This window comes from Pan troglodytes, chromosome 3 (genome assembly GCF_028858775.2).
Source record: "Pan troglodytes isolate AG18354 chromosome 3, NHGRI_mPanTro3-v2.0_pri, whole genome shotgun sequence".
Lineage (NCBI taxonomy): Eukaryota > Metazoa > Chordata > Mammalia > Primates > Hominidae > Pan > Pan troglodytes.
Genome location: NC_072401.2, coordinates 63,731,218 through 63,803,306, shown reverse-complemented (window position 1 = coordinate 63,803,306; position 72,089 = coordinate 63,731,218).

Genomic DNA, 72,089 nt, shown 5'->3' with positions numbered 1-72,089 from the left:
GCACTCTAACACATGGCATGGGAATATCTGGATGCATAATGCATACCACTCAAGATTTCAGCTCCTCACACTCTTTTATATACCAAAGGATTTACAGAGTTGATCCACCGTTCCCTAATAAGAATTATAACTATTCTTGAGTAAAAAGGCAATGAAGAGGCCTCTCTCCCACAACATAATATGATCTGCCCCCTGAAGAGTTTTTCCAACTTCTTGGCTGATGCTAATTTTAGCTTAATCTATCCAGGCATATGCAGGAAACTGTCAATGCTCAAAAGGGGCTGCAAAAGTTAGTCAGCATATTTTATCAAGAAATATGAAAGTGTCAGTATGACTGGGTTATGAGAATGCTTGATCAAGATGCCTGACATGCAAGACTATACAAGACTGTAAAGTAGAGTTAATTGATTTGGAGATATTATTGATAAACATTATATAATACTATAATATCTTTGTAAGAAACCCAGGAAAAGGTGCTGACTAGCTGTTTTGATGATTTCTATAAACTTGAAAAAATGAAAGCGCAGTTGAGTGATGTTAAAATATTTGAATTACTGTGGTAGGTGGTCATGGCAGAAGGGATTAAAATGCCCAGGGAACTGGGCATGGTGCAGTGGAGAACAAAAGAGCCACATTATTCAACAAGGTCATTGAGGTCACTAACTGATGCCTGGTCACAGAGGCATCAGTTTCACTAAGAGGTTCAGTGGTAGGTGACTCTTTTTTTTTATAGCTAGAACTAATGGAAGGAAAGAATATAACACAGGTTGGTTTTCGGTATGAAGGGCCTCAAAGACCTAGAGATAAAATGATCATGCTAAAATCCCAGAAATCAGGCAGTCATAGTTATCATAAAACCAGCAAGGTCAGAGTGACAGTCAAGGGAGGTGAACCCTCATAGTATTATGCAAATGATACTGGAATACGGCAACCCTAAGGGCAAAATAAATGGATAGCCAATCAGGGCACTGCCTAACATAAAAAAATCAAAAGAAACCAATACAGATGATAGGGTCTGAAAGTGGTTACCTCAATAAAAATTTACAGCCCCAGATTACATGTACAATGATAACTTCAAACCATTGCTGGAATAAATTAAAGAATACATAAGTAAACATATCCATGTTCATAGGTTAAAAAACAATATTGTTAAGATGTCAGCATTACCCAAAGTGATCTACAAATTCAGTGAAATCCCTATAAAAAATCAATGAGTTTTTTTTTGTAGATATAGAAAAACAAATTTTAAAATTCATATAGAATCTCAAGGGTCCCAGAATAGTCAGAACAAATTTGAAATAGAACAAAATGAGGGGACTCATACTTCCCGATTTCAGAACATATTACAAAGCTGCAGTAATCAAAGCAGTTTAGTGCTCTCATAAAAACAGACAGAGACAAATGAAATGGAATAAAAAGCCCAGAAACAAATTTTTACATACATGGTTAAATAATTTTTCACAAGGATACCCATACCATTCAATAGGGGAAAGGAGAGTCTTTTCAAAAAATGGTGCTAGAAAACTTGATATCCACATGCAAATAAATGAAGTTAGACTCTTCTCTGAGCTATATGCAAAAATTAACTCAAAATTGATTAAACATGTAAAACTAACATGTAAAACTTAAATTTATACAACTCTTAGAAGAAAACAGGGCAAAGTCTTCATAACATTAAATTTTGTTTTTAACTTTTACTTTGGATTCAGAGGGTACATGTGTAGGTTTCTTACCTGGATATATTGCTTTATACTGAGGTTTAGGGTACAAATGATCCTGCAATTTGGGTATTGAGCATAGTACCCAACAGGTAGTTTTTTAGCCCATGTCCACCTCCTTCCCTCCATCCTGTGGTAGTCTCCAGTGTCCATTGCTCCCATCTTTATGTCTACATGTACTCAATGTTTAGCTCCCCTTATAAGTGAGAACATGCAGTATTTGGTATTCTGTTTCTGTGTTAATTCACTTAGGATAATGGCCTCCAGTTGCATCCCTGTTACCGCAAAAGACATGATATTGTTCTCGTTTATGGTTGCATAGTATTCCATGGTGTACGATATGGTTTGGCTCTGTGTGCACCCAGCCCCCTCCAAATCTGTTCTGGTAGCTCCCATAATTCCCACGTGTTGTGGGGACCCAGTGGGAGATAATTGAATCATGGGGACGGGTCTTTTCTGTGCTGTTCTCATGATAGTGAATAAGTCTCAGGACATCTGATGGCTTTAAAAATGGGAGTTTGCCTGCATAAGCTCTCTCTTTGCCTGCCATCACCTGTATAAGATGTGATTTGCTCCTCCTTGCCTTCCACCATGATTGTAAGGCTTCCCCAGCAAGTGGAAATGTGAGTCCTCCATTAAACCTCTTTCCTTTATAAATTGCCCAGTCTCAAGTGTCTTTATAAGCAGCATGGTGCTTGTGGCTCAGCTGCCATGACTCAGGAGTCTCAGAAGCCCTCCAAAGCAGTTGCCCTCCCAATTTTGGCTGGAGGTGAGTTTTTCCCTCTATCTGGCCCTGCCACTACTGGCTCCAATTGCATTCCTGATTGCCACAGAGGAACAGGCTTTGAAATTTGACATCTGCATTCAGATAGGTGAATATCCTTTGTCAGCCTGGAGGGCAGGATCTGTTCCTCTCAATTTGGGAAATTTTTAAAGGAATTTCCATTTGCAGGTTGAACAAACCCAACTGATTGAAAGAGGAGAGCATCCTGACAGTTTCACTGTGAACACCCTTGGGGGCTTGTATGTAATTGTGTATTGTGTGTGTGTCTGGGCAAACGAGTTTCTTTTGTGGGTAACAGACAGCAGAATTGGCTCCCCTAAATTTGAGAAATTCCAAAGAAAATTTTGTTTGTGGGTTGATCAAGCCCAACCCATGGGGAGAGGAATTACCCGGACTGTTTCAGTTTGCACAATCTTGGAGCTTGTTTGTTTCTGCAGCACTTGGATTGTGCCTTGATGATTGTGTGTTTGATATAGCCATGGGAAATCAGAATTTGGTAACTGATATTCTTTTACAATACTATTTGGTCCCAATATTCTTTGGAGTCTGAAGTTCGCTGTTGAATGGAAAAGCAAGATGGAATTCTGTGTATTCAGGCTTTTAAGTTGCTGTTTAGGCAGTTTTGGGCCTGCTTTGGCCCAGTCCTCTTTGGAATCTGGAAAAATTTAGATTTTAAAAATCAAACTGCTATGGAAAGTGCTTTACCCAAGATTTTGTTCTATAGCCTTCATCGGATCACCTATCAGAGCTAAGTTCGGCCATGTGAACAAGTTTGTAGATTGCTGAGTTTGTATTGCTATCTCATGACTGGGTTCCGAGGTAAAAGCTATTGGATCTTCATTTGTGTGTGTGTATACATGCTTAGATGTGTTTATGTGCATGTACATTTATTCTTACATGTTGTATCTACCAAATTGGCTCATAATTAAAAGTGCGTTCATAAATTAAGTTAAAAAGTCCAAGCAACTTTCAAATTCACATGAATTAAATAAAACTTTAATAAACAAGTTGGCTTTAAAATTATTGGTAAAATAAAAATGGAAATGCCTTCGGAGTTGTCAGCAACTCTGAGTTTTATATTTTGTCTGGGTTTTATATTTGTCTCTGCTAGATAAAGTATCAGGGTTGGGCACAGAAGGTTATAAAACTATGAAGCCAGCCAAAACAAAATAGTCTTTGTGTGAATTTTTTTAAAAGTAAGACTAATTTAATGTTGCTGGTTTAATGAAAACAACTGAATCTTCTGAGTTATTGGTGAAAATGCCCATGTAGTTAACTTTAAGGTTCTTATTTGGGTGAACATCTGATATTTTCAGGTTATAAAATGAATAACAAGGAAATGATGCATAAATAATCTTTATTAATTGCTAAAATATAAAATTTAAATGGATAAGTGTTATAGGTGAATTTTTTGTATAAATTAAAATCTTAAAATTGTTTTTGATGCTCATTGGATGCCTGTGTCATTTCCAATTAAGGAAGGGTTGTGATATGAGAATATATGTTTCTAAAAATTGTGGAGTTTTTCTCATCTATAAAATGCTAATATCTGCTATTTCAGGATTTCTTGCTTCCTAGAGTTCACACAATATTAAGGTAGTTACTAAGAATAAGAAGTAGAGTTAATATATAATTCTGTATATAACGTGCCAAAGTAGATGAGTTCCTAGGGAGTAAAAGAATAAATTTTTCTAATTAAGAAGTTATCTACATGTTAATTCAAATTATAAACTTAAAAAGGTTATTTATGAAACAAGGTAGAAAGCAACCAGTAAGTATGGGAGAGATGTGTGAAGAAAGTTATGGGTATGAAGTTATATATTTGGTAAGGAAGGTTGTAAAGAAAAGATAATTTTTATATGAGAATGGATCTTGTATGGTGAGTTTTTGTCTTAAAGTAAAATGACTGAGTATTTAAAAAAAGAAAACTTAGAATGAAACACAAGGTTCAACACGTCATACATGGTCTATGTAAGTCACATGTAGTTTTTTCTTGTTTCTGTGTGTCTATCTTCACGCATATACAAAGATAGAAAGTTAAAGAAGTTTAGATCATAAAATATTCTTCAAAACCTCATAGAAAACTACAGAAATTAACATCGTGGATCGTTAAAGCTCTTACTCTTGGTGAAAGTAAAATAAGAAATAGCGTAAAGAAATACATGGGCAGTTAGGCAATTTTTAAATATAGCTAAGCATGAAGCCAGACTTAGCATAGAGCCAAATTTTACATACATGCTTGCATTGCCTCACACTATATTTGCAATTCTGCATAGGTAGTACTAGCATTAAAGTACTTACAGTCATGCACCTAAAGTGAATTTTTTAATTGTACACAATTTATAGTGGTATTGCTGTATTTAATGACATTAACTTACGTGCCAGGAGCAAAATGTCCATCGTGTATTTTTGTTAGGCTCTGGATAACACTGTAGCCTGTCAAGTAAACTAAGAAAAAAAAATTGTTGCCAGGTACAGCAGCTCACACCAGCACTTTGGGAGGCTGAGGTGGACAGATCACAAGGTCAGGAGTTCGAGACCAGCCTGGCCAATATGGTGAAACCCTATCTCTACTAAAAATAAAAAAAATTAGCCAGGCATGGTGGCGGGCTACTCGGGCGGCTGAGGCAGGAGAATGGTTTGAACCCGGGAGGCGGAGGTTGCAATAAGCCGTGATCGCACCACTCCACTCCAGCCTGGGCAACAGAACGAGACTCTATCTGAAAAGAAAAAAATTAAATTTAATTTAAAAAATTGTTTTTGCTTTTAATTTTTATTTATTTTTTGTTTGTTGTCCTCTGGGTTTTACTTATTTGTCCATATGTATAAAACTATTGATTTTTTTTAGATTTTAATGGAAGGCTTTTATTTGATTCTATGAATAGCAATTTTGTTTTCTATGCAGGTCCAACAATTCATTATTTGATCTATTTATCTAAAATTTCTAACTTTGTCAAGTTTCCAAAAATTGATAGAGGACACCAGCCATTTAAAATTCAGTTGGTTTTGCTTACCTCTGATGATCTTGAGAGTATAAGAAAAAAAATTACACAAATGACATATTTTTATAAGTTGGGAACCAAAATAGTACATTATTTATTATTTGAAAAAGTGAGAATAAAAATATTTAAATCGTGTTTATTTTCAAGATAATTCAGTTTAATCAATAATTTGAGTTGGTGTCAGATTTTTTTCATGAGATAATAAAGACAAACTGTGATATAGTGACAATGTTTTAAAGTTCAGGAAAGATTGGCCTCGTCCTTAAGGAGATTACATTGATTGGGATTGCTCTCAAACTACTTTAATTGTGTTTACAATGATTAACATTAAATGACATTGACTTGGATTAGGTAGTAATAATTTTTCTTTAAAATGTAATACTTTCTACTGATTTTTAATGCCAAGGTACTTACTAATAATGGGCCTTCATATGTGTACCTGAAAACAAAATATGTGCAGGTGCTTCACTGATTTGAAGATTTTGGTGGTGAAAGTTACCTAATCAGTTGTCAGTACGTATCTAGAAACCAAACCTGGAAATGTGTAATGATGCTCTGTTTATAGCTGAAGAGAAATTACTGTGTGTTTGTTCTTACTTTGTCCTTGTTTTGCTGTATAGTATTTAAGTGAAAGGAGATTGTTTAACCTCATACCATATTTCCAAAACTGATATTTGCATTTACCATTTTCTTAAATAATGTAGAGAAAGGTTAGTTGTCTAACTTTGATATGTTTGGCAAAGGCCCTATTACATTTGTGATGCTTTTGGTCACAGTTCTGTCACTAGAATACAGCAATTAGACATAGGCAGTGAGTAACCTAACTACTTTAATTCAGTGATTTGAATTAAAGGAGTCCTGCAGTTACTCCTAAATGCCAAATCACAGTATAACATATTAGAGAGAATGATAGCACTTTCTGTGGTATAAACATCCTACTAACAAATCCTTGTGCTATTATTTATAGGGTTTTGACTCTTGGGTCTGAAAAAGGCAGCGATCCCTGCTAAATTCTGAACACTGACATTAGTCGTCAGCCTTGGGAGAAGCAACAATCACAACGATCTGCTTTTTAATGAGGCAAAGGACCAGAAATTAAGACTATTAAAGTCCCCTAGGCCCAGGAACTATCGCAGAAGAGATGGGAACATGAGATTGTGAGGGCTGATTCTGAGGGTTGATTAGTTTAGAGTTTTCTATAAATTAAACATTAAAATCAAAAGCACACCGATGCAAGGCCAGCATCTCGGCCCGTGTGTTGGAATAACAGGGTTTTCTTGGAGCATTGATCTGCTCTTTAATAGAAAGCTGTAAAAGGTTTTAAAAGGTTTATCAAAATCTTACCTTATGTTAAAACTGATTAAAATTGTATTTGTGTATAAGGTTTTATTAAAATTAGCTTTAACATTAATAATACAGCATACAAGGTAAAATTTGGTTCTCTCTTTTGAATAAAATTTTTATGTAAGGAATAATAAGATATTTTTGTTTACCTTTTGAGTCAACTGCAGGGGAAAAAAAAGGGAGTGAGAGGAGACAGATTTAGTTGGCCTCAAGCTGTCATAAGTATCAGGTCTTATTGTTTGGGAAACTGAGTGTCTTCTCTATCAAAAGGTAAACATTTTGTGCTATCATTTTGGCTAAACAAATGACTATTTTATAATAACCATGATCCTATTTTGTGATATATCAAATGTCTTAAACATTTGATAGTTGACAGACTTTCCAACAGCAAAATTTCAGAGTCTAAATTCAGCCTTTTTGACCTCAAACTAACTCTTTGGATATTAGGTTCCCTCAAGTCCAAGAAAGACATATTAGGCTTACTAGGCTTTTGTTATGTTAGAATTATGCAGAAAGCATTGTGAAATCTGAGGTGGTATTTAGCTTCCTTTCGGCTTATTTATATAGATGTGTTGTTAATATGCATTCCAGTATTATATGAGATGCCTAAAATTCTGATATGTCTTAATATATGTTGTCTGTCATAATTACGATTATTATGTTAAATTATTGTATGCCATAGAAATAACCAACCGTCCTGGTCAACTGTGTCTTTATCTATGGCTGACTTAAGCCTTTTGTCATCTACAATCGTTGTTTTGCTTTGATCCTTCTCAAAAAGTGACTTGTAATCACCTATGGTGCAGGGCTTTCTTCTTTGGAGGATTTCATGAAAAGGATTCTTGAATGCAGGTTTCTGATAACTTTGGAGATTGTGCCACTGGAATAGAGAGAAAACTTCCAGTGAACTAAGTGGAAGGCTGATGTGTTCATAGACATAGCTAAACCAATATCAAGCAGAGCAAGAGTTGATTGCATGAACTGAACTAATGGAGGACTAAAATAATATTTATGGCTTTTTTTTTTTGAAATATTGCTGATTCTTTTTGTTTTGTTTTTCAGAATAAGTTTTGAATAATGTTTTTCTTTTGAGCTATTTATAGCCTTTAAATATATTTTTTAGTATAGAGAGTACATTATACTTCTGTAAACACACTTTTGAAGCATATTTCTCTCTCTGTCTAATTTATCCAGAATTCATAAACTACTTGTGAATATTTTTAATTAATGGCAATGTGGTTGCTTGCATACATTTAATAACAACATGTTTTCTTTTATAATGGGCCATAACTGGAGGAACTTGTTATTTTCTCAGGCCTTTGACTAAAATGGCATTGTGAGTGGTTCCAGCAAAGCCAATTTAGGAGAGCGTATATGGACAATGATTCTTGCTGCACATTGTGTGGGTAATCAGGCCGAGTATATGGGACTGACACTTATTTTGCAGTTCGATTGGTCCTGTTGTGATTTGTCTTTGGTGGAAGTGGGGGACTGGAAAAGAAATTTTGTGTTTCCGAAGAAAACTATAGTATTAGATTAATCTTTGATTCCTGAGTGGCCGTGAGGTCACCCATGGATGGGAGCTGCTCATGAAACCCCTCTTCAGCATGAAGCAGCCAGAAAGATCAACAACTGGATTCCCCATGATTGAGGAATTGATAAATAAAAAAGGGGACTGAAACCGACACAATAGTCTCATAGTTGCTGTTGTTGTTGTTGTTCTTGTTAAAAACACTTCTGCTCTTAAAGCTTGAAACTTATATTTGTTTTATCTGAGCTCCTACTCCAGGAATGAACCTTTAGGCCTCTCAAAAATTATTAAAGAACTCACTGGATCACTTCATCCAGACAATGAAATGTTAGACCCTGTGTTAATCATAATTGCTTCCATGCCCCTCCATAGTTTCTGTTTTCTTACACATTGTTACATTTTTTCCTGCTATGTAAACCCCTAGTTTTAGTTGATCAAGGAGGTGGATTTTTAGACCAATCTCCTGTCTCCTTGGCTGCAGCAACTGGCCAATTAAAACCATCCTTTTTGGCAATAATTGTCTCGGTGATTGGTTTTCTTTGTGGTGAGCAGGCAGCAGGAACTAGACTGAACACCTGGTTTCTCAATAACACATGTACCACATTTTTTAAAATCTTGAATAAAAGACACCAAAGGCATAAGAAAACAAACAGGAAATTGACAAATTGGACTTCATGAAAATTTTTAAAAATATTTGCATCAAAAGAGACCAGTAAAAGAGTAAAAAGGAAACTCACATTTTGGGAAAATATATTTTCAAGTCACATATCTGATAAAATATGAATAACCAAAATATATAGAGAACTTCTAACAAGAAATAAATATATGAGCCAATTAAAAAATGGGCAAAGGATTTTAATAGACATTTCTCCAAAGAAGATATACAAAAAAAAAACACATAAAAAGATGTTCAATATCACTAATACTTAGGCAACTGCATATCAAAACTCCAGTGAGATACTACCTCACACCTATTAGAATGGCTACTATCAAAAACAAAATGAATGAAAAATACAATATTAAGTGTTGGCTAAGATGTGGAGTAATTAGAATCCTGTCCACTTTTGAAGGAATGCAAAATGGTACAATTGCTGTGGAACTCGGCAAAAAATTAAAGACGGAATTATCATATAATCCAACAATTCCATTTTTGAATATATATATATATATTATATACATATCAAATACTATATGATTCTTCTTACATGAGGTACTTAGAGAAGTCAAAATTATAGAGGCAGAAAATAGAATGGTGGTTGTCAGAGACTGTGGCAATGGTAGGATAGGTTATTGTTTCATGAGTATAGAGTTTCAGTTTTACAAGGTGACAAGAGTTATGGAAGTAGATGGTGGTAGTGGTGGTATGGCATTATGAATGTATTTAATACCACTGAGCTGCATACTTAAAAATGGTTAAGATAGTAAACTTATTTCATGTATATATTATTACAATTAAAATATTGGGAAAAATGTATGGATTCCCTTCCCAATTTCTGGGATTGAGATACATTTTCAACCTTTTAACTATAGAATAAAATTGTGACTGGTATCCGGGAGAAAGGACTTTACAACTACAGAGTTAGTATATACCTAATGATGCTCCAGTTTGTCCTTAATGGAGCATAAAGTCTTTGCTTATGTGCACTGTATGCTGGGGAATGCAGAATAGCAGACATTTTGATAACTACTGGAAGGAGAGTTTTAGATAACATTGATACCCAGAGACTCAAAGCATCATCATGGTCCCCTGTTAGAATGGTGGTATGTAGGAGCTATGTAAAACGTGAAGGCTGGACTGAAGTCCAGCCTACAGCAGGTCTACAAGGGCCATGGACTCACTTGATGGTCAGTTTCTAATGTATAATTGTAATTGCCATACTTGGAAGTCGGAACAACCTTCATATTAGATTCTTGACCGCTGGGGTAAATGCTTTCATAGTGGAGAAGGCCAAATGGGAGCTTCTGAAACCATAACTCTTTGACCAAGGTAGAAAATTAAAAAATAAAAAGGAATATAACCTTTTTGTTAGTGGGGGTCAGAAGGAGGTGAATGGTGTACTTTAGTGTCACCCTTAGGTATCTCTGAAGAATGTAGGTTGATAATATAACTTCATTTAATTTACCAGTCGAGATGATATGGGAGTGCTGGGAAGGGAAGAGTATAGTCCCTTTAAATGTTAGGGAAGTGAGGAAGGGAAGTGCTGGGTAAAGGAGGGCGTGGTCCCTGGCTAGGGCTCTGCCCCATGGACCTAGGTGAGGACAGGCATGTCCTGCCCAAATGGGGGTTGCATTTCCCAAGATCACCCTGGCCCCCCACACGATACAATACATGATACAATGAAGAACAAACAATAATTTATAATAACAGTATTCAGTTTGCTCTTGATGTGTAAATGTATTTCATCTCCTCCCAGACATTGAGTGTGCTCTCACCTGCTAACCCCAGCACTGATTGTTGACCCCAAATCCGGCAACTCGCTTGTGTCACTTGACTCATGTCATTCATAATGCATGGAACCTTTTAAACATTCTCCTCCTCCTCTTATTTAGCCTGTACTCTTGTTTTTGTTTTCCCTAAGGACAGGAGTGATTATATCACTGACAGTCACTCACAACATTAGTATCATATCAGTGACAAAAGCACTAACAAAATTAACAGAATTTGTGTGGTTCTCTATGTCTAAAGAAGAAAATTTACTGGACCATTAACTCACAGGACACATTTGGAATCTTGGTAGAGTTAGAGATTGCAATCCAAGTGCCATCTCAATGTAAGAATGTTTTGCTTTGGGAATATGATTTATACCCTGAATCATCTTCCTTCTCTTAATATGTCACTGCTCAAAATGAAGCTGATACATATTTAGGAATGTTAACACCAATATTATAACGCGTGTTCCTCAAGGTTAACTACTCATGGGACTAAATAGAGTCACTTTAAAACTCATATTCATGGTTCTTTTCACAGCCTATTTTTTAAAACCTGCCTATTGTTTCAATAATATAATAGTTCTTGCATTTTTTTCCCAGGGATCATTTTAGAAAGTTTCCTAGTGTGTGAATATGAATTATATATACCTTATATCTGCAATTCTTCCTCCTTTTCCCTCTCTCTTCCCAACCCAATTGTCTTAACACACTTCTGGTTCAAGGCTTCCAATGTCTGCTAAACTGTCTAAAGTTTCCTTGATAGGTGTGTCTTTGGAGCCCATAGAAAAGCCACTTCCACTTGGGTCTCATCAAGCTCTGCTCCTCCTGGGCTCTGCTACCACCTATTCTGAGGATAGCACTTCCCAGGCATCATTGTCCCTTTTGCCCATAGGCCACCTTCACTGAGCAGTGCATGATCTGTCAAGCATGACTGCTCCTTCACTAGGTTTTACCATTTCTTTTTGTTTGAGCCAACTTTATGTCCAAGCTATGTTCTTCAGGAGAATTAAATCTGTGTGGCTAACATGCAAAGTAGAGCATGAAGGAGTTTCTTTTTATAAAGGGATGAAAGGTGTCCCCTCTGTCTATATAACACCATGTGCCTTCCAAAGCACACTATGTTTAATATTAGTGCTGAGCATGGTAGCCACTACTTATTAGCAACACAAGTCCCACTTTTCATAACACTTTTAGAGAGATATGATTCACATCTTTACTGAGATATGATTGTTAAGCAAACAACCTGCATATACTTAATGTATACAATTTGATGAGCTTGTACATATGTGATACCATTACCATAACAAATGTAATGAATCCATCCACATAAAACCAAAAGTGTTCTTGAGTCTCTTTTCTTGTTTTTTTCTTGTAGTAAGAACTTGTAGTAATATTCCCTAAGCAATCATGGTGCTTTAAGATCTAATTAAGATCTACTCTGTTAAATGTTCATGCACATATTGAAGCAGTTTAAGGTCAATGAAGCAGTATCATTGTCTGAGGTGTTATCCATAATTCTTATCTCAGGACCAAGAAAAATAAGGAGCATGGACACCAAGAGTGAGGTTTGAGTGAAAGTTTAATAAGCAAAAGAGGAAAGCTCTCTGCAATGGAGAGGGGGCCCAAGAGGGTTGCCACTTTACAGTTGAACACAAAAGCTTTTATAGGAAATTCCCCTTATCTGTGTAGCTGCCTGTGTTAAGTGCCCTTATCTGTGCAGCTGTGAGCATGTCTTAAGCAAGCCTCCTCCCTGTGCAAGACAAGTTCCCATGGAGCCCACAATGTATACATCCATAGAAGGGGAGGAAACGTTTTCCTGGGAGCCCGCTGATTACACAAAGTACAAAGGCATTTCTTTGTTGGGCCTTGCTGACTTATCTGTGCAGCTACAGCTTGATTTTTCATGCTGTTTCTCTGTTTAAAAGAATTCTACTGAGGACCTGCCTTAACTGTCTGCCTGTTTTTTTTTTTTCCTTTTCTCCTCTCTCAATATCTTTAGTATAGGCACTATGTTGCAGAGTATCTCTCTAAAACTTACTCACCTTGTATAAATGTAACATTATACCCATTGAACTACAACTTCCCTATCTTCTGCCAACCTCCACTCTATTTTCTGCTTCTGTAAGTTCTAATGACTGTGTCAGGTTAGATTCTCATAAAGTCTGCTACCAATATAAGATTAGATATACAAAAGACTTGTGGGAGAGATGCCATTAAAGCTAAAATACAAGGGTACTAAATTAGGCAGTGGGAACCTTTAGCTCACAGTGTGTACTGACTCCTGTGAAAGGAAACAGATAAAGAATAAAGGTAGGAACAGTCTTTAACTGCAGTACAGTTCTGAGAAATCGCTGATCAGGCCAATGGAGAGTTCCTGAGCAAAGGTTGCCCATTATAGGAGGGTTGAGTTTGGCCTGAGTGAACCAACTCTGAAACCACTCCACCCTCAAGGTGATTGGTCATTGGTTGAGAGCAGCCAAAAGGAAATGTGGCTTACTGTGACAACCTTAGTAGATCCAAAGGGGTGATTGATAGCTGATGAGTATGAAGCAAGTTGTTTTAAAGGAGAATTGAGCAGCATTCCTCCTTTACCTCAGCAACTGCTAACCTCCAGTACTATAGCTCTACAAGATTCTAAGGCAAAGTAAGGGAGAATGTATATAGCAAATAAAGAATAACTTATCTCCCATTCTCCTCCTGAAGCATCATCCAAATTAAATTTTTTTCTCTTTTCACCTGCTATCTTCTCTCCTGTCTGAAAAATCCAGTTATAATTCTATGGTGACTTAAATTGAGCACAAATATGAGTCTCAGATAACTTGGAATGCAGTTGCTCCCTCTTGATTGCTGATTCAGTTTGTGGGATAATCTTGTTCTGGTCAATCCAATATCACTGAGGATTAATGCTTTCCTCGGCTGCTTTCCAACACTCCATGGGTATAAACTCTCTGATCTGCTGCCCTACACATTAGCCATACAGATTTGGATTTACCTGGCAGAAATAGCTTGGGGATCAATCTGGGTTATTTACTAAACTATTATTTAAGTATTATAGGATAAAAATAAAAGAAATCTCATTCTCCATGGATATTGAAGGCTACCAATCCACTAAATTAAGTTAAATTAAATTTCAGTAGTCCCCACTAAACCATGGTTTTACTTTCTGATATTTTAGTTACTCACAGTCAACCAATGTCCAAAAATATTAAATGGAAAATTCTGGAAATAATTCACAAATTTTAAATTTGGCTCCTTTCTGAGTAGCATGATGAAGACTTGTGTCATCCCTTGAATCATGTTTTTGTCCAGTGTATCCGAGCTCTATACCTGTCTGTTAGGCATCGACATCATCTAATCATGACATCCAATCATTGACATTGTCACAGCTCTATGATTCAGGATCATCTGAATCCAATGATCCTCCTTCTGATATATCATCAGAAGGTCAAGAGTAGCCCATTCACTTCACTTCATCTTGTCATGTAGGCATTTTATTATCTCACATAATCAAAAGAGGAAGGATGGGTACAGTACAATGAGACATACTGAGAGAGAGACCACATTCACATAGCTTTTATTATGTTTTATTATTAGAATATTCTATTTTTTATTAGTTATTGTTGCTAATCGCTTACTGTGCCTAATTTATAAATTAAATTTTATCACAGGCATGTATTTATAGAAAAACATAGTATAAATAGGATTTAGTACTATCCATGGTTTCAGGTGTCTACTGGGGATTTTTCAACATGTCTCCTGTGAATAAAGAGTTGCTACTATATTAGTTCTACTTCAGTATAGGAAATTTGCAAAGCAGCTTACTGGGTTGCTTTGGTCTCTATCCTCATGACTGCTATAACAGATTAACTTACTTTTCAGCGTATATTCATTCTGCTTCCCCACAATTCCATCTTCATGCCCCAACAATGTTGGCCTTGACTATGTGGCTGGCTTTGTTCAAAACTATGTAGGTGGAAGTGAGAGAGAACCAATTCCCAGCCTATACCTTAAGAGGCAATGAGTGTTTTTGGACATCCCTCTGAAATTTTTAATGATCACCATAAAAAAAAGCAAGACCTGGGTGAATATTATGTCTCCAGCTTTGCCCTGGAATGAGATCTGGGTAGTAGAACCAGACTTTAGTACCAGACTCACCAAAAAGCCTCAAGCAGAGCCACACAAACTAACAGTCAAAGTGAGATTGAGAAATAGCTGTCTACTCTTGCTTGCTAATATAGTTTTATTATGCAGCAAAAGCTACTCAAATGAGCATCCTATTGCTCCCAGTGTCATGGATAAGGAAGTCAAATATTTGTGGCTTTCTCCTTTTAGCTATGAGATTTACTACCTCAGTTTCTTTCATGAAGGACAGCCCTTCAGGTTTCCAGTTATAGTTTTTCCCATTTGAGCTGCTTTGCCTTCCATACTCATTTTGGTTATAATTAGAATGGGTTATGGGAAACACACACATTAAATAAACTGAAAACAGTAAAATCAATAAGGAAAGCAGTGTTAGTTTTCCATTTCCAGTAATGGGATTTGGTGTAAAAGAGTAAACCTCCATTATATATGTTTGTGCCAGCAAGGTAGACAGATTTCTTATAGAATGCGTAAGGACGTGAAAGGTAACACACGGCAAATAGCAAACATCTACCTCTGAATGCAACGGTGCTCTCATTTACAGATGAGATTGGAGCTTGATTCCTCTCATCACTGAACATTTTGTAGGGAATTAACAGAATCATAAAAGATTACTAATTTGGAGAACTAACCCAATAAGATTAATGGAACATAGATACACTAATAAAAGTGGATACTGAGCGACTAAGCAGTTTATTTTTAAGTTTCCATTGAAAAAATATACAAACGTTAGCAAATATTGTCAGTTTTGCTGTTGCTACACAGCAAAAAGTAAATTATAGCAAGCTACAGTGAATTTGAAGGTTGCTTAAATCAATACTAGGGAGAGGTCAGCAGCCTTACACAATCCAATGTGTTGATGAACAAACGCTTTGGAGCTTAGATATAACAATTTTCTGAGGCAACTTTAGAGCACCAACTCGCTGTGATCCTAAAGTCAGGTATACATGTATTTATGTGTATATGTATGTATTTCCATTCAGCTGGCAACATGCGTCTACCTTAAACATTCCATTAGTTACAGCATTTTAGAATTTTCTCTTTTACATTATTTCATTTAGTTTTCAAAGTCATTGGATAGGTAATAGGTTAAATTGTGCCTTTTCAGTCATGAGGAACTTTCTGAAATTTTATGTGCATCTTTGTACCTTCATTCTTCTTGTTCTTCACTTTTTCCAGGCATACACCCTTCCTGACTGTCATAAATCTTTTGTTGTATGGGTAACACAACAATAAAGCTCACAAAAGTAGCAAACATTTTAGTTGTCTATTAAACTTGAATTTTAAGAAAATGTAAGAATAGACACAAAAAGAAGGAATTATTATGCTAAACTCCAAAAGTAAGTAAATTCTTTGAATACATACAAATAGATTATTTCACAGATGTGCTGAATGAACATAAATATGTATTTGTTAAAAAAAAACCTATTGCTAATTACATGTTCTGTTTTTCTGTCTTAAAAAAAAACAAATATATCATTTTCAAGCTCAACAGATAGATATGGTCTTTCGCTCAATTAACTTAATCTTATAATACTGGAATTCTTAAGAAGTGCGTAGATACCTGCTTGCAGTCCATATGAGAGAGAAGCTTTGGTTTGGAATTAAATATCAAACGGTGGGAGCAGGAGACACTTAAAATTTCACTCTTAAAAAAACAGTTAAATACAAAACAAAACAGTATAAACAATGCACACTTCTTTTTAGGACATATTATGTTTGCTATTCTGAATTGAAATTAGAGCTGTTGGAAATCACAGTAAGTTTAAAGACACCAGTCCTTTTATCTCAGGAACTAAAAGTGTTACTTAAGCAAAAAACAAAGGTAATTTTTGTTAGTTTTTTTTTTTTAAGAGAAGGACTGCTTTTTAAGACATACTACTATTTTTAGTGTCTTTCAACAAAACTAAAGAATGTACAATTTTTGCACTGTAAAAGTGTAAAAGCACCACTTTTATACAATTATTTCTGTAAAAATATAATCTTATTGATGGAAAACTTACTTTTTAACCTAGAGATAAATTCCTTCTTAAATGCCATTTTAAATAAATGATAAAATTGGCTTCAGAAATATGAATTGGCAAGACAAATACATATTATAATTTATATCTTCCAAAATTAGCAATTTGTACTGTATACAATTATTTAAATAAAATACAGCACAATGTGTTGTGAAAAATACGGTTATAACTATGAAAGACTAAGTCGAGTTGTTATTGTTGTTGTTATTAGTAGTAGTATCATCCAGGATAGGTTCTGTTGCGCCATCGCCTGGTCAACAGTAAAGATTTTCATAGTGTTTGTCAAAGTCAGGCATAGAGATTCCCCCCTTCTTTTCTTGCTCCCTTCTTCCTTTCTTCTCCTTTTTCTTTTCCTATTTCTCCCTGCTCTCCAGCTCCTGTTTCTCTCTTTTTCTCGTTTTCTTTTTCTTTTTTTCATTTTTCCCTTTGAAACAAATTTTTATGGAAATTAAATCAAGACATACTTAAATCACAACATCTCAAGAAGTCAAAGTCATACTAAATCCTGTGACTTAATTCATCTTTATTTCAAAATTTATTTTGAAATAATATGATGAATATATGCTGTAAAGAAAACATAAAAAGTACATAATAATTTAAAAATTAAACTTCATGTCTCCTCCAAACACCTCCACCTCCACTGGCGTTATGTGATACCTATTACCAGTTTGGTATGTACATTTCTCTACTATCTGTATGCATAGACCAGTATATAAATATATTTAATTTGTATGTATGGTTTCATACTATTCATATCCTACATCACCTTTCTTTTATCATGTCAAAATGATCTTATAACTCTGTATAAATCAACATATACAAAATGATTTTTTTCCCAGGAAAAAACTAACTGGCACAGTTTTATACATATGTGTATAGACACATTTTTAGACTGGATTGTTTAAATAAGGTTCATACATATTTGTGAATTGAATAGATATTATTAACCAACTTGCCGGGTGCGATGGCTCTGCTGAGACCAGCTTGGTCAGGAGACCCTAACCCAGCGGCGCTAGAGGAATTAAAGACACACACACAGAAATATAGAGGTGTGAAGTGGGAAATCAGGGGTCTTACAGCCTTCAGAGCTGAGAGCCCTGAACAGAGATTTACTCACATATTTATTAACAGCAAACCAGTCATTAGCATTGTTTCTTTAGATATTAAATTAACTAAAAGTATCCCTTAAGGGAAACGAAGGGATGGGCCGAATTAATTGCAGCAGGAACATGCCCTTAAGACACAGATCGGTCAGGCTAATTGTGGCTTAAGAATGCCTTTAAGCGGTTTTCCGCCTTGGGCGGGCCAAGTGTTCCTTGCCCTCATTCCCGTAAACCCACAACCTTCCAGCTTGGGAGTTAGGGCCATTATGAACCTATCACAGTGCTGCAGAGATTTTGTTTATGGCCAGTCTTGGGGCCAGTTTATGGCAGGATTTGGGGGGGCTTGCTCCCAACAGGCTAGAGCCTGTAATCCCAGCACTTTGGGAGGCCGTGGTCAGGAGTTCAAGACCAGCCTGGCCAACATGGTGAGACCACATCTCTACTAAAAATACAAAAAATTAGCAAGGTATGGTGGCAGGCGCCTACTAAAAATACAAAAATTAGCTGGGTGTGGTGGCAGGTGCCTGTAATCGCAACTACTCGGGAAACTGAGGCAGGAGAATCGCTTGAACCTGGGAAGCAGAGGTTGGAGTGAGCTGAGATCACGCCATTGCCATCAAGCCCGGCTGAAAAGAGTGAAACTCTGTCTCAAAAAAAAAAAAGGTATTACTAAGCAATCTTCTACATTCTTCCATAAAAGATCTCCTTTCTCCATACTACTACTGGTATTAAAATTACAAATTTTAAATTAAGTTATTTAACTGAGGAAGCAACAACAGCCAACCAAACTGTTTTAATTCGTTTTCACGCTTCTGATAAAGACATACCTGAAACTAGGAACAAAAAGAGGTTTAATTGGACTTACAGTTCCACATGGCTGGGGAGGCCTCAGAATCATGGCGGAGGGCAAAAGGCATTTCTTACATGGTGGCGGCAAGAGAGAATAAGGAAGAAACAAAAGTGGAAACCCATGATAAACCCATCAGATCTTGTGAGACTTATTCACTATCACAAGAATAGCACTGGGGGCCAGGCATGGTGGCTCACACGTGTAATCCCAGCACTTTGGGAGGCCGAGACAGGAAGATCACCTGATGTCAGGAGTTCAAGACCAGCCTGACCAACATGGTGAAACCCCGTCTCTGCTAAAATTACAAAAATTAGTTGGGCATGGTGGCAGGTGCCTGTAATCCCAGCTACTCGGAAGGCTGAGGCAGGAGAATCACTTGAACCTGGGAGGTGGAGGTCGCAGTGAGCGGAGATTGTGCCATTGCACTCCAGCCTGGGTGACAGAGCAAGACTCTGTTTAAAAAAAAAAAAAAATAGCACGAGAAAGACTGGCACCCATATTCAGATATCTCCACTGGGTCCCTCCCACATTGCGTGGGAATTCTGGGAAATACAATTCAAGTTGAGATTTGGGTGCAGACACAGACAAACTATATGACCAACCATTATTTCCACTACTTAATCTTGTTAAAGATTTTGTGAATTTTAGGAAATTCAAAAATTGAAATGATCAAATTAAATTATATACTATACCTCTATATTGCTGTTGTACCTGACTTTATACAAGTGATATCACATATTCTGAAGAACTTCAGGAAAATCATTAAATAGAATTCTGAGACAGTAGGTAAGACTGAGCACCAGCACCCAGGCAAAGGCTTCTTATTCTTATCATAAGAAGTAGAAAAGGAGGATGGACCTGAAAGGAAGATAAAAGAGATTTTATTCCATGGCTTCTATTTTGTCTGTGAGTCATTTACCTGCTGAAGACCATGGAAAATATTTGTTTTATTACAAAAAATAGAAATTTTCTTAATGTTATATTCTTTGGAATAATTTAAATATTATTGAGACTATCCAGTTTTAAAGATTAGCTCAATTGTCCTGTGAAACTAACTGGGACTGGTGGTTTGGGGGGCAATTTCTTGACAAATTTCTCATCATTTGAGTAAATTAATGTGTTTCAGTTTACTATTCCTATTGTGGTTAATGTTGGAAAATTTTATTTAACAAATTAAATTTAAATTTTCTTTTTATCTAGGTTTCCATATATGTTTACATAGAATTCTATGTAACAGCTACCCTTAGGATATTTGTTTATTTGTTTCTTATTGTATTTCTGTAAAGAATGGTTTATTTTTTATTCATTTAAAGTATAAAACTTGATGATTTGATACACATATACATTGTGAAATGATTACCACAATCAAGCTAATTAATATATCCTTCAACTCACATAGTTTTCTTTTTAAATTCTTTGTGATGAGAAAAGTTTTAAACAACTATCTTAACAAATTTTAGGTAATGATACAGTATTATTCACAATGGTCACCATGCTGTACATTATATCCCCAGAAATTATTCATCTTTTAATAAAAGTTTGTACCCTTTGAAGAGTGTCTTCTCATTTCTCCCACTCCCAGCCCCTGGCAGGCAGCATTCTACTCTCTGTAAGTTTAACATTTTTAGATTCCACATATAAGTAAGAATTATTCAGTGTTTGCCTTTCTGTATCTAGCTTATTTCACTTCACATAATGTCCTTTGGATTAATCTGTGTTGTTACAAAATGGCAAGATTTCCTTCCTTTTTATGGCTGAATAATACTCCATTTATACATGTACATAAATACTTATACACAAATACATATATATGTGTATGTATATATATGTATACATATGTGTGTATATATGTATGTATACATACATACAAACAATTCATTTATCCATTGACAAACAAGTTATTTCCTTACATTGGCTATTGTGAATAATGCTGTAATAATCATGGGAGTGCAGATATCATTTTGACATGCTAATTTCATTTTCATTGAGTATACATACAGAAGATATATTATTAGGTCATATGGTACTTTTCTTTTTGATCTTTTGAAGAGCCTCTGTACCGTTTCCCATAATCATTATATCGATTTACATTCCCACCAATAACGTGCAAATGTTCCTTTTCATCACACTCTAGCCAATAGTAATTATCTATTTATATATTTTGATAATATCTATGTCTATGTTGATAATAGCCCTACTAAGAGATGTGAGGTTGTATTCCATTTTGAGGTTTTGATTTGCATTTTTCTGATGACTAGTGATGTTAAGCACCTTTTTTATTTTTTTAATTTAATAAATGTTTATTTTTTCAAGTGTACAGTTGGTTGGACCTGTTCATGTATCTTCTCCAGCATCTGGAGCACTTCCTCCATTGGTATTTCTGGTAGAAATTACTTGAGCTCTGTTAAGCACCTTTTCATACAACTTTGGCCATTTGTATGTTTTATTTGGAAATATTTCTATCTGGTTCCTTTATTTATGTTTTAATTGGGTTATCTGTTTTTTTTTTTTTTTTTTTTTTTGCTATTGAGTTGTATGAACTACTCATATATTTTGGATATTAACTCCTTTTCAGATATTTGGCTTGCAAATATTTTATGCTATTATGTAGGTTGCCTTTTTATTGATTTGCTTTTTTATTGTGCAGTTGATACTACCCAAAGCCACATAGAGATTCAATGCAATCTTTATCAAAATTTCAGTGATATTTTTCACAGAAATAGAAAAATTCTAAAAAAAACTTTAGAACTTTTAGAAAAATTACTAAAATGCGTATGGAACCACAAAGAATACCTCAATAGATAAAACAATCAGGAGACAGAAGAATGAATTGAAGTCATTATGCTTCCTGGTTTCAAATTATATTGCAAAGCTGTAATAATCAAAACAGTATGCTCCTGACATGGAAACAGACATATAGACCAATTAGACATAATAGAGAGAGTCCAGAAATAATCCTCAGCACACATGGTAAACTAATCTTGACAAAGATGGCAAAAATATACAATGAAGAAAACCATAATTTCAATAAGTGGTGTTGGTTAAACTATATATACACATGTAAAAGAATAAAATTGGTCTGGGCACAGTGGTTTATGCCTGTAATGCTAGCACTTTTCAAGGTGGGCAGATCACTTGATCTCGGGAACTCCAGAGCAGCCTGGGAAACTTGGCAAAATCCCATCTCTACCCAAAAACAAAACAAAACAACAACAACAAAAAAACATAGAAAATATTTAGCTGGATGTGGTGGTGCATGCCTGTGGTCCCAACTACTCAGAAAGCTGAGGTGGGAGAATCATGATGGAGGCTGAAGTGAATTGTGATCCTGCTGCAGAACTCCAGCCTGGGTGACAGAGCCAGACCCTGTCTCAAAATAAATAAAATTAGACCCTTACCATACATCATACACAAAATTAACTCAAAGTAGATTAAAAACTGAAATGTAAGATATGAAACTGTAAAATTCCTTGGAGAAAACTTTCTTAACTTTGGTCTTGGCAATGACTTCTTGGATATGATCCCAAAAGTATGGCAACAAAAACAAAAAAAAAGTGGGATTACATCAAACTAATAAACTTCTGCAGAGCAAAGAAAACAATCAAATATTTTTCTTCTTTTCTAACAGTTATTTTATCCTTATTATTTCTTATTTTGAATATCTGTGATTTCTACCTTACTAAATGGATTAAGTTAGCTATTGGTTCATTAATCATGTTACTTTTTTCCAAGAGCCTGGATTATGGTTTATTATTACATCTATTCCTTTTTTTCTATATCTCATTAATTTCTTTTTAATGTTTAATTCCCTGTGTTTCTCAGATGAGAACCACTGAAGGCAATATCCATAATAATTTAGATTTATAAGCCTTATTAGCATACATTTTGGACTTTTGTAACCTAAAAAGGCATATCTGGAAAGCAATCAGAAAAACCCATATTGTTAGAAAAACTAAAATAAATCCCCACTGTGCTCCATTGCCTGGATGAATGTGTTTGTTGCCTTTATTATTTGGTTATTCTGTAAAGAGGATCTAAAATGTCATTGGCTATTAAAAACCCTGATCTACTTAAATACTGGAAAATGTCAGGACAAAATATCTGTATACATTTTGAGCATATAAAATACCAAATAAATGTCAGTGAATTAGCCATATTTGATGGAACGTATCTATTGCATATTATACTTCCTGAAAGTACCGTGATGAGAGAAAAAGAAAGCAATGTTTTTGGAATATTGTTCATACCTTTTTTTAAACTTTAAAATGCCATCACATTGCATTGTTCTTCTTGCAAGAATATTCTAAAAGAGAATAGTAATAAAAAAGAGACTAGAGACCCACCCCACAATCAAATCCACAGGGATCTTTACATGGTCTGTATAAAACAGGTTCATTGTAATCAATGTGAGTTCTTCTCATACTGAACAAAAATCAAGCAAAATGAATTCAAAGAAAGCAATAGGCAGGCTTTTTTATTGAACACTAGGATTTTTTTTTCCTGTAGAGTTATAATCTCTGATTCATTGAATTTTTCTCTTTTCAGCAGAATAACATGGATGAAAAAGAAACTTGCTTTAGTGAAATAACTTTTTAGATACGTATATTGCTGCAATAATAGAATTAAATTAGACATTTCCTTATCATTAGATTTTACTCTATAAGATAATGGAGACATCAATAATTTGTTCAATAAGGTTTCCACATTACAACAGATTTTCTCTATCATATTGATAACACATAGGCACAAGTAATCAATATTTGATTAAATCATATTTATTTAAGTGGGTATCATCTGCAAAACAGATAATTTCTAGTAGAAATTATTATTTATTATTATTTCTGGTACTCAATAAATTTTCTTCTTGATCTAGAAGTAGGTTTTGAATCATAAAGGATTTAACAAGGCTATCTGAAATAGGACTTCTAAAACATTGATATTTTGAACAATTACTTAAATTGCCAGAACTTTTCTGAAGAGCTAATCCACCATATGTTAGTTTTGTCCAAGTTGGAGACACAAGTTTAATAAAATAGTTTACGATACACCATAGTTTTATTTGGCTACACAAAAACCTAACTCCTTCTAGAAGGTTTAAAAAAAGCTTTCACTGAGGTGAAGTTTTAACTTGATTCTGAAGGAAGAGTAGGAAATTACAAATGAGTTGTCAGGAATAAAAACAAAGTCACCAAGCAGAATAAACAAAACATATGAAGATAATAAATTAGAAAATAAAAGATAATAACAACAACAAAAGTGAACTCAACACATGATAGTAATGAGAATGTCATTATATCTGCAAAATACAGTTATGATGAATAGGCAAGAAATGGAGATGTCATTATAACTTGAGACAAGATTTTAAAAGTACTTAGTTTTAAGAGAGCCAGTATAAAGTTTTATTCCTAAAACTAATAACATCAACTTTCTCTTTATGATATAAAAAGATATGCTTTTAACAACTTGCCGGCTGCTCTGCCTACAAAGTAGCTATTCTTTTATTCCTTTGCTTTCTTAATGAAAAAGAAAAAAGAAAAAGAAATGAGAAGGAGAAGGAGAAGGGAAAGGGAGAGGGAGAGGAGAGAAGGGAGAACAAGGGAGAAGGTAGAAAAGTATTATTTACCAGAAGAGGAGAAAGCTACTCTCAGGGAAAATGATTCAGTGTCCTTTGCAACAATCCAAACAGGCATGATAAGAGTCTTAACTGAGGCAACATTGTTAGTAAAAGAGAGACGCAGCAATTGGGGAGCATTTCAGAGGTATAATTATCATAGCTGGTTGATTTAATAAAAGTAAAAGTCTAGAAATGTGAATCTAAAGGTTGATGTCAAGATTAGTGCTCTTCCTACTATGTGCATGGTGATGTCACCATGTAAGGCTTAAATGAAAAATGCTATGAAGTGTGGTGGGAAGAAAACAAAGGTTATTCTGCATATGTTAAAATACCTGTAGAAACTCTAGAAAGATGAAAAAAAATACATGATTTGGTGCTTGGGAAGACACAAAGGAGTAATGATAGACACATAGTGGAGAGTAGTAGCTGAATTTATGTGAAAGGGAAAGATAATAAAATAAAAAAGGCTAAAACATACTGATTCTAAGATTTAAGAGATATTTGGAGTTGGGAGTATTATTCTTATATATAAGGACACATTTATCATTACAGTGATGGATATTATATAATCCAATAGAATGTTCATATCCACCCTGAAGCATCTTTTATTGGATAGTTTTTACCAACTAACATAAAATTTTATATTGGCCTGTTAAAGATGTTTTGCATTTATGTATGTGAATAAGTTCATCATCTGCCAATATAAGTATAGTTTGAATAAAATAAAATTGGCAATAAGCAATTTTGACCTAGAAAAAAAATGAAAGGTTTTTTTGTGCAATATAATATCCTTAAAAATATAAGGCCATGACTTAATTTATTGGTCTTAAACAGAGATTACATATGATTAGATCAATTTGTGGTGCATGACTCCATATCTAAAAGTCTTTATCAAAAAGAAAATTTTAAAAAGCTGCAATTCCCTTATATGAAACAAAAGATTGTTCATATATTCTGGTTACTGACAATTCAAATATTTATTAGCTCGTAATTTTTCAAACTGTTAAATTTAGCTATTTTGAACTGAAAGTCTTGGAACAAATTTATATGAGTGTGTGTTTGATGTGTTATTTCCAAAAATGTAAAAAATAATATGCTGAAGAACACACATATAGAATTATGTTTTCATAGACATTTGATTGCCAGTTAGAAAAATTAAGTTACCAGAAATGTCAATAAAAAGGACTCATTTGGAAAAAATGATTACAGATAAATTTCTAAAGGTTTCACTGCACTTTTTATAGGCTGCTGCTAGAGGGAAATTTAGAATGGTTAACTCTAAAGTAAAATAAGGATTAAATACAAATTTAGACTGAGTAGAATGAATTCAATGTCTGTTTTTTCTTTGGGGGATAGTTGAGAACCACCCTGAAACCGATGAAGTTCTTCTTTCCTTGAAGATTTAGTTTGTAAGACTCTACATTTTCTAAAAGATGCTGAAAGAATTGTGAATATAAGTACTCCACTGAGCTCTAACCTAGATAAACCTCTGAAAATATACCTGAATCTCTACAATGTCAACAGCAAAATAATAGGAAAATAGAGAGGAGTGAATTTAATACCCACTCATGGTAGCTTCTCCTCTGAAAAAGGAAAGAAAGAAAACAGACACATTCATAAGACATTTAACTATTTGAAAATAAGGAAAAGCAAGACAAATTGGCAAAAAAAAATAGTAGATCGAGCCATGATTTTATTATGTTGGACTTCTGCAATAGCATTCTACCTGAACTCCCTGCTTCGTGTCTCACCTTCTTCCCAGTATAGATGATTCTTTATGAACTGTAACCAAAATTTGATATTTTAAATATAAATCAAATTGTGAATTTTGTCTGTTTAAAATTTTTTTGAGATTTTCCATCACTCTCAGAATAAAACCTAAACTTTGAACCACAGTTCAAAAGGCTTTTGGTGATAGGAAATTGACTATGACTGCTGGGTGGCTAGCTCACTTCTTATTCCCAGTCTCTTTCTTCTCTGCTTACTCGGAGCTAGTCACACTAGAAAAGATAGTTTCTCGCTTTAAGGAAAGGAACTCTAAGAATGTATCTTAATGTTTGTATATAATAAAAACAAAAATTTCAAATGGTTGGGAGAGAGACATGGAGTAAGAGACAAAACAGACGTAAGGAAGGAGCAGAGAGAGAGTGTGTGGGTTGAATGAGGATAAATAGAACTAAGTGGGAGAGGAAGATTGCTCCCATCCGCTCAAAAGTGTATGCCTGCCAGAACCATTTAGTGGAGCTGCTAAACAGCTTTGTTAAGGTGTTTATCCCCTAGACACAGTTCTGAGCTGTGGGCATTCAGTGGTATAGAAAGGAATTTCAGAGTATGCCAAGCACACAAGAGGAGGTTTTCTAGGCAGACACAGTGTTGTGACTCATCTGCATAATCCCTTCACCCTGTTCAAGGAGGAAGGAGGACACCATGAATTCTGAGGATGTCAGTCCTGACAGCTTTATTACAAAGAAGGAGCCACTCAACTAATATGCATTCTGGCATGGCTACTTCCAGGCATGTTAGATGTACCCAATTCAGAGGATACTCTAGTTTATTACTAATTTATTTCTAAGATACAAAAGGGAGAAAGATGAAAATGATGAAACAGATTTGATTACACTAAATCATAGATTCAATTCCATCAGTTTATTTTGGCTGTCCAGACTATGGGAGATAAGGACATGGAGAGAGAATGGATTTCCTTTTTTCACTCCATACCCATCATTGCTAATTTCAATACAGACATCATTGCTGCCGGTGCAATTGTTCTTCCTCTCCTTTCTCTTTCTCCTCCTGTCCCCATTCTTGTTCATGGAGGAAAAATTAAATCACTTGTCACTTAATAAAAAATATACTTTAGTAATAAATTCATCTGTAATAATGATATATGTAGACATAAATATGTATATGTAGGTGGTTTCACAAAAATGGATACATATATCATTTTCCATATTAAGAAATAAGTATATCGGTATTTTGATTAAAGAGTTTACTTAGGCATTTATTTTTTCTGAGCCAGAAATTGACCTAGCTTGAAGTTAGTGAAATGAGGACATTAAAAACACTCTAATTAATTAGCGTGAATGAAAATGCATGCCTAAAAACTAATAAAGAAGAGTTTTATATTCCCAAATGTATTTTAAAGATTTTATCTCCAGCTTCGATTACTCCCTTCAATGTTAGAACTCTTTCATTTCATGAGCCACAGTTTATCCAGTGCCTACATTCTGGAGTTCTAGATATTGGAGAGGCCATCAAAAACCAAGCATGCAAGCCTCTGTTTTAATGGTGCTCACATTCTAATAAAAAGACAGTGCACTGATAAGTAAATGAAAATAAAATTAATTTAAAATAGTTATAAGGGTTATGAAAAATAAATCACAAAATCAGCTGTAACATTACCGTGAGGGCTATTTTGATAAGGCAACGAGGAAAACCTGTCTAGAAAGGTAATATTTTGAGAAGGATTTAGTCATATGAGTGTTATAGGATGAGATTCCAGTCAGAAAAAAACAGCATGGGCAGGACAGGTGCGGTGGCTCACGCCTGTAATCCCAGAACTTTCGGAGGCCGAGCGGGCAGATCGCGAGGTCAGGAGATCTAGACGGTCCTGGCTAACACAGTGAAACCCCGTCTCTACTAAATATACAAAAAAATTAGCCTGCCGTAGTGGCGGGCGCCTGCAGTCCCAGCTACTTGGGAGGCTGAGGCAGGAGAACGGCGTAAACCCGGGAGGCGGAGCTTGCAGTGAGCGGAAATCGCTCCACTGCATTCCAGCCTGGGCGACAGGGCGAGACTCCATCTCAAAATAAAAGCAAACAAACAAAAGAATAAAAGAAAAAATAGCATGGGCATAGGCTCTTTATCTAGAGAAGAGCAAGCCACAGCCCAGAGGCTAAATCCTTCCCACTACGTATTTTTGGTAAGTAAAGTTTTACTGGAACATAGTCATGCCCATTCATTTATTCATTGTTAATGGCTGCTTTTGTACTACAAAGGCACAGTGGAGTAGTTGTGACCAAAACTACTAGACCTGTAAATTCTAAAATATTTACTCTATGACACTTTTCAGAAAAAAAAATTATTAGTCATTAATGAAAAAGGAAAATGTGATAAGAAACATGAGGAACTATCAGAATTAAAATATTATTAAAAATAGGATGGAAAAGTATTGTAGAATATTAACAGTGGAATGATATACTCTATTATGTGTCTTAAAAATATTCTCCCTTGCCCTGTTATAGAAAACAATAATAGAGGTAGGAGAGTAAGTAAAGTGATTATTGCATTAATTCAGTTTAATAATGAAGGTGGATTAGACAAAAGTGCAATGGTGCCAAGGGACTAAAATGGCCAGATTCTGGATATATTATGGGGTAGAGTGATCAAAACATTCTGATGAATTGATTTGGTACTATGTAGAAAGGAGGGGAAAAAAGTATATTAGTTTTAGATTTGAATGGTTATGTAACTGATATTGCCAATTACTGGGATAGAAAATATTGGCCAGGAACAGATTATAGAGTGATAGATATCAAGAAACATTTTATGAATTTGTTAAGATTTATATACATAGTAGACATTTTGTCCTGCACATTACACAATACTCATTTACATGATCTTCAATGTAGACATTTTACTATAGACATTCAAATGGATGTGTTAAGATGGATAAACAAATGTGAAATTCCAAACTGAAGATAGACTTAAAAATCTGCTGCTTAATGAATGTGTTTAACGGCATGTAACTCTATGGTATAAACAGACAAAAGGAGTAACAAGGAAAGAGAAAAAGAGTCTCGGGAGTAATTACTGTAGCACTTCAACATTTAGTGGATGAGCCATGGATGGATGATAGCACCGAAACTAAGATAGAAAGGTCACCAAGGTAGGAGGAAATCTGGAATGCAAAGGAAGAAATAGTTTAAAATAGGTGATAATGTCAGCTGTTTCTAATGTGGCTGAGAAGGTCAAGTGAGATCAGGATTTGAAAGCGTGGAAGCCAATGGAAAGTTTGAAGAGAAAAAAATTCGTGCCGTGGAAGGGAAAGACATCCAACTTCAGTGTGTTGGGGAGAGAATGGAAAGTGAGCAACAGGGTTAGACACTAGAGACAACTCTTAGGAGCTTTTCTGTGAAAGAAAGTAAACATTAAGTTTTTGTTGGAGAAAGTTGTGGCGTCAAGAAATATTTATGATTTTTGTTTTGTTTCTTCTCCACACATCCCCAGCTTCATTGAGGCATAATTGCAAATAAAAAATAGTATATATTTAAGGTGTACATCATGATTTTTGATACTCCTACAAGTTGTGAAATGATTATCTCAATCAAGCTAATTAACATATCCATTACCTCAAATAGTTACTATCGTGTGTGTGTGTGTGTGTGTGTGTGTGTGTATGTATGCATGCATGTGTGGTAAGATCATTGAACATCTACTTTCTTGGCAAATTTCAAATATACAATGCAGGATTATTAACTATAGTCACCATCCTGTACTTTAGATCTGCAAAATGTATTCCTCCTGCATAATTGAACTTTATACACTTTGAGCAACATCTCTCTATTTCACTCCCACCCACTCTCTGGGAACTATTTTACTAACTGCTTCTTTTAGTTCAACATTTTTTGATTCTAAGTATAGGTGAGACCATGCAGTATTTGTTTTACTGTGTATGTTCTATTTCATTTAGCATAATGTCCTTCAGGTTCATCCATGTTGTTTCAAATGATAGGATTTTTTAATATCTTGTGGCTTAATGGTATTTCATGTGTGTGTATACGTCTCACATTTTCTTTAGTCATTTGATGTGGTTTGATTGTCTATGTCTGCCCAAAATTCATATATTCACATTTTGAAATATTAATCCCAAGGTGATGGCAGTGGGGTTATATTGAATTACAGTCGTGAGAGTGGGCATTCTTGTCTTGTTCCTCATCTTAGAGGAAAATGTTTCAGGATTTCACCACTGAGTATGATGTTAGATGTGGACCTGTCATATATGGCTTTTTTATGCTGAAGTAAATTCCTCCTATAGTTAGTTCATGAAGAGTATTCATCATGAAAGAATGTTGAACTTTGTCTAAGGCTTTCTCTGTATCTATTGGGATGACTATATAATTTGTATCCTTCAGTATGTAAATGTGGTATGTTTGTCCATTTGGACTGCTATTGCAAAATACCATAGACTGGGTAATTTATAAATAAGATAGGCTGGGCACGTTGGCTCACACCTGTAATCCCAGAAATTTGGGAGGCTGAGGTGGGCGGATCATGAGGTCAGGAGATCGAGACCATCCTGGCTAACACGGTGAAACCCTGTCTCTACTAAAAAATACAAAAAATTAGCCAAGCGTGGTGGCAGGCACCTGTAGTCCCAGCTACTGGGGAGGCTGAGGCAGGAGAATAGCGTGAACCCAGGAGGCAGAGCTTGCAGTGAGCCGAGATCACGCCACTGCACTCCAGCCTGGGCGACAGAGCAAGACTCCATCTCAAAATAAATAAATAAATTAAATAAATAAATAAGATAAATGTATTTCTCACTATTCTAGAGGCTGGGAAGTCCAAGAACAAGATGTCAACAGATGCAGTGTCTGGTGGGGGCCCACTTTCTGGTTCATAGATGATGTCTTCTTGCTGTGTTCTCATAGGGTGGCAGTGGCAAGGCAATTATCTGGGGTTTCTTTTCAAGTACACTAATCCCATTCATGAAGGCTCTTCCCTTATGACCTAATCACTTGGCATAGGCCCTGCCTCCTGGCACCATCACATTGGTGATATGATTTTAACCTATGAATTTTGATGGAGATACAAATATTTAGACCGCAGCATTCTGCCGTTGCCTCACAAAACTCATCTCCTTCTCCCATACAAAATACATTAACTGTATCCCAATAGCTCCAAAAGTTTTAACTTGTTCCGACATTATGTTTAAAGTCTCCTTAAATATCATCTAAATCAGACATGAGTGAGACTCGAGGTACAATTCATCCTGAGGCAAATTGCTCTCCAGTTGTGAATCTGTGAAGTCAAACAAGTTATGTTCTTCCAAAATACAATGATAGGACAGGCCCAGAATGGGCCTTTCAATTCCAAAAGAAAGAACTAGGAAAAAATAAACAAGTAATAAGTACCAAATAAGTCCTTAACCCAACAGGGGAAAAAATATTTAATCTTAAGCCTTGAGAATAATCATGTTTGACTCAATATTCCACCTTCTGGGCAACTTTGAGACAGTGGTTGGTTCCCCAAGGCTCTGGGCAACCCTGCCACTGTGGCTTTGATGGGGACAGTCCCCACTGCGGCTCTCACTGGTTGGAGTAGCACACCTGTAACTCTCCAAAGCTGGAGCCATATGCATGTGGCTCTACGGGTCTAGCGACTTGAACGCGGCCCTGTCCCCTTAATTTTTCTAGGCATTGTTCTGTGGAAGACTCTTTGCAGTGGCTCTCTATCATAGTAACATTCAGCACAAGTCATTGCTGTGAGGCTTAGGGCAGCACCATCTTTCAAAATCTAAGTGGAGGAAGGCACACCTCCAAAGCTTGAGTATTCTGCATTGCCGCCAAGGTTTATCACATGTGCCATGTGAAGAGGAAGGCAACATAGCCCACACTATACCTGGACTCATTAGAGCCACACCTCAGATAGCTAAAAAGTTTCCTGCCAGAATTTGTGCAGCAGTGCTTTGTGTTGGTGCTGGGCAGCAAGTGCCTATGTCTGACAGGCACTTGTGATACCTCATTTGAAATTGTTCATTCCTCAGACTCTGACATTCTGAGGCTGTGATTGTAGCAGCAGCCTAAGTAATCACCAATAAGCCTTGGCGTCATCTTTCCATTACCTTGATGAATACCATCTGGCCATGCCAATTTCTTTATTAAACAGTTTCTTGGACACATACTTAATGTTCTCATCCACATGTATTTTCACTTTTTTTCAGTATAGACAAGTTGAGAATTTTTAAATCTTTCAGTTCTGCTTCCATTTTGAGTATAAATTCTGTTTTTAAATTGTTTCTCTCTTCTTATATTTTACTGTAAGCAGTCAGGAGAAGCTAGATCACACCTTCATACTTTTGTTTGGACATTTCTTCAGCCGAATATGCTGATATTTTATTATTATTATGTTCTACCCTCCACAGAGCACTAGGACATTAACATAATTCAGCCCATTCTTTGCCCTTCTATAAGAAGGATCACATTTTCTCCAGTTCTCAATGGTATGTTCTTCATTTCCATTTGAGACCTCACTATATTTCTACAAACATTCTGTTCACAACTACTTACATAGTCTCTAAGAAGATTGAGGTTTTCTTGACACCTTTTTAATTCTTACGAGCCCACACCAGAATCACCCTTTAGTATCTATTAATGACAATGTAGGCTTTTTCTACATGCACCTCACAACTCTTCCAGCTTCTTTCCATTACCCAGTTGCTAAATCACTTCCACGTTGTAGGTGTTTGTTGTAGTAGCATCTCTCCCTACTCAGTACCAGTTTTCAAAATTTTAGCTTATATAAACTTCTATGGTAAAATATCACAAACTGGGTGTTTTATAAACAACAAAAATGTATTTCTCACAATACTAGAGGCTGAGGAATTGAAGATGAATGGTAGATTCAGTAACTGGTGAAGACACACTTTCTAGTTCATAGATGGCGTTGTCTCTGTCCTCGCATGGTGGAAAGGGTGAGGGAACTCCTTTGAGCCTATGTTATAAGGGAGCTAATCCATTCATGAGGACTCTGCCTTCAGGAACTAACCACCTCTCGAAAGATCCCACCTCCTAACATCGTCACTTAGACTATTAGGATTTTAACATATAAATTTGGGTTGAAAGGTGACAAATATTTGACCATATCATTCATTTTTAATATAGTTTTCCTAGATTCTACTTATTTCCTCCTTATCATTATTATTTTATTCTTTCTAACTTTGGCTTTAATTTTTTCTTCTTTTTCTAGGTCTTTAAGGCGTAAAGTAAGGCTGTTTATTTGAGATCTTTACTTTTTATTAATGTAGACATATATCACTATAAACGTTTCTCTTAGAATTGCTTTTGTGGTATCTCTTAAGTTTTGGTATTTGTGTTTTTATTTATGTTTATATCAATATATTTTTAAATTTATCTTTTGATTTCTTTTTTAATCCATTGGTTGTTTAGGGGCATGTTGCTTGATTTCCACGTATTTGTAAATTTTCCAAATTTCCTCCTGTTAGTAATCTCTAGTTTCCTACAATTGTGGTCAGTAAATATATTTGATATAATGTACCTTTCTAAATTTGTTAATACTTGTTTTGTAGCCTAATATATGATCTATCATGGAGAATGCTTCATGTGCACTTGAGAAGAATGTGAATTCTGATGCTGTTGGATGAAATGTTTTGCCTATGTCTGTTAAGTCTATTCAGTATACAGTGTGGCTGAAGTCCACTGTTTCCTTATTGATTTTATGTCTGCATGATCTATTTACTGATGAAAGTGTGGTTTTGAAGTCCCTTACTATTATTGTATAGCTATCTATGTATCCCTTCGGATATATTCAAAATGGCCTTATATATTTAGGTACTCTGATGTTAGGTGTACATACATTTACAATTGTTGTATCCTTTTGATAAATTGATCCCTTTATGATTATATAGTGACCATCTTAGTCTCATTTTACAGTATTTGACTCAAAGTATTTTTTGACTGATAGCAGTATAGCTCCCTCATTCCCTGCTCTCTTTTGGTTATCATTTGCATGAAATATAATTTTCTATCCTTTTACTTTTACTGTGTCCATAAAAGTGAAATGAGTCTCTTATGGGCAGGATATAGTTGGGCAATTTTTATACTAATTCTGCCGCATTATGTCTCTTGACTGGAGAAATTAATCAATTTACATTTAAATTAACTATTGGTAGATAAGGACTTACTAAGGCAACTCAAAAAAATGTTTTCTTACTCTTCCTTAGTTCCTTCCTCCCTCTCCTGATGTCTTCCTTTGTAATTTGATATATACTTTTTTGTACTGGTATGCTCTGACTTCAGCAGGAAAAACCCTTTCTTAGTCAATCCATCCAGACATTCTGGGAAGTTTGGCTGGCGGAGTCTGTTGGTGGGCTTGCTGCTGATGTCCTCAGGTAGGCTGGCCTGGTACCTGGAACTGCAGGTGTGGCCCTACCTCCTGCAGCTGTAGGAGCCAGCCTGGAGACACAGGTTATAGGAGCAATCTTGGAGCCTGGTTCTTCAAGGGCCCACCTGAATCCTGGGGCTATAAGGGCTGCCCTGGCACTGGGGCAGGCCTGGAATCTGCATCCACGAATGCCTTCCCAGAGCCTGGGTTCATGGGTGCTGGCTTAGCAATTGGCACTAGTGTGGACCAGGAGCCTGAGTCTGTGGGTATCAGCCTGGTACTTGAGAACACTGGTGGCAGCCTGGGACTGGGAGGCTTGGAACCTGGGTCCACGCCATCCAGCCTGGAACCTGAGTCCATGGTTGCTGTTCTGCTACCTGGCTCTGGGGTGAATCTGGTGCCTGAGGTCATGCAGGCTGGCTCAAAGCCTGGGTCTGCAGGCGCTGGGTTTGTGGGGACTGGCTTGATGCCAGGGTTTACTGTCGCAGGTCGGGTACTAGGGTCTCTGATGAAATTGGTAGTTGCTTCCTTCATTCTACTTCTCCCAAACAGAAGGTATGTGTCTCTGTGTTGTGCTGTGCAGGCTTAGGAGAAGAGTGACATGAGTAACGTGATGTGATCCTTCTGACCTCTTTCAGTGTGTGTGTTAGTATGTGTGTGTGTGGGTGTGTTTGTGTGTGTGTGTTTTCTGTGCTCCACCAGGTGCTGCAATCTCTCACCTTTATTTATGGCTCTTGTAAAAATATTTTCATGTGCAGACGGTTCCAATTGATATTCTTTGGGACAAGCACTAGAAAGTCCTATTATGCTTTCTTGCAGAAGTCATTTTCCTAATTCTGCTTTTTAAAATATTATTATTTAAATATGGGATCAACTATACTGTTTATGATCTTTTGGGGATGATCTCGGAAAGTAAGAAACACAGTTAGAAAGGAGGTGGAGAAAAAAATGGAGAAGAGAATCTTTTCATACCGCTTGAGGCATAGGATCCATGACACAGATGGCAGATTTGGGTATTCATGGATACATACCTGAGCCATTCATTGTAATAGGAGGGAAGGATATAAATGGTAAGTAATGAAATAGGAATATTAAATAGTTCCTGAATGAGTGCTTATGATTTCTCAGTATAGAACAATGTCATCATCAGTCACATAGGAAAAGGTGTGCTTTGAAGAGTAATAAGAGTGTAAACTATTTACTTTGCACAGCAGGGTACTATACATTTTAGGAAAGTATAGCAGGATTGCTGGGCAATTTTCAATGTTCATTTATTATTTGTCATCATGGATGTTAAGTGAGAAAATTGAACATTTTTAGGAGGCTTTTATGTTTGTTTTTCTAAAAATTTTCACCTGTTAAGGTGAAAACAAATAGGCAGCTATCTGGGTTTAAGCGAGGAAGGCTAGATTTGGTCAGCGTTGTTCATAGTTAGAGCTATTAATATATAAATACCACAACTGTTCTCTTCTCCAGGTATCTAATAAAGTTGTACTTCTCCACCATTTGAAATAAGTATCATTATGTGACTTGTTTTTACTTTCCCCAGATTTATAAGCAAATTTGACATATGTTACTTCTGTGTAAAGCTCTAAAAGCCAGAGCATAATTTTCCATCCTCCATGTTAGCTTGAATCTCAGAGTAAAGATATGGATCAGAAGCCCCAAAGTACCTGTGACAAAAATGTAAAAACCACAAGGAATAACATTTTAAGCTTTAGTTTCTTTCTTATAATTTTAGCCAAGAATATGAGCTAACAAGGAGAGTGATTTGAGTGTTGTTATTACAACGTAAAATATATAACAAGCTAATATGAAGATAGGAGAAGGTCTATTTACCATCCTTATTTATTTGGGTGTGATTATAATACTGTCCAAATGAATCTAAGCTGCATAAGGAGAAAGTTGACTTAAAAGAGAAAAGGTATCAGGATCAATGGATTGGACAGCTAAATAAAGTCAAAATATGTTTTTATTAATTGGGTATAATAGAGCAAATGATCTGTAAACTAGGTGGTTTCACAGAGACCAAAAAGCTTGATGTTGAATTTCAGAGATGATTCAGTTGGGTTTGCATGGTCTAGATTAAGGCTCCGAGGATGTGTTATTGTAGTTAAGCAGATTAAAAGATTATTAGAGGTGAGGCGGTACATGATCTGAGAGCCCAAAATATGAATAGATGTCCCACAAGCACTGGAAATTTAACAAATCATATTTAATGTAAAAGTGTAAATTATCTGCTGTATCATGCAAAATAATTCACAACCTTGTTTGCTACTAAGGTATGCCAGTCTCCGCTCCTCTAATTTGTAAGTTCTACTCAATGAAATGTCTCCTTTTGCTAAACAGACTGTTTTCCCTTGAACATGGGCTTTTGTACATACTTTTCCCTATAACAGAAAGTCTCTACTCCCCAACTGTGTCTCCTTCTCATGTTTGTTTTGGTACATGCTTTATACTTTTCTTTAAATTTTAAGACTCAACTTGAACAACATTCCAATAAAAGTCTGTTTCATTGCCAACTCACCCATTCTTACTCCTAAAATTATAACAATCTTTTTATTGGCTTTAATAGAGGCATTCTATTTTTTTGGTCGTGCTCTTGAATGATACATGAATTTTCAGTCTGTGTTTCTAGGCTGAGGTCTTTTTGATGTTGTAGAATGTGTATTGGTCAGGTGTATTCCATTTTGCAGTGAGATTAAGCAAGCATTGAACAAATATGTTGCTCAAACACTGTTTTTGAGAAAAAAAATCCCTCCAAATTTATGAAAAACTTAAAAATAAATTGGGCAAAATTGTAAGATTCCCAGTATATTGGTATAAATGCAAAACACTCTTGTTTTTAAAGTCAAACTCTTATCTTGAAAGTGAGAAGCTGTTAAAAAAAAAAAAAACACAACTACCCTACCTCCCAAAACAACAAAACCAACCAAACAAACAAACAAACAAAAAACAGTAGCTGTTTTGTTTGTTTTCATCCTGGAATGACAAATCAGCTTTACCTCCCTAGACTAAATCTTATGACCTTGGCTTTTCCTTATTTATTCAAAATAATTCATATTGCTCTTGTATATATTGATCTTTTTGTTTCTCTTTTTACAACAGTATATTTTTTCTCTATATTCAGAGAGGTGATTGACAACAAATGCCTGTATCTTTGACACATTTTATAAAGAACATTAGGTATCTTAGAACAAATGCAATATTTAATTTTAAATGGTAATAGTTATAGATAATGAACATTGAATTTTATTCTCTTTTCATTCTCTTTGAGCTTCTTTTAAAGAAAAAGGATTAGAATCAGGACTGCAATGAAATGACAACATTGGTTAAAAATGGGAGTTCAGGGTATAAAGGAATAATCAGAATATCCATCTCTGTGAAACAATTTCATTTTGCAGAAACAAAACAAAATGGATGAAATAAGAGTTCTGGATTGTGTTCCCAGATTTCTCATGTCTTGATGTGCAACTGAAGGTCTATTGTGTGTATGTTTTAGCCAAGCTATATAAAAAATAGATAAAAACTTTCTGGGGATAAACAAGACATCCTAAACTGTTTTTAAATTTCTACCAAAGCATTTAAAAATATACATTATGTTTTCTTTAATTTACTCTAAGGAAAGATGGGAATTTTGAAATGAGATATAAAGCAATGTGCCCTACCTATATAAACAATAAATTTGCATTTCTTATATTTACAACCAATTCATATGTATAGAAAATGAATTATTTGAAATTGTATAGTATTTGTTAAAGAGATAGAAAAGTTTTCCTGAAGAATATGAAGAATTCTATAATGTTTCACTTCAAGTCATTTTACGAAACATATTCTATTATGTCAACCCATTGGTTAAAGGTCATGATGGGCCTAGAATATTTGTTAACTTATAAAACACCTTTTTTCCCCATAAATTATCTTTTAAAATCTAGCAGCAATTAATTATATTCTCCACTGTGATAGTCTTACATGTCACCTTGGTTAGATTAGAGTTCCCAGTCATCCAATAAGAAAGGAATTTAAATGTTTCTGTGAAGGTATTTTGTAAATGCAATTAAAGCCCATAATCAATTAATAATAAGTAAGGGAGATTATTGTAGATAATCCAGATGGCCCTGAGTCAGTCAGTTGAAAGGCCTGCAGAACAAAGCTAAAGGCTTGCGGAATAAGAAGTTATGCTTGTGAACATCAGTTTGTGCCCAGAAGTTCCAGTCTCCTCTGCTTTCTAGTCTCCTTATGGATTTCAGACTTGCCCAGCCAGGTCCTACAATCACATAAGCCAACTCGTTGCAATAAATCCCTTAATGTACGTTTCTCTGGTTACACATGTGTAGAAGTGTAAAGGTGATCCTTATTTCCCTATGTTCTTCATCTACTTCCTGCTTCTTTGGGACTTTGGAGTTGGCACATACATCCTTGTCCAAAATTTTGCTTCAGACTAGAAGTATTAATCAAACAGTAAGTTTATATGGTATAAGAAAACAGCAGTAATCAAAGATGAGTTTTTACATAGAAAAATGTCTCTTTGTTGTATAAGATCCATCCACATTCCCTGGAATGGAGTGGAATAGCTAGAGAGGGCAAGATGATAAGAGAAGCCTTTTTATTAAAACTCAATAACTAAATATGAATTGTGTCTCTAGACAGGTACAATGGACTGATAAATAATTGTTAAATACATATGATTTAAATACCTTCTTCATAAAGGAGTATTTAAATAATGTGTAATGAAGTGTTTAAATTATTTGCAATAGCATATTATTTTATATAATAAGTGTTTTACCTCATTTTGTTTATAGACACAACTTTTAAAAAGTGATTCCTAGTTTAAGAGTTCTAGGCTATCCAGTAGAATTTATTGCAATGATAAAATATCCTGTATCTGAACTCCAGAACTGCACTGTTCACTAGTCACATAAGTCTACCAAGCATTTGAAATATGGCTAGTGAGATTGAGGAAATGAATTATTTATTTGTTGTAATTAAGTAAAAGTTAAATACTCAGATATTGCTAAGGGCTGCCATGTGGACACTATAGATCTAAAGTGCACATTTTTCAAAGAGTAAAACCCTTGTAAATCAAAGCCTCATTTTAGAAAAATATCTGACCTCATCCCTTCATCAATTCAAGCTTTTATAATTAGTTCTTTAAATAATATATGTGTGTATGAGTGTGTGTATATATAGCATTTATCAAACACAATGCATTTGATATTTTCTGGTTGTAAAATTAAAATAGTGTGAAGTCACAAGTGATAGCAATTATTTTAGCTGAATATATTGTCTTTCAGAAATAGGAATGTGGAAACCATACTCATAGTGTCATAAGTGCTAAAGGTCTTTTCCCACTAATCTTATTTTTCTCTATACTCTCTTCTTACCTTGTATAAATTTTTATCATTTTAATATCTTACAATAAATATTTTCCTCAAGCCTCTGGGTAAACCAAGAGATGTCACTGTAAATTAAGAAAAAATAAAATAACATATTTTTAGTTTTCAGTATTTTAAACTAAAACATTCTTGTAAACATTTATACAGTTACTTTTCAGATATTTACACTAACCCAAAAGACAGTGTCAATATTGATGCACACAGTCAGGGAATTTCTTACTATTACATATTATGGAAAAATTGACCTTACTTATTATGTCAACATCAAAGAATTTTACAGGTGATTTTCTTTCTTTCTAATGAATTTAACTCACTCATTTTAATAAATGTATTTTTAAAATTAAAGAGAATTAACTTTATACATGCCAATTTAGTGATACAAAAATAATTTAATTTGGAAATCCAGTAATGAATTGAAATAAATTTTTTCTGGCTATACTTTGTCTAGGTTAATATTCATTTTTGTTTGTTTTCTTTGATTTCACATCAATGGGTAAAAAATGACAGGGGAAAATCCATTGTAAATAATTCACATGTTAAAAAGTGAAAGTTGATTAAATTATTTTCTACCAATAGTTACAGTGACATATTTAGGCTTTTCTTGCGCATGGCAAACTTTTTCTTCAGTATTTCAGCAAATAACTTTCTACAGCATTTAAAAGTTTAGTAAGTAATGATGCATTTTTTTCTGGACTGCCAGACAACACTAACTGGAATATATATTTCCAAAAATTGAATAATTTGGTTCTTCATCTTAACTTAGATTCTGTGTATCTAGATCTCTTTGCACTTAATAGTACAATGTGTTTTTTCAGTTAATTCTTTATTGTTTTTTCTCATTGTAAATCAGCATTTTAGCAATCAGATGGAGATTTGTAAATAACATCCCTTTGTATTGAATATGGCTGCATTTTTTTCACAAATGAAAAAATTTAGTTGGAGAAATTGGTTTAAATGTATATAACAAACCACTAGCTTACTAGCTTTTGGATTTGAACTATGATGTCATAAACAGTGCGTTAGAAATGTAAAATATTAAAGCTGTGGAACTGATTTAATGCTCGCTTCAAAATGAGTAATTCACCTCAACATTTAAACATCATATATTTCATAAATATTTCTTTTTCAAAAACTTATATTCACTGATAGTACAGAAAATTTCTGTAATGAGGAATTACTAAGTCCAACCAGTCAGGAAGTATTAATTTATCCACATTGTTCTAAGCACTGTGGAGAATTCATCAAAAAGTAAGATATCCTCAGAGTCTAAAATCATACAAGGCTCATTTGTCAAATGTCTCTTGAATTCTGACAAGCACTTTTGAGCAGTACATAAGTGTCAGAGAATAAACAGCACTGAGCTCATTTATAGGAAGTTCCTTTTATTCTCATAAGTGCCTTTTGAGTAAAGGTTGTATGTCAGAAATTATTAATAAAAAAATGAAAGAAAGTGATCCATTTTTAGAAAACAAGACTTAGTTAAAAAGAACTCTAATTACTGTAGTTCTCAAGTGAATGGCCACTTCAATGGAGAAAAAAATGCATCAAGAAAATATATTATGTTATCAAAATCACTCATTAAAAAGTTACCATAATGACCTTTTGTTCAACAGCTTCTTTCTTACTGAATATCCATTATGAGTACATGAAAATGAAAGCTATTCTTATATCCTTAACGTATATATGGTAAACTGGTTTAATTACTAATTTTTATCACTCATTTGACATTTATTGATTAAACATTTACTGTATTTAATTATTTGCTGATAAAAAACACAAGAATACCAAAGTACACACATGCCATTTATAAAACTGTGGGAACATATTACCTACCGTGACACTTTAAGTAATATTTTGAAGTAAATAGGTCATTTTCAAGTTTGGGGCTTTTTCACTCCCAAGTCAGGAATATTTGAGGCAAAAAGAAAACCGAGAAACTGTGTTACACTGTTCCTTGATACTGGAGTGCCTAGCTGGTCTTCCTTCTTCTCTCCAACTTTCAGAGTCTTCTCATGTGTCTGTTATATATAATGTTTTTCATAGTATTAATTGGAAGGAATAGTCAAAAATATGTCTATACCACCTTCCCAAAAGCAGAAGATGAGATGATACAAACATTTTAAAGTTTGGATTTTGCTGTGTACTGGTGAGGATTATGGCTTGAGAAGAGGTAATATATGGGAAAGAGACTAATGAGAATCAAAGATGAGAGTAGTTCAATTTGATTGACTTTAAGAAAAATAAAAAGCACAAACTAACAATAATATTAAAAGGGTTTCTGTTTCTTGTACTTTTTCTAAGCTGTAAAAGGACTGGAAGGAGAGAGTCATTGCGGTAGAGAAGGAAGTATACTATAGGTTTTAAGTGTTAAGATAGTGGAATTAGAGCTATTTTGAAAACTGACTTGACTAGTTGTGCAATCTGTGCAATCTTGAATAAGTTCTTTAATATCTCCAAATTTTACTTAACCACAAGATAGTTTTAAAGATTGTTTAACAGATTGGTTTAAAGAGACAATGTAGTTTGCTGAATATATGCATGAATATGCAGAATAGAATTTGAATGGAGATTCTGAAAGTATAGATAGAAACTACATCATTTCCAGAGAATTTAGTGGGTCTGGAAAAAGGGTCGAGCTGAACTGGAGGTATAAGCGAGGAAGAAATCCAAGCAGACATATTCCATGTGCAACACACAAGAGAAAGAACCAAGTTGAAGTGACCGAGCAGGGAAATGAATGGAAGCTATCCAGTAGGAAAGAAATCCTTCAAACCTTAAAACAAACAAACAAAACAAAAGTTAATGCATCACCCAAACTGAACATAAACCGAAACTGGAGCTTCCAATAATTCTAAATGAAAAATTTTATTTCTCTTAGAAAATTTTAAACTAGAAATAATATATCTTTTCTGATTCATGTCATTAGCTTTAGAAGCCTATTTAAGAACTGTGGATAAGTAGTGAATATGCTGTTTTCTACAACTTCTATTCTTTGTGTATAATCTACAATTACTCGAAAATTTTCAATTTTGTGTGATCATCAAAAAAATTTTAGGTATGAATGTTTAGCGTTTAATCCTCCTTCTTCCCTGATAATAGAAACTTCTTTTGCATTTTCTACCAACTACCTTCTTAAACTATGGAGAAAAGACTGTCTCTCCTTAAACAGAATAAGTTTTCTTGGACTAAACTATTTTTTGGAAATTACAAGAACCTAAATCCATACTATAAAGAAGGACATATTTTCTCATAGATAACAATAAACTGTTGATATACAATTTTCTATTAGTGAGTTGATGTCAAACAATTTTTGGAGATACTGGGGAACAGGAACATTATAGCCAAAAGTAGGAGACACAAAATTTTAAGGAAAATAACTGTGCCCAGTTTATAATAAAGGTATCAAGATAAAATCAACATTAGTTGTTGATATTTAACAAATTACTCAACTCTCTGTGGCAAAATTTCTTTCATTACAGTTGGAGATGCTTTGAATATTAAATGTTTTCTATTCTTAAAATGTACTCAGCATAATAAACTAGTAGGTCATTTTTTCCTAAATTACTGTCTCCTTTATACTCACCTTCAGTCAGCATATAGGTCTTTTCCATTCTTTACCCTAAAGAGATTTCTTTACCTCCCACTTGTTCCCTCCCCAGGACTCTGAAGACAATATCAGTTAGGATTAAGCCGCATTATGCCCTTGATTCCCTGGGTAAATGAATTAAACTGAATTAACAGAGAGTGTAAAATTATGATACATAGTCCCTTCTCTTAGCAAGTCAAAAGGTATATTGTAAGATTTTCAATAGCTTTGTGTTAAAATTCTGAAAGATATGTTTTAGAGGCTTTTACATTTTGTCAGATAAGGGTCAAAAGAAGAGACCTTGTGTGTAGTTACCAGGAGAACTTATCCTTTTGACTTTAAATCTTTAGGAGAAACATTTTCCTGAGGTGACCAAATACAATCGCTTTGGATTTGTCTTTTAATTCGTTGCTCACATGTGCTGAATAGTTTTCTGCACAAGTGTCTTGCTTTCCATTTTACCTTAGGTAGTAGAAACCTACATCAGCAAATTTTTCAAAATTATATACATATGTATGCACATACATATGTGAGTATATTTATAAACAGATATCTAATTACTGCTCTCTTGTTTATGTGTATACATTTACCATTATTAACACATTCTTTGAACAAGCATTTATTGAGAGCCTAGAAAGTGCCAGCCTGGCTACAATAGAGTTGTTAGGGATACAGAGCTAAAACAGAGTTTCTGTTCTCAGTTTCACAGGCAGAGGCATCAGGATAGGCATTTCAAAGCTACAAATGCATAGCTTTGGTGAAGTACATACCAAGATGTAGGAAGCACATGTCAAAATTTGTTTAAGTCACTGAAGAGACAACTAGCAGGATGGCAAAGCTCAAAAGAGAATGTCTGAGGCCAAAGTATGTATGGTCAATAAAGAAAAGAATGTTAAAATTAGATTGTAGAATTGTAAAATATAGATACACAATTGATATTAAAGCTATATTTATATGGAGTTATATTTTCTACCAAATAGAGATCATTAGCATTTCTATCAGATAAGAATTATCTATAAATCATCAATATTCCTCAGGATAGCACCTGATATTCCAGACTCTGGACCATAATGAGGAGCAAAGAGACAGTCAAACAATAAAGAAACCCTTTTGGCTTCTTCTGAAGATGACTTTAGGCATGCGTTTTGGACAATGCTCTAAGATAGCACTGAAAATCTACATGGTGATAATTTGCCACATTTTTAATTCTGCATCATTGTTATGCACATATGTGTAAGAAAGACAAGTAACCAGAAATTTCAAACAATGGAATGACTTGAGATTCAGGAAATACTTGCTGAGGTTTACTTTATAAATGTTTTTAAGTAAAAGAATCAGCTGAATAAAATAATTTCCAAATACATTCATCATGCAACCAATTTCTTAAAAGTGCCATATTTAATGCTCTAAAGTTTGTTCCTTTCACCTAACTTGTGTTGAATGCTTATGAAAAATTTATTGACTACTCTGGTGACCCTCAGTAATTAACTTTCATCTTCTTCATAGTCCATCCTTTTAATCTTTCTAAATGCCATTTGGTAGATGCCAGATACAGCTGCTGTCTTCCAAAGTCTCCAAATCTTGATGTGGCTGTACATTCTTTATCTCCTCCACGTATATAAGGAGATTTGCAGCTTCCATGGTTATTATCTCAGCCCACCCTGTGCAACATAGAATCAAGCAGGACTCTCTAGAGTAAAACCCTCTGCTGGGCCATCTGTTCATATAGGACTGTTTAAAATGTTATTTGCATTTGCTATATCCCGTAGGAAACCACAGTAGTATTCCCTTTTGGGCAAATCTGTGACATAGATATTATCACTGAATTTTTAAAGCCCACTTTTAAAAAATAGGAGATAATATAACACCCATTAATTCAATTGGGAATATAATGCAGCTCCCTAATCCCACATGAACTTGTCATCTCCATGAGCAGATGTTAACACAAAAATAAAAATCAGAATGCAAAAATCACAGATCAACACACTTTTATTACTGGACGAGCATCTCCATATTAAAACACATCAATACTATTTTACATCTGTGGGGGTTTTGTAAGCAAATCTCAAAGAAAGAAGGTTTATATAACTCCAGGTAATAACTTGCCTTTTCAATCTTAGCCTTTATTGTGGGTTAGAACCTTACAAAATATGTTGGTAAAAAATAACTAACATGTGGTTTTAGATTTTATGAAGGATTTAGTACTGAACCTGATCAATAAATAAAATATTTAAAATCTCTAAATTTTAAAGCAGAAAATCCATGTTATTATTCTATTTGTCACTTTTTCTTCAGAACTCTTAAATCAAGAATTCAATGTCACTTCTTCATAGTTTAAACATAAACCATGCTGGTAATTTACTCTGTGTAAGTTATCCCTGATTCTACTTAAAATGATGTACACTAAACCTCCCATAAAGAGTTTTTAGTCATAGTTAAATACATTTGAGGGGAAAACACAGCTATTATCTGGTGGTCTATTTAAAAAAAGGTTGCGGGGCGTATAACATAGGGACCTTGTTGAAATGTTATTGTTATTGTTGTTGTTGCAATTGAGCTGATTGTTTAACAACACTCCAAATGTAGATTTACTTTTGGGATAGCTTTCATTGATAATTAAATACCCACGTTCTTTAACTTTCTCTTATACATTTTTCTTTATCCAGTTGTCCTTAAAGCAAGCTCATTGCCTATTAATTAACACTATTATTATCATGAAAATGAAGTTGTTATTTGTATTTCAATAATAATACATGTTTGTCTTAGAAAATTCAATGTATGGAAAGTAAAAGAAAAAATATATAAAATAATTGCTTTACTTCTACTACCAGGAAATAGATATCATTATTTAGCTTAAGTGAGTATCATTCCTACTTTTATTTTCATGTAGAAAGATTAGGAGGGTCAGATAGATCAAAATACTACTATAAAAACTTGATTATGTGGTATTATGTGGTAATATGAATGTAGATTATTAAATTTTATTTATATTAGAACAAGAAAAACAAGTAAAATAGAAAGTAAAGGAATAGTTAAAATTCACATAGTATATTTTAGAGCAGAAAAATAATGTTCTAAAAGATTACCATAACTATTAATTAAAAATGATACTATGAAAAAATGTATGAAGTTAAAATGTCTTGATTGTAGGCGATTTCATCTGCCTCTCTGTTGTGATGAAGGGCTCACACATTTCCTCCTACTCCCCAGCTCTGATTTTTGTTAATTCTAGAATCACTTTTTTCAATCTCAAACTTTAAATTATTTTATTTTTTCTTAGCAATGATTTACATGGAATTACATGAATAATTTACATGGAATAACTGCTTACACTCATTTCATCCTCTCCTTCTTTATTTTTAAGCCTTTTATTTTGATACATATCCTATCTTAAATGAGTAGATTCCTTAGTAAAGTTTCTTCTTCATTCCTTCCTTTTTTCCTTCATTTTTTCTCCCTTCCTTCTTTCATCCTTTCCTTTCTTCCTCCATCCCTCTTGCTCTTTTTCTTTATTCTTCTTTTTTCTTTCCTTCCTTCCTTCCTCTTTTTCCTCTCTCCCTTCTTTGTTCCCTCTTCCTTGCTTGCCTCCCTTTTTCCTTTCCTCCTTTTCTTCTCTCCTTCTTTGTTTTTTTTTTCCAAGAAAAGCTAATATATGTACTTATTGACTCCTTTCATCTTTTAAATATCTATCTCTTTAAGCACATACTATGGCTTGAATTTAATATTCTTCGGTCACCTTGTCTTCAGAATTCCATAAATACTGCTCCAGTGTTTTTTAACATTGTTTCTATGGAGACATCTGATGCTAACCTGATGTTTTCACTTTGCTAAGTTATTTTCCTTTTCTTCACAGGGTTCTGAACTCCTTTTTTCATTTTTGAGGGTCAATAAGTTAGCCAAGATGGGACATACTATTGAGTGTTCTGTACTAAATTTTCCTCTAATTTCTTATATTTTTAAATCAGCAGCTTGAAGTTTTTCTTAACTTCAAAGAAAATTATCTATTTTATTTATTGTGTTTACAAATTTGGGATAACTTACTATACTTATGATGTTTGATTGTTTTATCCTCTCCCTCTATAAATCAGCTTCTCTCCCTTTAGATAATTTTTCTTCTTTCACTTGCATCATTGTCAGGTCACACTCATCTACCTTGCTACAAATTAAGAGTACATTTTGTAAGATTGTATTCACTTTTACATTAACGGAACACTTCAAAAAAATGATTAAGGATGTTCAGGCCATAGAATACTATTCAGAAATGACAGCTAACAAACTATAGCTACCAAAGCAATATGAGTAAATGTCACAAACAAACACTTAGTGGAAAAAAGGTAGCCAAAACAAAAGAATATTGTATAATTTCCAATATCCAATTTTCAAAAATAGGCTAAAAATTATACTTAGATATTAAAATAATTGTTATTTTAGATATGAGGCAAAAGGCGATGCTTTGGAAGGGAATGGGGAGAGTTCATAGATGGTGGCGAGATTTTGTCCTTTGACCTGGATGGTAGTTGTAGCATAAATATTGATGCTATGATACATAATTATAGCATAACTAATATTTTTCTCAATGAGCAATATATTGCAACTATTTTCAATATCGAAAAATGAAATTTTGAGTCTTTTCAATGTATGTGACATTGTTTAAGACCTTGATGCCATTTAAGATAGAAAACAAAATAGTCTGGATGATCAACATTTATAATTAATATTGTTATTTTAAAACTATTACATACCAAGATTATGAAAAAATTATAAATCAGTACATATTATTTATAAAAGCCAATGTAGTCTTTCAGTTTTATTTTAGTAACCAAATTTTGTTCACTTAAAAATTTTTTCACTAAAACTTCGTATATGTGAATTTCCATGTAAAGAATTAAAAGTGGTTTTAAATATAAAAGATTCTTTTTATTTGACTTTGTCCTCTCATATAACAATTATCTGAATCATGCATCATAACTCACACGATCTCAGGTTATATTCCATAGATACTTATCTAATTGAATTTATTAATATTCTTTTATCCAACCATTTTTAAGGATTATCTAAAACTTTAACATGAAGTATATATATTCCTTTACCTTGCAGGGTAGGTTATGCATAATGGGGCCTATCCCACCTTAGTGACTCATATCATACTACTCAGATCATCCTCTTCAGTAAGTGGTCTAGTCATTGCCTATAATGTGCCTTGCCCTAGCATCATTGCTATCACTATCATCATCATCGTTATCACTCTTCTAAGAGCTTAACAGATAATTTATAGTCTACTAACAACTCTGTGAAAAAGGTATTATCACTACCTTTATTTTATGGTTAAGTAAACTAGAATACAAAATTTATATAATTTGCCCAAGGTCATATAAGTAGTAAGTAGCTGTTTTACAATGAGAAGCCATGTGCAATAAGATATTCACGAAAATACTTAGGCTTGAATCTTTAACAGAAAAGCTAAAAGAAAGTAAAATAAAACACTTTCTTATATGAAATAATACCTATATACTTTGTATAAAGACCAATTTAATGTCCTCTTTACTATCTTCCTTTTAATAGAAATGGTAAAATCTTAGCCGTATAACAATACAAAGGACCATCATAATACCATTTCATCTTATGCTCATGTACTGATACACTGCCACGTAAGTAAAGGAAAATACAAGCTTAAGTCATAAGTGCAATTATATATGTTTCATCTCATTTTCAAAGATCATTGGAATCATATGACATACAATATGATTTTCTTCATTTTGATACCAACATTTATTTTGGTATGTTTCAAAACCATGGATACTATGCATACACTACAGGAGTAAAAAGTAAACATGCAATTTTCTCAGTTTATCATATTTTATTTTGTAGAATTATTGAATCAGTTTTATTTAGAAAAGTATAGAAACCACATGATGCAAAACTCAACCCAGTGGATCTCCATCATTCTCAAGATTTCCCAAGAATAATAAAAAAAAGCAAGCCATATAACACGTATGTACATAGTCTTGAGCTGGCTTTCTTCCAGTTATCCCATTTAAACAGACTTTAGATCTGTGAGAACTGAATATGAATAGTAAATCCACTGAGGCTGGGGGAGACTCTGAGAGAAAAGATAGGGCTGAGAACTTGTTAGATTCCTTCTGAAGATCTCTCTCTCTCTCTCTCTCACTTTACATAACCCAGTTGGTTGTAGCAATAGGAGCCACATTTCCAGATGTATTTTGGACAGTTCTCAAGAGCAGTAAGAACTGCGGTCCAGCTTAAACAGAGGTTTAAAACAGATTGATGAGGCAGGAGAAGTCACGTGTCTTGGGTAATGGCATTCCATTAGGTCTATGCTAGGGCTGGATTCAAGTCTGAAAAGGGAAGTGCCTGTTGCAAGCATTCTAAAACTCAGGGCTCATATAAGGGGACTTAATTACCTGAGTCTAAGAACAATATTAAAAATACTTTTAGAAATATAGATAATGTATAATATTAAGTGCATCTAAACGTTTCCATTTTTCCATTTTTTTTTCTTTTTTACTACTTAATCTGTAACATTTTTAAGGCAATTATCAAAAAATCAGAAAGGCTATAACAAATTTCTTCTGGTGATAGGTAATTTCTTAAAGATAAGAATTCTATGAGTTTCTACATTAAGATAATCATCTATGTATTCTATTAGCATTTACTCAGGCCCAAATATTATACTAGGTACTAGACTACAGGAATATGCCATAATTATTTCTCTCAAGGAACTTGTAGCTTTGTGGGAGAGACAGAAGAGAAAACCACTGACGACTGCATTGAAAATGTATGTTTTAGAAGCTAATCAGCATAAAAGGGTCACCATTGGTAATGCAATGGTTGAGTGAGAGAAGTTTTCTCTTAGAGAGTTTTAACTCAACATAGATATTAGCAAAGCGGAACCAGGGAAGAGCTCCCATATTAATATATGAAGTAAATTAATCTCTCTTCTATAATCTGTATTAATCACTGGATAAATATCATCACCTGTCTAAAGGCTTTGAGATTCTTCTAGAAGCATGATTAGTCACAACCACGAACATTCCCTATATATATTAGTTTGTTTTGTATTGCTATCACAAAATACCTGAGATTGCATAATTTATAATGAACAGAAAATTATTGGCTCACAATTCTGGAGGTTGGAAAATCCAGTATCTAGCTGCAAGCATCTGGAGAGAGCCTTTTTGCTGCATTATATGATAATATGGCAGATGGTAAGAGGGTGACAGAGGGCAAGAGGGGGCCAAATTCCCCTTTTATCACAGCACGAGTATTACCCACTAGTGGAGCCTCCATAGCATAACCACCTCTGAAAACTTCCACTTCTTGGCCAGGCGCGGTGGCTTACGCTTGTAATCCGAGCAATTTGGGAGGCCAAGGCGGGCCAATCATGACATCAGGAGTTCAAGACCAGCTTGGCCAACATGGTGAAACCCCGTCTCTACTAAAAATAAGGAAGATTAACTGTGCGTGGTGGCGGGCACCTGTAATCCCAGCTACTCGCAAGGCTAAGGCAGGAGAATCTCTGAACCCGGGAGTTAGAGGTTGCAGTGAGCCGAGATCAAGATCGCACCACTGCACTCCAGCCTTGGAGACAGAGCAAGACTCCATCAAAAACAAACAAACAAACAAACAAAAAGTCCACTTCTTAATACTGTTACAATGGCAATTACATTTCAACGTGAGTTTTGAGGGGGACATTTATTCAAATCATAATAGTCTCTAAGGTTGCTTTAAAAGTGACATTTAGATCTAAAAAGTTTTATAGCTGTATTTGTGCATGTGTGTGGATGTGTGTGTTAAGACTGTCTATCAGAGAGCTATGGGAACCTTTTCTCAACTGATGGTGGAAAAAACTGTAACACTGAGGGACAGCTATTGTGAAGCTTTCAAAAGAGAACAGAGCAGGGATAGTTTTGATAAGATTTGTTTGTGCTAGCGTGGCCAACAATAGACACGGGTAACGATAGACAAATTTACCATCCCCACCCCACCATTTGCCTGGAAATTTCTTCATTTCCAATAATATTTTATCCTCCAACTGAAACAATTCCAAAAATGGAATCTGAAAGGGAAATACAAGTCTATTGAAAATAAGTATTTCTTATACTTGATACCAGAAATATCAAATAAAAATTTAGCATATAAGGGTTTTTTTGTATTTAACTCAATTTTGAAGATGTTATACTTATATTAAATAAGGTTCAATTATTTTATAGTAAACATTTGGTAATGTATTTTAAATTTGTACTCCACGTAAATTATGTTTGGAAAATATTTAAATAACCAATATTTAATAAATGTCCTGAAATAAGCTAGGAGACAGTATTTTTAGAGAATCAGGAATTATGAATATAGGGAAAGAGGAGCGAGTGTGATGACACTAAGTGATGCATACTTTTGGGACACTCTTAACTCTTGACAAGAATGCAAAATATTCACGAAGGACAAAATTTGAAATTCCTATCCTTCATCTAGAAGAAATAGTATATTCCTGCATATAACTTTTTAGTGGGCTGAAAATTCAGTGTCCTTCAGGCTATATACAGCTGAAGAGAAATTTTAAGGATGAAAAGAAATGAAACCTAATCTCTGATAATTTTAAAAATAGATAAACATCACTGGACTTCAAATTCACTTCCCTCTTCACAAAAGAAATGGACTCTACACACTAGTGACTCTGCCAAGGTTTTAACATTCAGTAATATCCCACCAGCGTACACTAAAGAAAATGGAAAGCAAATACCATGCCAAGATTAGACGTTTGCAGTTCTGTCTGCTTTTCCAACTCTCATCACACTCAGACACCAGGGACTGAAACAACATCATTTTAAACTTAAAAGTAAAGTTTGTCATGTGAAAATTGCAGATGAAATAAATCCTAGATAAGCATGCCCTTTTCTCTTAGGGAAAAAAAAAAGTAAACTGGATTATAAGGATCAAATTGCTCCACTGCTTTGAGACATGTTCAAATATTCAGTTATGCACTATGCATTTGCAATTTATGCATTCTTATTACACTTCTGGTTTTGTCATGTACTAATGCTAGATAAACAGATTCTCTGCAAAATACACTCTATTTAAGAGATGTTAAGGTTAAGATACATGCACATGAAAGCCAGCAAATGCAAAACTAAAGCTGCCTAAAGGCGTTTAGACTGCCCTGCTGGGGAAAGAACACACATTCCCAAATGCAGGAAAAGGGAACAAAATTAAAGGTTAGCATGTCTAGAAAATTGTGTATATTTTATACATCCTTGAACATCAAGCTCAGTTATTTGAATTTTTAGTGAAAATATCACTTTTGAAAGGTACAAACATAGGTAGCAGCAAAATATAGGAAAGTATATTACTTATTTAATTGTAAAAACTACTAATAGCCACTGCATTTTTTGCCCCTTGACAGTGGTTTATGCTTCAAAAAATGACAAGTAGACAACAGTGGTAACTGCATTCTATTTCATGTTTATACTTCCCTAAAAATGATGAAAACATGACCCTTTTTTGGCTGCAGCTTTATTGTTATAATTCACAGGCCATACAATTCACCCATTTAAATGTACAACTCAACTTTTCTAGTATTAATTTAGTATTTGTTTTTAGAACTTACTGTATTCATGGAATTGTGCAGCCATCACCACAATCAATTTTAAAATATTGTTGTCACCCATAAACAAAAGACCATGCCCCTTAACTATCATTCCCAAACCCCTATTGCCCCCCAGACCTAGGCAACCATAATTGATTTTCTGTCTTTTAGATATCCCTTTTCTGGAAATTTCATATATATGAAATCATATAATATGTGGTCTTTTGTAACTGGCTTTTTTTTTCTCAGGCTGTTTTCAAGGTTCATCCAAGTTTTAGCATATATCAATATTTTATTTTTTTTGGCTGAATAATATTCCAGTTTACAGACAAGCCAAATTTTGTTTATTCATTTTTCAGTTGATTCATACTTAGGTTGTTTCTACATTTTGGATATTGTGAATAATGTTGCTGTGAATATTAGTGTACAGATTTTTGTAAGAGCATATGTTTCCATTTCCTTTGGGTATATACCCAGAAGTGGAATGGCTGGACCAAATGATAGCTCTATATTTAACATTTTGAGAGACTATAAGAATGTTTTGCAAAGTTGCTGCATCATTTCACATTCCCAACAGCAGTATGTAAAGATTTTAATCTTTCCACACCTTCGTCAACACTTGGTATTATCTGACTTTTTTATTATAGTTATCCTAATGGGTGTGAAATAGAATATCATTACTGTTTTGACTTGTATTTCCCTAATAACTAATATTGAGCATACTTTCATGTGTTTATTGACCATTTGTTTCTTTTCTTTTTCTTTTCTTTTTTTTTTTTTTTTGAGGCAGAGTCTCGCTCTGTCGCCCAGGCTGGAGTGCAGTGGCACCATCTCAGCTCACTGCAAGCTCTGCCTCCCGGGTTCACGCCATTCTCCTGCCTCAGCCTCCCGAGTAGCTGGGACTACAGGCGCCCGCCACCACACCTGGCTAATTTTTTGTATTTTTAGTAGAGATGGGGTTTCACTATATTAGCCAGGATGGTCTCGATCTCCTGACCTCGTGATCCGCCCACCTCAGCCTCCCAAAGTGCTGGGATTACAGGTGTCAGCCACCATGCCTGGCCCTATTTTCTTTAGATAAATGCCTCTGCAAATTCTCTGCCCATTTTTTAATTGAGTTATTTCACTTTTTGTTATTTAGTTGTAAATGTTCTTTATGTGCACTAAACATAAGTCCTGTATAAGATATAATATTTGCAAATATTTTCAGTAATTTTATGGATTATCTTTTCACTTTCTGATTATGTTCTTTGAAGAGGAAACTTTTTTAATTTTGATAAAGTAAAATGTATCTACTTTTTATTTTGCCAGTGCTTTTGGTGTTATATCTAACAATTTATTGTCAAATCAAAGGTAACAAATATATACCCCCATAATTTCTTCTAAAAGTTCATAGTTTTAGCTTTTATATCTAGGTATCATACAGTTTGTATTCATTTTTCTGTATGGTATGAGGTAGGCTTCAAATTTCATTGCTTATACATGGATATCCAGCTCTCCCAGTACTATTTGTTGAAAATATTATTCTTTCTCCATGGAATGATATTGGCACCCTTGCTAAGAATCAATTGAGATAGGCATATAACTTTATTTTTGGATATTTAATTATATTACATTGATCTGTATGTCTATTCTTATGTCAGTATCACTCAGTCTTGATTACTTTTGCTTTGTAGTATGTTTTGAAATTTAGATGTGTGAGTCCTCCAAATTTGCTCTTCTTTAAGTTTGCTTTTGGTATTAGGGATCCTTTAAATTTCCATATAAATTTTAGGATCAAGTTGTCAATTTCTAAAAAAAAAAAAAAAAAAAAAGCCAGTTCAAATTCTGGAAAGTATTGTATTAAATCCGTAGATAGATTTGGGAAATATTGCAACCATAACAATAATAAGTCCTCAAATTTATGAATATGGAGTACTTTCCATTCATTTTGTTTTCTGACAATGGTTCACAATATTTAGTGGATAAGTCTTATGCTTCTTTTGTTAAATTCTCACCTATATACTTTGTTCTTTTGATGCTATTCCTAGTGAAATATTTGCTTAATTTCATTTTTGGATTTTTCATTGCAAGTTTATAGAAATACAATTGATTTTTGTACATTACTGACATAGTTTAATAGTTCTAACAGATATTTTTAGTGGGTCTTTTAGGATTTCATGTATAGAAGATTACATCAGCTGCAAATAGAGATAGGTTTTACTTATTTCATCCAATCTTATAAAGATACTGTATGTTTCTTTTTCTTGAGTAATTGCCCTAGCCAGAGCTTTCAGTGTCTTACAGTAAATTAGTTTATTGATTTAAGATTCTTTTTTTATTATTTAAATATGGGATGACTTACTTTTAATTTGTAAAAGTTTCTTTAGTATTTCTCATAAGGCAGTTCTGTCAGCAACAAAATTAATCAGATTTTGTTTATCTTGGTGTGTCTATATTTTGCATGTTAGTTTTGCTAGATATATGATTTTTGGTTGACAGTTGTTTTCTTTGAGCACTTTAAATACGTTATCTTATTGCTTTCTTGCCTTCATTGCTCTGATGAAAAGTCAGCTGTTACTCTAATGGGGGTTTCCTTTATTTGTGAGGAGTTTTTTCTCTTCTTGCTGATACAATTTACCCTTGTCTTTGTCCTTTAATATTTTACTTTGTCTAACAGCATTTTATTATGTCATTGAATAGACCTATTTGCATTTATCATACCTAAATTCTGTTAAGCTTTTTAGATGTGTAGATAATGGTATTCATTAAATTTTCAAGTGATCAGCCATAATTTCTTGGATTTTTTTCTCTTTATTCCTCTCTTTTCTTAGAACCTCATTAAATATATTTGATGTTCTTAATGGTAACCCACATTTCTCTGAAGCTATGTTCATTTTTATCATTGTTTTCTCTCTGTTCTTCAGATAGTATAAATCTCTATTTACCTCTGATTTAACAAATTCTTTCTTCTGACAGTTCAAATCTATTGTTGAACCTGCCTAGTAAGTTATTTTTTGTCCATTTTAGCTATGTGCCTTTTAACTCTAGAATTTCCATTTGGTCTTTTAAAAAAATACACTTTCTATCTCTTTATTGGTATTATCTATTTGATAAGACTGTCAGCATAACTTCCTTCTTTAAATATGGCTTTCTTTAGTTCTTTGAACATATTTATAATTGCTTCTTTCAAGTCTTTGTTAAATATGATATCTGGTTGCTGTAACAGGAAGCTTCTGTTGACTTACTCTTTTCTCATATAAAAATTTCTTGTTTTTTTTCATGCCTCATATAAATTTGTTATTGAAACCTAGATTTTTTAGCAAATATATTGCAACAAAACTGAGAACTAATCTCTCTATATACAGGGCTTATCATTGTGGTTTTCTTGTTCATTTTAGTGACTGTTTAGATTATTTTAGTAAAATCTGTTTCCTCAGACAAATTATTTAGATTATTTTAGTAAAATCTGTTTTCCATCAGATATGTGGAGACTCTGATGGCCCCCCTCAGAGGGTACAGCCTTGTGCATGCACACAGTCACCTTGGGATAACAATGGTTTTAGCAGGACAACATTTGACTGTCTCTTTTCCTGATCACACCAGAAGAGAATTTCACTATTTGTTAGTTGATTGCTTTGGATTTCCACAATGTATTTTTTGACATTAATTGTTCCACAGACTGATCCAATTAAAATTTGGCCTCTTTGCAGTGATACTTCATGGAGTCAGTGATGGAGAGTTGTTGTGATTCCGAGCAAAGTTCTACTTTCTTGTTTCTTTTCCTGGTTCTCTCTTGTAAAGTAACTGGTACATGATTTGGCTCTTATCACCAATGAAGCTACAATTCTCTTTTTAACTTCTGTTTACTACAAACACCATTGTTTTTGAAAGTATCCTTGGGCTTAACATTCCCACACTTTGCTGCCAATAAAGTAATTTCTTTTAGGAGAGATTTAAGCTGTTTGTTAGGTTCTGCCTCTCTGCCTCAGCAAAATATCTGAGCCATGGTTCTGGAGCTGGGATCAAGGACAGTGCCATCCTTCTCTCAGAGTGCCACCCCTACTTTAGTAGCTGAGTACTTAGAAGAGAGAGAGGTGGTTGCCTGGGGCCCTAGTTTTATGAGCTTTTTCTTTCCCAACACTTAACCTCCACTTTATGAACAAGACAGTGAGGGTGAACAGGAATCCCATACTTTCAGCACACTACACCTTAGTTAAAGCTTTGATACCACAAATAGGGCTGCAAAGAAGAAAAAAACCCTGCTGCTTATCTTCAGGAATTATCCTCTTTAATAGGTAACTTGAAGTCAGGATATAAAATGCTGATGTCCCAACTCTCTGGAGAAGATACTGTAGCCCTTAATAGGAAGCTGGAGCTAGAGGAAATTTTGTGTTCTTGACTTTGCCTGGTTGGAGTGGAGTTTCCATTACACTAAGCTGGAAGGGGAGAAGAGTGGAGAGGTTGTAGTTCAAATACCACTGTTTTTAAGGAGTCTTGATAGATTAGGTTGAATATTTCATTATTTACTATATATCCTTAGGTGCATTTCCAGATACTCTAAATATTATTGTTATTTTTGTTGCTGTTGTTTATAATTTTTACGTTTTCCTGAGGAGTGTATCCAAGGGGCTTCTCACATTGCCATACTGAAAATGGAAACCTTGACCCTTTATTTTCAGGAATTCAAGGTATTTCCAACATCAATATTACAAATTATTAGAGATGCGCATTGACCTTTGCAAGGCTCAAAAAAATAAATTCCTAATTTTAAGTCTTATTGATGATCACAGATGGGTATCTTATCCAAAGTTATAAAGAAACCAAAGGAAGGAAGACTCTTTAGCTCTGGGACTACTGGATTCCTTCAAGCAGTAATAGTAACAACTCTCATGACACTTTTCAAAGCCTAGCACATTGTTTTACATTAATCCTGACACTAATCTTCTGTGGTGGTTACTATAATTTATATTTTACAGATCAAGGAACATGGGAGAGACTGACTGTGCTTATCTAGTGTCTGTTCTTCCCCAGAGCCCTTTTCTATTCTCCTCTGCATTGTAGGGGCTGGCTTACAGACTGCTTGTATAACACTCCAATGTCAGCTGAATTCTGGATGGAATCAGGCAATGTGGTATTATTGGGAGTTGGGAGGATGGAAGAAAGAGATAAGTCAGGTTATTTCTGCCTCTCCTTCTTTGCATCTCCTTTCTTTCCCTCCATTTCTACTACTAGCTATATCTGTTATATGATTTCATTTGACATTGAGTGGGATCACTTGATTGCCACATTTTCTGAGTGATCTAGACCCTGCCCTGCAGTAGCACTACTCCCTCCCTCTGACCTTCTGGTTCTGTGTATCTAGTGATTTTCTGGTGGGACTTATTTCTGAGGAACCTTACATTCCCTGTTTCCCTTTATTTCTCTCTAAGCATCTATGTAGCCCAATTTCCAAATTAAAAGTACTTTTTTTTTTTTTGAGTGGAGTCTCGCTCTGTCACCCAAGCTGGAGTGCCGTGGCGACAGCTAGGTTCACTGCAACCTCTGCCTCCGGGGTTCAAGCTATTCTCCTACCTCAGCCTCCTGAGTAGCAGGGACTACAGGGTAATTTCCCCATGTTGGCCAGGCTGGTCTCCAACTCCTGACCTCAAGGGGTCTGCCTGCCTTGGCCTCTCAAAGTGCTGAGATTACAGGCACAGGCGTAAGCCACCACGCCCGGCAAAAAAAAAAAAAAAAAAAAAAAAAAAAAAACACCACCTTTCTTAAAATGCACAAGTAGCTTGTGTTGTGGGTTAAGTTTCTGTGGATTCATTTACTTAGATGTTAAGTGGCAAAAATCAAACTTGAACCCAGAATACCCAAATGGAATCCCAAGACTGTTTCCACTTCTATGCCAGAGTAGCCTTTCAGATCACTCAGTCCATTGCTGATTCTCTTTGGGAAAGGGGTTATATTGTTTAATGTAGGGAGAGAAAGAAGCATAATATTGTGAAGGTAAAATTCTGTTTGCTACAAATGTAATGAACATTGCTCATTGTTCTGTGATTATTCTAAAAATATGTCCACATCTTGTCATGGGTTTTGTTTATTGTTACCAACAATAAATGGCAAATGAGAGTATATGTTCATTGAGAGAATACTTCATTTAAAAAAAATGTTATATCAAAAGTATTTGGCCACTTGTCCCTACATAACTTCCAATTTGTTTCCAATCACTTGGCAAATAATCTTTTTAAATTATGTATTATCACAATTTATACATAAGGTATAGAACATAATACACAAGAAAGAAATATTCAAAAGTCACTAAACACCAATGTGCTCTTTTAATCATAAAGTATATTTTAATAAATTTGGGGTATTTATTTTAAAAGTTTAAAGACTCTATTAGGCTGTATTTGATCACATAAAATACACATTTTACTTTCTGCCATGTTAACATAGGAGGAATCAATTTCTGAAATAATTTTTGGTAATATAGTTTATTATTTGTCTTTTCTCATTAATAAAGATTTGATAGCTGACAAGAAGCAGTAAAAGATTAGAGAAATATATATAAATTATACAAATACATATGCTTCTGCCTGGTTTCTGAATACTATTTCATTAATAAATAAAAAATATAATTCACATGACTATTTTAAGCTAATTTTATCTTTTTTTTGTTGTTAAGAGGGTTATTAGTTTGATTCTCATGGTATAATTACAAAGAAAACCAATACTCTGCTTTGTCCATAATTTATCTCTTTCCTTTATCTAGAAGTATATAATTTATGCCATCTAAAGTCCATTTTTTTTTCTTATTATTATACCTTCAACAAGCATATATTAAGGGCCTGCACGTGCACAAATCTAGTTACCAGAATTGCATTTAATTTTAGAAGGCAGTTAATGTTCTTTCCCAACTGACAAAACCAAAGTAAAATCTATATTGGCAGAATAGACCAAAATTGAGAAATAGCTGATATAACACAACTTTCTACACAAAAATGCACGCACGCACGCACACACACACCCACTTGTTTATACACTAGACACAGCATACATGATGACAAAATTCTAGAAATTTTAACCAAATATGTATGCTAAGTATCCTGAAAAAGCAGATTAAATAAGCAGTGATTTCTTCTTATGGATTTCCCAATTTAAATAGCTACGAAAAGCCATCTGGGCATATCCACAGATGCACAGCTTGGCTGCAAGCACAGCAGTTTACAGAAAGTCATATGCTAAGTTTGGACATTCAGGTCCTCCCTTTGCATTACATTTTCAAAGGCAGATTATGAAGAAAAGAGTTGAGAATTTAATGCACATGTATAGTTAACAAGGTTTTTGCACTTAACTTATTTGAAATTGATTGCAATTTAAAGATGCAGTTATGTGCTCTCTAACCCCATACTGAACGTATCATGTGAAAGCAATTTCAGAGTAATTGCCTTATAAGACATAGTTAAGTTAGTTCCTTAAATATGTAAATCAAACTTGTTCCTTGACTAATTGTGATTCAATCTATGATTAAATTTAATTCCTCTTGCTTTATAAATCTAGTATTTTCTCAATGGAAATGCAGCTATGAATATAAATAAATTAAGACAACATATTTTGTTACTTAGTGGTTCCCAACCAAGCGCTATTTTTCCTTCAAGACGACATTTAGAAACATCTGGGTACACTTTTAGTTGTCACAACAGAAAGAGGGGTTGGCCTCTAGTACGTAGATACCAAGTAAGTTTCTGTGCATTCTACAATGCACAGGACAATTCTCCTTGTAACCCAAGTTAAAACATTAGCAATTCTGAGGTTGAAAACCCTGTTATGTTGTAACATTTGATTATTACGTTTTATTGTCATGTCACTACATCATAAATATATGCAGGGCCAGTTTGGTGAGTTATGTGTAAAAACAAGAATTCACTGAGTTGGACTAAAAGCAGATTGGAGATGGAAGAAAAGTCAGTAAGCCTGGACTCTGATTTGAGAAATTTTTCAATCTGAACATGTGAGACAAGAAGAGATGGGTTAATAATAATAAGCAGCATCCAAGTGACATGTGAGATAATGTAAGATTTCACATGTATTTACATGGAGACCCAGAGGAAGTAAATGGGTCAAAAATAATTTAAAGACATAAAGATAAAATATCTTCCAAATTTTGTAACAAACATCAACTTAGAAGTCTAAGAAGTTCAGTCAATCTCAAGAAGGTTAAAAGCAAAGAAAAGGACATCTAGGAACACACAGTCAATCCTCTGAAAGAAGATAAAAAGTAAATCTTAAAGGAAGTCAGGAAAAAAGAGAAGACAAATTGTATACAGGAAAACAATGGTATAAATCATCTTGACCTTCTCTTTAGATACTACAAAGGCCAGAATAAAAAAGAAAATGACATGCTTCAAAAGATGAAAAAAAAAATGTTGTTCACCCCAAATTCTATATTCATCCAAAATATTCTTTAAAAATACAGGCAAAATTAAGACATTTTCAGATAAACGAATACCGAGAGAATTTGTTGTTAGAAAACTGTGCTACCAGAAATGAATAAGAAACTTAATCAGGTTGAGGTAAATTATACCAGACTACCAGGAGGAAAACTACATCTGAAGAAAAAAAAAAAATGAAGAGGACCCCAAATGGAAAATAAATGGTAGCTATAAAGGACTAAATTTTTTGCCTTCTAGATAACGTAAAAACGAATAACTACTTAAAACAAACAAAAAAACCTACCATTGCAAATATAGGGTTTATACTGTTTGTAGAATTATAATACATGACAGTAATAGCCAATGCACAGGGGATGATAACTGTAATTATATATTTGAAAAGTCCACATGTTTATAAATTATGAATATGAAATGACTTGATAATTTTAAAAAGCAAAGAGATAGGCTGGGCGCGGTGGCTCACGCCTGTAATCCCAGCACTTTGGGAGGCCGAGGCGGGTGGATCACGAGGTCAGGAGATCTGAGACCATCCTGGCTAACACGGTGAAACCCCGTCTCTACTAAAAATACAAAAAATTAGCCGGGCATGGTGGTGGGTGCCTGTAGTCCCAGCTACTCGGGAGGCTGAGGCAGGAGAATGGCGTGAACCCGGGAGGCAGAGCTTGCAGTGAGCTGAGAGAGCGACACTGCACTCCAGCCTGGGTGACAAAGTGAGACTGTCTCAAAAAAAAAAAAAAAAAAGAGATAAATTAAGGCTATATTTTCTTTGTAACTCCTATAGCAACAACTAAAATATGATAAAAATCTGTTTGGCTAAAAATTCAATATAGGAAGTAAAACCTATGTAAAAGAGTGGGACAATCTAAAATAAAGTGAGAAAAAAATAAACAGGAACTAAAAGGTAATGAAACACACACACATACATACAATAGCAAATATTTAGACTTACATACATCAATAACTGCACTAAAGGTAATAGACTAAACACTTCAGTTACAAGACATAGATTATCAGCCATAATAAAAAAATAAGATCCAGCTATCAGTTGTCTGAAAGAGATGCACTTTAAATATAAAGACACACATGAATTGAAATTAAAAGTATAAGGACAGATATGCTATGCCAATAATAACTATAAAATAGCTAATGTGGCAATATGAATATCAGAAAAATTAGACTTCAAGATAAAGAGTACTATCAGAGATTAAAGAGGACATTTTATACTTGTAAAAGTTTGAATTCAACCAGAAGGCATAACAATTCCAAACGTATCTGTACCTAATAATATTTCAAAATATGTAAAGAAAAATTGACAGAAATGGAAGAAATTGATGAAAACAATTTTCAGAATTTTATAAATTATTTTGTTTATATTTAGTAATAAATACATTGTATCAAACAATAGACAGAAATGAGACAATCTGTCCCAGAAAGTGGTAACCAGAAGCCAGTTTGGATTTACCAGTATGACACAGGTAAATAGAAAATTCTTATGAATCACAAAAAGATCATTCTTAACTGTATCAAAGTGATCACAAAGGCTTAAAGTAGAACGATCTGTGGCTTGATCAGTTTTCAATCCCAATAGCAGTTATTTGTTTTCAACACTAATTGACATAACACAGCAATTTATTTTTGGTCTATTATTTTCACAAGACTAGCAGCCTAGTGTCTTCCAAAATTTTCGGGTCATGGATCATAGTGAGAAATATACATCACATTGATGCCCAACACACATATGCACACACACACATACACAAACCTAGAATAAAAAATGTTTCATAAAACAATACTCCCACTTACAATGTATAATGGCAACCCTCTCTATTCCACTCCATTCTGTTTCAATTCTAATCTACTTAATTCTATTTTATTTATTAATGCAGGACTTAACTCATTAAATTTACTTTAGGACCTGTTAATGAGTCATGATCCACAATTTTAAAATTTATATTTGGACTACAATGAATATGTTTGGTTAGATTAAGCCACTAAAATGAAATATATAAAAAAGTGAAGTATCTGAAATGATTAAGCTATTTAGTCATATTATGAATATAATTATTTAACTAGATTTTACTTAATTAGAAAAACATTGGTAATCTGGTTCTTAATACTGGTTCATCTGTGAGGTAGGCATGATTTTCAGTGCACAATTCAATATATGCTACACTTTTTTCTGTTCAGCTCTACAGGTTATATGTATAAAGAGTGGTTTATTGAACAAATCTTGAGAAGTTAAAGATGATAATAAAGATGTATGAAAGGAAGGAGAATTAGAAATAGTGAAGAAAAGAATTGGAATAGAATAAGGTCAACAGAAGAAAATAATAAGGAAGAATACAAGACCAAAAATAGAAAATAAGACAAACATAAAATTTGATAAATCAATAAAGAAAATTAAAAATTTAAGAAATTTGATGTTACTTGTGTGGCATGAGTAGGATGCCAATATCAAGGGCCTTTCAACAGCAGAACTTACTAATAGTGATATCATAATTGTACTGAACACTTTTTGCTTGTCAGATACTGTTCTAGGTGCTGAACATGTGCTAACTTGTTTATAGCCTTATAACAGTTCTAGAAGTTAGGTGCAGTTATTACTCCCATTTTACTGAGGAGCAAACCAAGATTTTCAGGATCACACATCTTGTAAGTGTAAAGCCACAATGTGAGCAAGAATTATATATCCCCAAAGCCCACATTTACACTCTACAGTGACTACATTGTGAGCTAGACACTACTATATTCAATGTTGTCTTATTCATGAGCTCTTTTTTTTTTTTTTTTGAGACAGAGTCTTGTTCTGTCACCCAGACTGGAGTGCAATGGCACGACCTCGGCTCACTGAAACCTCTACCTCCCAGGTTCAAGCAATTCTCCTGTCTCAGCCTCCCAAGTAGCTGGGACTACAGGTGTGCACCACCATGTCTAGCCAATTTCTGTATTTCTAGTGGAGACAGGGTTTCACCATATTGGTCAGGCTGGTCTCAAACTCCTGACCTCAGGTGACCCACCTACCTCAGCTTCCCAAAGTGCTGGGACTACAGGCATGAGCCACCACGCCCACCTTCATGAGCTTTTTAAGAGTCATACAAGCCAGTAAATGACAGAGCAGTGCTTCAAACTCACAAGACTCTGAGTTCTATTAAGAACTATGTTATACAGAAACTTACTATGAACATTGACTATGCCCTCCACACTCTGCTGCATGCTTTACCCACTTTGCAATATGGCATTTAATTCTTGGAGTAGCCTTATCTAAGGTGATAATTATTATCTCTGTGTTGAGTATGAAAAAAGACATTCACACAGAGATGGTTTGATAGGTTATATAAGATCAAAAATATAGTAAATAGGAGAACCTGGATTCAAACCCAGGCCATCTTCCTTTAGTGCATTCAATCTTATCCATTGACAATGATACAGCCACGGGATAATGTATTTAGAGTAAAGATTTTAAACCCATAGAGATTGCACGTTTTATGAAAAATTTTAAGAGTCATACAAACATGAGAGAAAAATAAGGATAATGGTAAAGGAAAGAGAGATTATGTTTGTTGAAGAATCTTTGCAGCTATTACATTAACAGTGCAATAAAGAACTGTTATATTTAAATAATTAGTATATCATCAGTACCAGTAAAGTTGTATACAGGCCTGCTAGACTGAGAAAGGACTCTAAGTACAGTGCAGAACTATGCTTACCGAATATAGTAGGTCTTTACACATATGAAAAGAGAGGAGTCAAGAGTACTTATTGAGGACAGCAAAAAGCCTTTTTTTCATTTCTCACTTCATACCAAATATCAAGATAAATTTCTAATATACTGAAGAGTTAACAAATAAATAAAATCATATATAAATAAAATGTGGGTGAATCTATATGTTGTCTAAGGTATTTTGGAGATATTAAAGATAGTAGAAAAATTCACGAAAATGTTTAAGTTTAAAAAGAGCACCTTAATATAATAAATGCAATCAAATAGGAAATTTGGGAGAAGAAAAGTAAATCTACAAAATGTTTATTAAAACAAATATAAAATACACTCAAATTCCATTAGACAGAAAGACTATGAAAGGTATTTTGTGAGCAGCACAATGACCTTTGATCATGCAAGGCATAGGTGATAAGGTTCTTTAGCATCAAAGTGATTAAGAGGTTGGGCTCTGAAATTTGACAAACCTGGGCTAGAATCCAGTTTCACTCAACTTAATGGCAACTGTGTGGCCTTGGTCTAGTTAGTGGCACAAAGTTCCTTTAGGAATGTAAATGCTTTCAACAATGATCCAACTTACTATTTAATTTATATTCTTTCTATGTCTTTGAACTTTTATTCAACTACAACATCTGAATGATTTTCTTTTTTTCTTTCTGTCTTTCCTCTTTTTTTTTTTTTGTTTTTGCGATATAGTCTCACTCTGTCGCCCAGGCTGGAATGCAGTGGTGTGATCTCAGCTCACTGCAACCTCTGCCTCCCGGGTTCAAGTGATTCTTCTGCCTCAGCTTCCCAAGTAGCTGGGACTAGAGGTGTGTGCCACCATGCCCAGCTAATTTTTGTATTTTTTGTAGAGACGGGGTTTCGCCACGTTGGCCAGGATGGTCTCGATTTCTTGACCTCGTGATCCACCCGCCTTGGCCTTCCAAAGTGCTAGGATTACAGGCATGAGCCACCATGTCTGGCGGGTTTTCGTTTTCTTTTTTCTTTTCTTTTCTTCTTTCTTTTTTCTTCTTTCTTTCTTTTTCTTTCTTTCTTTCTCTCTCTCTTTCTTTCTTTCTTTCTTTTTTTTTTTTTTTTGATGGAGTTTTGCTCTGTCACCCAGGCTGGAGTGCAATGGCACGATCTTGGCTTACTGCAACTTCCATATCCTGGGTTCAAGTAATTCTTCTACCTCAGCCTTCCGAGTAACTGGGATTACAGGTGTGTACTACCACACCTGGCTAATACTTGTATTTTTAGTAGAGACAGGATTTCACCATGTTGGCCAGGCTGGCCTCCCGCTCCCATCCTCAGGGGATCCATCATGCTCAGCCTCCCAAAGTGATGGGATTACAGGCGTGAGCCATGGCACCCAAGCTCTGCAGGGTTTTCTTACTTCTTATTCCTGTGGACTTGACTCATATGTATTTCTTATAAGCACCTGTATTCCTCCTTTCTTCCTTCTGTAATCTTGTTCACCTCCTCTTCTTTTATTTGCTGATCTTTTTATTTTGAAGATGATTTTATTGATGAAACCATTCAAAATTAGCATAATTAGTAGATATGAAATAATAAACAGCATGAGAAGAGTCAAATTTTGAAATTTTCAGAGGTAATTCTGAAGAAGGTAGGATTGCTCATAGTCAGTTAAATTTCAATATCAGATAAAAAATTAGTTTTTGTGACATGCCTATACAAAAAGTGTTTTGACTAAATATGACAGTAAAAAAAAAAAGGGCATGTACGAAATAAAACAACCTTGACATTGGAAAATTCAACTGAAAGCCGGCCAATGTATTAATTTTTCTACAATGACAATCTGAATTTGGGAAAAAATAACATTGAAAACATATGTTAAAATAAATCAGGCTACTATAAAGAGAAGAATGTGTTGTAAAGAGCTGGATTTAGAACTCTTAAGTCACAAGCTGTAGAAAAGCCAGACAAGGCAGGCAGTTTTGTTTAGTATAAGTAAAATGGTTGTCTCTAAGGCATATCAGATATAACTTGGAAGATTTATTGCAAGGATGAGTCACAAAGGGAAAAAAAGATTGGATTTACAATTATATATAATCCAAAGACATAGGAGCCTAGAAAAATATCGTTTATGAATGGAAATAGAAGGTTGATGCAGTATGTCAAGTCAAAAGTATGTCAAATGCATTTGTTGAAATGGATGTAAGTATCCTAAAATTCCATTAGCAGGACAATGCCAACCATGTGGAAGAGTGGCTTTATCAAATTTTTTAAAGACAATGCTTATATCAAAGCTTTTTTCGGCAATAAGAACAGTTTTTCTAGAAAATCTATGTGTGAACTCAATATATAAAATAGAAAGCATTAGAATTGCAGTAATAGAAGCAGCAGAGGGTTTCAAAGTCCCAAGAAAGACATTAGATATTTAGCAGCCTTAATTTAAACACTAAAATAAGGATGATCTTCTTTGCTACATTAAAATGAGAAAACAAACACACGAAAATATTCAAAACTGAAAATAATTCTATTAATAAGTACCAAAGTGTCAATTCCTAATTCTTATTTTCAGATATATATTTTTAAATAAATTATTCTACGTGTTGAGCACTTGCTTTACTGGTTCCTTACACAAAAGCTTAGTATACATACCGATTATTCAGCAATTGTAAAGTTTATGATGTTGCCCCTGCTTCCTCCAAAGAGGCTCTAAAGAACCAGAAGATATTTTCCTTTTTTAAATGTGTATTTCTTTTTTAAAAAAATTTTATTTTAAGTTCTGGGATACATGTACAGAATGTGCAGGTTTGTTACACAGGCCTGCATGTGCCATAGTGGTTTGCTGCACCTATCAACCCTATCAACCTGTCATCTAGGTTTGAAGCCCCACATGCTTTAGGTATTTGTCCTAATGTTCTCTGTCCCCTTGCTCCCAACCCCCTGGCAGGCCCCGGTGTGTGTTGTTTCCCTCCCTGTGTCCATGTGTTCTCATTTTTCAACTCCCACTATGAGTGAGAATATTTGGTGTTTGGTTTTCTGTTCCTGTGTTTCTTTGCTGAGAATGATGCCTTCTGGTTTCATCCATGTCTCTGCAAAGGACATGATCTCATTCTTGTTTATGGCTGCACAGTATTCCATGGTGTATATGTGCCACATTTTCTTTATCCAGTCAATCGTCAATGGAAATTTGGGTTGGTTCCAAGTCTTTGCTATTGTAAATAGTGCTGCAATAAACATATGTGTGCATGTGTCTTTATAGAAGAGATTTTATCAAAACCATATTTTGGGCAAAGGCATGTATGAGTTCAGTAATAAGGACAGGAACTACAGGCAAGAAGGAATAAAAGTTATGATGTATGGAGTCAAAGGCACTGGTTTTCCTGATGTGTTATCAAAACTAAAAATTATTTTGTAAAAACTAAAAATTTTGAAATAATACATTGAAATTATCTAAATGCTATGCTAATGTGACATTATTACTGGAGAGATAAGAATAATAATGAAATGAACAGAAGCCTAATTCTTATTTCAATGTAGCAAAGTATGGGTATAATTTAAAAGATGAAGACATCTTTCACAGAAAGAAAGTATAAAACTCTAGGATTTAAAGAACATATATAGGTATTTCCAATGGCGAAATCATTTAATGATGTTCAAAGGCAGAAAGTCGAATTTGAAGGAACAGCAGGCAATAGAAATACTTCAGCTTCACATACATTGTATAAGCCTTTCCAGATATTCTGGTCACAGGTTTTAATTTATTATACTCTCTTCCTGGGCATTTACACCTGCTCCCAGGACTTTTTCTCTATGCTGTTAGTGTCCACAAATAAAACAAGCATTTTGACATTTCACAGAGGTAATACGGAGCGAAGTTGGTAGATGTCAGTTATAACGATAGACTGTAGGAGACCAAAAGCAAGATAGATTGCCTTTGCATTGCAACTCAGAGCCAGCTGCCGTATTTTGAAACATTTAAATATTGCAATCCTTACATTTGCTGCCTCCTTTAGGGGTAGGTATGTGATAAACCAGAAACACCATTTCAATGTTATTGTCTTTGAAACCCAGATTTTTGATGGGGCTATACCACTCTCCTTGGATGAGAGCATCTTTGGCAAAGGGAAGTTTGGAGGTCTATCTTGCATTCAAAGTTCTTAGTTTTCATACGGCAGTTGACTTGAATGTTGAGTTAAGAGGTAGAAGGTTTGCTGGGAAGTCTACAGTGACAGGGCAGGAAAAACACTCTTCTGTCCTCAGCCAGCAGAAAGGGAGGGGAACTACAAGCCTGTGGTAATTTTCTTTTTGGAGAATGTGGGAGAAACTTGGGACTTAGTAGCTGCCAACACTCAAAGGCAGTAGAGTCAGTTTGAGAGGACCAACGAGTTCCATCTAATCCAACAGATTAGGTCTTTTTTTTTTTGGTCACATTAACCTATGAGTGAATTCTCATGAAAACTAATTAAATAAAATAAACACTATTAAATAAGATTAAAAAGCAAGGCTTTCTCAGGACAAAAGAGTTAAAACAGATAAATTTTGCCAACTCACTACTAACAATTCTGTTCATTTTACTGCATTTACTAACATCTGATGACAATTATATTATCTCATACACACTCCTCAGCAAATATGCATTCATAATTTTGATAATAGAGGAAATCATAGTAGGCAATATTGTTGAAAGGAGGACTGTGGTCCGATTTTGAAAATCTCTGCAATGAAAACACATTTTTCATTTAGAGTGAATGTTTATTTAGTGTGGCCTTGGTATAATTGAATAAAACTTATTCTGTGCTTTTCCCACTGTCTTAAGGAATGCCTGTCTCAAGTTGTTTATTATGCCTTCAGAGCAAATAAATGCAGAAATTATGCCTGGCAGTTATATGTGAAATTTTATTCATCCACGTAATATGCCAGTGCAGTCCCTATAAGTCAAACAAGCATTGCCATCTGTCTTTAAATTCAGATTTGAATAATAGTTACTGATTGCCATTTACAGACCAGATCTAATTCAGAGCTCTTTACAAACATTGTATCATTAAAATATTCTGAAAAATTTGTAAGGCAAATATTATTATACCCAGTTTATAGATGAGAAAACTGATATTGAAAGCAGTTAGTTAACTTCCCAGGAACAATCAGTTATACAGATGATAGATCCAAGGTTTGAATTATGATGGTCTTGTGTTTGAAATACTCATGCCTTTGATGCAGTTGAAGCTGCCTTTTTCTTCCTGTTGTTTGTCTGTACTCTGCCTTTCTCAGGCCCTATTAGAAAATCAACCCATATTATTGGATCTCTGACATTCAACTATCTTTCCCTGTACCTAAATCTCCTTCAAATTAAACAGATTGGAGCTTTTAAAATAATGTTTCAAAATAAAAGCCAAAATAAACCCAATTTAGCTTCATGGCAGATGTTCTAGTTCTAGGCTGAATTAGACATCAAATCTCCTTCTCCTTTGTATGTTTTTATTGTTGTTGATTTTGGAGAACAGCACCAAATTAATGAATTGCCTTTCAAATCCCCTCTCGAAAATGTGCTTACAGCCATGGACAGTCGGCCCAGGTGTGGTAGCAGAGTTAATTAGCAATGTGCACATTAGACACATCTCAGAAGGCTGCATATCCAATGCAAATGTTCCAGTGCTTAATGTTCATTCAGACATGTATAGTGATTGCAGCATTACAGAGGACAAAGCTAGGTGCTGTGAGCTTATGAGCTTGGACAGAGCTTTCTTGTGGATTCAGGAAAAAACTGAAAGGGGCAAAATGGTGAAATCTTTTACTGATTCCTTTGGAATTGATTCTTATTGCATTAGCCGGTAGGATGCACATCGTGCATAATAATAATTACGTAGCTATAACAGGACATTTATTTGGGATTGCTTCAGTGCACAATATCCAGTGTATGCTTATGTGTGTGCTGGTCGATTTTAAAGTACCCCCTGTCAAACAAAATGCCAGTGTCACATGACAAACGTGACTAATACTCCTGTTTACCATTCGATGATTATACTTTAGCTTTAAATTTTTCTATTATTTTTGTATTGGGCCTTTTTTTTGCACAGATGTGTAACAAATTGAAACACCGACACAAGAGTCTCTGTCAGACAGATGAAAATCAAAATAGCATTATTCTTACAAAGTAAACCAGTCAGAAAATATACTTTAGATTTATGACAAAATGGACTTGTTGACGCCAGAATTACATTAGAATTAGGTAGTTACAAGCAGCACTGGACAATCTCAGAATGCCTCTGTCAGGAAGAGGTCTCTTAGCGCATGGTAGAGAAAATGCAGAATGAATTTATTTTGCAGATAAAATTTTACAAAAAAAGCAGAATCAAAGTAAGTTTTAGCCATACCTATTTAGCCCTTTTCCAAAACTCATCAGTCAAATAAATTGATTAACCATCGAAAATGTCAAATTCTCTATTTCAATGTAGAATAAAATATTGCTTTGTTAAGACAACTAGAATTTGTTTAATGTGTTAAAAATTTTTAATAAAAAATGAATAATCTCTTGGGGCACATATCAACTCCTCCTTGAGACTGTGTATTATAAGGAAAAAAATGTAACTACAAAAAACAATAATCCTTCAGCCTAGATTAACTGAGTTTAATTACCCATTGGTTGAAAAATTAGCTACTGGGTACAATGTTCAATATTTGGGTGATGGGTACACTAGAAACCCAATCCCTACCATTAAGGAATATCTCTATATAACAAACATGTAAATGTACCCCT